The 72,089-nt window shown below is 34.4% G+C and overlaps 2 protein-coding genes and 1 pseudogene across 2 annotated transcripts; 2 read left to right on the forward strand and 1 right to left on the reverse strand.

Moving 5' to 3' along the window:
• The first annotated feature begins 8,025 nt into the window (after positions 1–8,025).
• LOC111392940 lies at positions 8,026–11,170 on the forward strand. The gene is made up of 4 exons (XM_023018352.1): positions 8,026–8,293; positions 8,917–9,447; positions 9,777–10,121; positions 10,610–11,170. The coding sequence occupies exons 1-4, from the start codon at positions 8,135–8,137 to the stop codon at positions 10,883–10,885; spliced, it is 1,311 nt and encodes a 436-aa protein (XP_022874120.1). The 5' UTR covers positions 8,026–8,134; the 3' UTR covers positions 10,886–11,170.
• A 19,180-nt stretch (positions 11,171–30,350) lies between these two features.
• Positions 30,351–32,476, forward strand: LOC111392950 (annotated as a pseudogene).
• A 22,833-nt stretch (positions 32,477–55,309) lies between these two features.
• LOC111392951 (zinc finger BED domain-containing protein DAYSLEEPER-like) lies at positions 55,310–56,177 on the reverse strand. The gene is made up of 3 exons (XM_023018362.1): positions 55,664–56,177; positions 55,429–55,496; positions 55,310–55,342 (listed from the first exon to the last, which is right to left on the reverse strand). Exons 1-3 carry the CDS (start codon positions 56,175–56,177, stop codon positions 55,310–55,312), a joined length of 615 nt encoding a protein of 204 aa, XP_022874130.1.
• Positions 56,178–72,089: the final 15,912 nt, after the last annotated feature.

Genomic DNA, 72,089 nt, shown 5'->3' on the forward strand with positions numbered 1-72,089 from the left:
AATACTAGCGCTCTCCCCGAGGATAAAGGGAAAGAAAAGAAGGTAATAGGAACCCTTTCACAGAGAATACTCAAACCTATTACTGGTAATAAAGATATTCAAGATATCAAAAGAGAAGGTAGCTCTTCACAGAGCCAAACTCAATCTAAACTTTCTATTGAAAGGATAGATCCAAAAGATATTGTCAAGATATGCCATGAAGCAAAAATTCCTAGAAAAAATAATCATGAAGAAATAACACTCTTTATTGTTATTTTCAATATTCTATCAGATTGGTATTTGGAGATTGGAAAGTGGATGAAGACTCTCCACTATTCAAAATACAACAAGATAAATTTTTATCCAGGAGCACCAGCCAACTGGGTTTGAAATTGCTTTGAGATAGGAAATATACTCTGTATATATCCTAGCAAAGATCTCAAAGAGATAGCTCAGCTTCCAGCCAACATCAGGAAAGCTGTTAAAAGATATACTGAAGTTGTTAAAACAACATATATTTATATCAGATTCCATTCAGCAACCATGGAGTGGGATCCTCTTCTTGAATATATGCATCCATCTTTCCATGTGATCAAAATGGGAATCACAAATCAACATTTTTTACCAACCAATCAAAAGGTTGTTAAAAATGGATATCAAGATATTCTAAATATGATGCCCTACAGGCGAGCAAAAGGGTATAAAGAGATATTTGAATATGTAACTCAGATAATTACTGAGAAAGAAAAAATATGGGTTTATCCATCTGAAGATCATATTATTTATTCCAATGCAAGAATGGATACCAAAGAAGAAGATATTTGTTATCTCGATCATTTATTATCTGCAATTATATCCAACCAAGTGCACGGATCAGAAGACATGGCTAAAGAATTATGCAAATTACTTTGGAATTACAGTGATCACCATTGTGAATACTGTGTAGTTGAAGATATGAGTCAAGCATCCCTTAATGATGAAGAATTCCCTGCAGAATTCTTTGATTCAAAAATGGAGAAGTGATGGTGACTAAAGTAGCCCTTTATCACTACTTTAATAAAGAAATTTATTAAAGAAAAACTGTGACTACTAGAAGACAGAAGATAATACAAGAAAAGTCTCTATAATTGTAACTACTCCTCACCAATAGTTACAAGTGGCAGACAAACTTAAAAGATAGGCATCTAATTTCAAAAGAAGAGGTCCACACAACAAGAAGACAATGAAGAATTCGGTGGAGATAAGATGGCCTAACTACCCAACAAAGAAAGATGGAAAACATCTGTCCAAGATAAGATTCCAAAATCTCCTATAAAAAGGGGCATGAAGGAAGAAGGAAAACATCTCGAAATAGCTAATCTCTTAAACACATCTGAGAGAAATCTTTTGTAATCTGTATACACCACTTGTATTCAGAAAAATATTAGATAGCTTGAAGATAGGAAAGTGTGTAATAAGGTAATCACTTATGGAGTTCTAAACTTCATAAGGTGAGTACCAAAGGTATGTAAATATAGTTTGTAAGCATGTACAATTTCAATTTATGAATATCAAAGTAAAGTTTGTTATGTTCAACAAAGCTTACATAAAAGGATTTCGTTAAATTTCTCATGATTCCTCGGCAGTACAGATAGAGATTTTAAAAGATTTTCAAAACTTTGATTTTGAATGGATGTTAGCCATGCCAAAGTACCCGTATTTAAAGAATGGTTTAGGGGAAAAAAGGCAGTTTTCTAACAAAAAATTGTAGCATCTTGTGTGTGAGTTATCTTTTAAAATTTCGTTCCAAGTAAGAATTTTATTTTGAAAAGAGTTTGGATAGAGGTGAAAACAGAGACTCTGGATACTGTGAGATAGCGTCTGTGGAAACAGGGCTAGTTTTCTAGAGTGAGAAATGCAACCTTAATTGAAAAGCCTTTTGCGGAAGCAGTTGTGGACCCAAATGGTTTCAAAAACATTCTAAAACTTTATTTGATTCAGAAGATTGATTAAGTACATGCAAAGCATCTATAAGAGTCTACTGGAGGGAAAGCCTGTTTATTTCTACTTGATTACTGTAAGTTATTTATTTACTTTTACATGTTTATGCTTTAATTATTTTCATGAACAATTCACAAGCATCCACTTTCACTACTAATGATGATAATAATCTTATTTTATTTTTAGATGAAAAAGATGTTTCGTTCTTACTTAAATTAGATAAAAAATCTGATAATATATTTCCTATTGGTAAAGAAAAAATCGAAGAAATATATAAAGATATAGATTATAATTGTAGAAATAATATAGAATTTGATTCTGTAGGAACTAGTAGAGAAATAAGAAAAGTAGAAGATATCATAACTAAACATATAAATATACAAGAAGAAATCTCAGAATGATTATTTAAAGGATACATAACCAAGAAAGGTCAACCAATAATCTTTAAAGAACTATTAACATATAGAGAATATTTATAGGTGTTTAAAAGATTGAAAAATATAGATATAGGACCTGATTAATAGATCCTTAAAGATATAAGATAGATCTTGCAAATAATTTCATTAAGGGTAAAATAGTATTTTTAATAGGAAGGGCTATTGTGGAAAAAAGGAAGAATTCTCCAGCCATTCTCAAAGTTATCCCAGGTAAAGGTGTGAGCTGCTTTATGGGACTTGGAGATATTTACTGATGAACAGTATGAAACCGGTTCATGAACAGTACTATCCAGTTCAAGTGTGAAACCGAGTGCACAAGAATGAACAGTGAATTGCTATCCTTTCTTTTAATGGAGGAGGGATGTACTCTTTAACATAATATAATAATAAAATTTTAAAATTAGTAAAATATTTTAAATATATAATTCTATATGTATATACACCTATAACAAAAAAAATTTTGTTTGTCCCCTTTAATGTTGAGGTCTTGTGCAGCTGTTCAACTCATGTACCTCAAGGTCACCACCAGGTAATGACTAGTAGGGAGCATTTCTATGTTGAAATCACCACCCAACTAAGACTAGAATTAGATCCACTCCATTTCAATTATAAATGTAGAGTTTTGGGTCTTAAAAAAATCGAGAAGTATGATCCAATTATCGATTCCAGGAGTATAATTTTTAGAGGATATTATATAAAAGCAGGTATTTAAAATTTCTAATTCAAAATTCAAATGGGAAGTTTATTTAAGCAAAAATCAAGTATCAATTCAATTTACCCACCCACCCACTACAAAACCTAATCTCTCTACACCACCGACCCCTAAGTCGGCGCTACCATCATCCTCTCTACTATACCGGTGCCGCCATCGTTCACAAATGCAAAGAAGCACACCATGTAGCCGCTTCTTCTATTCTCTTTGCAGATGCTCTAATAGACAGGCTTTGCTATAGAGCATCAAGTTTGCTATGAAGATTGGATGGTTTGCACTTCAATCTCTCTCTCCATCACACTAGAAGCCACCATTGATCTCTTGTCTTACTCTTTGCTGTGATTGTTGCGCTCGATTGTGAATCACCGCTTGTCGTTATAGATCAGGGGCCATTGCAGATCAAAGTCACAAAAGAGAAGGGGTGGTTGTGATTTGAGATTGTTGTGGCGATCCATTTAAGAAGAGAATGTATAGTTGTGGTTGTTACGGACCAAAGTTGGAGAAGAAAAGGGATGTTTATGGTTGTGGGGACTAGTTTGTTGGTTTTAGTCAGTCGAATTTTGTTGGGTTTGGGGGTTTTTTTTTATTGGCGTTGGCATGATGGATCTGGCCACATTGGTAGTGAATTTTGACCATGGAGATGTGGTGTGGTGGTGGATTTAGTGCTATTGGTGGTGACAATTGCAAATAGTTGCAGTGTTGGTGGCGTTGGTGAGTGGTGGTGATGACGGTTGAGTGGGACGAATAGTGTTTGTGGGTGGTGGGGTTTGTGACCATTTGGTTGGTGGTGGAGATTGAATATGGTTGTGACCAATTATTTGGGTACGATAGTGTTAGATAGGTGGTGGATCTAGTGATGGGGTGGCTTTTGTTGGTGGAGGTGGTGGTGGTGAATTTGACATGGATGTGTTGATAGGTGGTTGTTTTGTAGTTGAAAATCGTAGTTTGTTGGTGGTTGTGATAGTGGATCTGGTGTGACAATTTGGTGGTTTTTTTCGTAATGTGTTAGATTTGTTGTAGGTGATGGTGGTTTTGGCAGTAACGGTGACGGTGATGTTGTTGGGAGCTTGTGAGTGGTGGTCATAAGCTTTGATGGTGGTTACAAATTATTCAGTTGACTGTGACCATTAAATTGGGTATTGTGTGTCTGTTTGGTGATGACGGTCATGGTGGTTTCTAGTGGCGATGATTTTGTTGGTGATGAAGTGGTGGTGGTGATGTTGTGGTTGTGGTGGTGGTGACGGGTGATGGTTGTTGCAAGTGGCCGTGGTGGCAGTGGAGTTGGTGATATGTGACGATTATTTGACCTGTGACCAATTGTTGGTGGTGGTGGATGTGGTGGTCGTGTCGGGATCAAATGTTGGATGTCTGTGACCAATTATTTGGTCCCGTCTGTGACTACGATCGTAAACTGTGTCATTAAAATATGGTCATTTGTTATTAAAAAGTAATCCGTGAATATCAAATTTAAAAATGTGTGACCTATAACCTATAGTTTTTGAATTTGTGACTGATGATTTAACCCTTACCCACAAATTTTTTGATCTGTGACCAATTAAATAATTTGTAACATGTAAATTTTTTATCTGTAATCTCGAAATAATTTGTGACCTGCAAAATTTTTTATTTGTGAACTCGAAATAATTCGTAATCAATTAGTTCGATGATAGGTGACAAATAAGTAAATCTATGACCAATAATTATGAATATGTGATTATTAATCGTGTAACTGTGACTTTATTATATTTAATTAATAAATATTTTCAATTAATTATACAGAAACTTGAATTTTGGATTTTTAAACTTTGTACATGTTTTATGAATTGATGTAAACAATACACATGACATATGAATTTTCCCTAATTTTTATATTATATAAAACAAATTATTCTATTTTACAATTCCCAAATGACAATTGGTATTTTAGCCAAGTAGATTAGCTCGCCAAAAGTTTGGATTGGATTTGGGCCGTCCTAAGAATTTTAGGATCTATTTTTACTTGGGCATATCCTATTGGGAAAAATTCATATGTGAGATATATTGTTTACATCAATTCACAAATGAGGTACAAAGTTTAAAAATTCAAAATTCAGGGTTTTATATAATTAATTGAAAATATTTATTAATTAAATATAGTAAAGTCACAGTTGCACGATCGATGGTCACAAATTCATAATTATTGGTCACAGATCATCGAATTAAGTGGTTACAGATTATTTCGAGTCACAAATCAAAAAATTTCGAGGTCACAGATCATTCAAAGTACAAGTCACAATTTATATATAGGTCACATATTTTTAAATTTATTAGTCACGGATTATATTTTTAGTCACAAATTATTGAATTTTAAGGTCACAGTCACAGATTAAAAATTAGTCCAAGTAGTTGGTCGCAAGCACCAAACACCTCCACGACCGATCCTGATCCAGCACTAATCTTGGTTGCAAACACCACCACACAACAGTCGCTTGCACCACAATACCGCAACCTCACCACCATCGCTGCAGCCCGAAATTGGCACCACATTCACCATCGCAACCTTATTGCCTAAGCCAGCACCACTACAACTACCCAAAACTACTCCACAAATACATAACAAAATCATAGTTACTGTTGAAAACCGCCACCGCTACCCAAACCAACATTTTTGCAACACCACCGTCACCACATAGCAACAGCAACACTACCACACACACACACCACGAACAAATCACACCAACCTGTTAAACCCAACACTACCGCCTGTAACCTACCTAGATTGACTGCATCACCATCATCGATCACCACCACCACCATTAAAACCACCACCACTACAATCACATCTTGACATCACCACTGTCGAAAGCCACATCAGCCCCAAACCATCACTGAAAATCACCACAAGCAACAGCCACCACCACGCCCCGATGCCACCACTATAGAAAATCACACCAGAGAAAGCAGCGACCAAGGTTTTGACACCACGACGCTCACATTTGCGGCAACCAACCTCCACCACACCATCACGTCGTCGCTGCTGAAAACCACTATAGCCCCAAACCACCACTACTACCACCTATCCTGACGCTACCACCATTGAATACCACAGCAGCTTCAATCCACTACACCACCACCACACCCCGATGTTGCCACACTCACTGCTGTGGCAACGCCTCTGGAGAGACAAGGAATTGTTACCAAAGAGGGAAGTAGGCGAAGTTAGAGAGAGGCGAGAAAAGTGAGAGAAAGAAGATGATGAAATTGATTAGGGTTTGAGTGTTAAATTTGGATATTTAATTATTATATCAGTACCTGATTTTTGCATAATGAAACTTAGTCCCTGGTTTTTGAACTGTGATTTTTAAATCCCTGCTATTATGTAATTTCCACTATCCTATTTACCTCTGTTTGATAGTCATTATTTTCAAGAAAAAAATATAATAATAATAATAAATTGAATAGTAATTTTTGTGTGAATGTGTGATTAAAAAATAGTAAAAAAATTTAATTAAGTATAAAATATTTTATTTTGAAAATGTGTTGTCAAAAATAAGTATGAGAATTAAAATATTTTTGTTTTAAAGAGAGGCAAACGGGGTTTTCCTCCTAACTATGAAAGCAGCTTTTTTTCAACTCCTATTTCAATTAGGGTGCATTTGATTGTCAATATTTTTCATTCAAATTCTTACTTTTATACTTTTGATTGACATTTTTACCCATGGAAAATATTTTTCTACTTTTGGTTATGTGACTATATTTTCCTCAAAATCAAGAAAAATATTTTCTTTAGAGATTATGATTTTATTTTCCAGAAAATCCAGTGTCCCTTTCTCTCTCTTATCTATCCCTTTTTTCTCATCAACATATCAATAAAAAAAGATAAATATAATATTTTCTAGGATGATAACTAAATCAATCAAATACATTTAATTAATAATTTTCATACAAATAAGTTTTAGGCAATTGAGTTGCATAGAATTTATTTTATTTTTATGAAAATTCCATGCTCACAATCAAATACATTCTTACAATGCATTTGATCGATTTTATTTTTATTTAAATGTCATTTTCACCTAAATTCTTACTTTTACAATGTTTAATTGATCATTTTTTTCCATAAAAAATATTCTTCAACTTTTGATTTATATTTTCCTCAAAAAAAAGAAAATATTTTCTTTTAGGGAGGGGTGATTTTTATTTTCCAAGTAATTCACTCTCTCTCTCTCTCTCTTATGTATCTCTTTTCTTTCATCTACCCATTACTAGAAAATAGACAATTATAATATTTTTTAGGTTGAAGATAAAAATAACAAGATACAATTAATTAATAATTTTTATGCAAATAAACTCTAAGCAATTGAATTGCATAAAATTTATTCTATTTTCATGTAAATTTTATTCTCCCAATCAAACTCACCTTCAAGGTGATTTGACTATGAGTATAAAATTTGCATGGAAAAATGTCATTTTTACCTAAATCGACACTTTTAGAGTGTTTGATTGACAACTTTTTATAAAAAATATTTTTGACTTTTGGTTATGTAACCATATTTTTCTAAAAGATAAGGAAAATATTTTCTTTGAGAAGTGGTGATTTTTATTTTTCAGATAATTTTCTCTCTTTCTTTCTCTCATATATCCACTATATCATATACCTACCAAATAAAAATAAAAATGTATAATATTTTCTAGGTCAAAAATTAAATCAATCAAACACATAATTTATAATTTAAGTACAGACAAGTTGTAGGCAAACTTATTTTCATTCTACGTAAATTTCATGTTTGCAATTAAATACACCTTAAGTTCTAGACAATTCAATTGACTAAAATTTATTTGCATAAAAATTATTGATCAAATGTGTTTAATCGATTTAATTTTTAGACTAAAATATTGGTTTAATTAAATCTTTTTATTAATTGATAGATAGGAAAGAAAGAGAGTGAACTGAGAATAAAGCCGTCTTTATCTTTCCTCTCGCCTGATGCAAAACACTCTCTAGAGTCTCTCCTATCTTGTGTTCGTGTTCGAGCAACTATTCAAATTCATGATACTCAAAATTTTCCTTACAGCCCTCACTCCGTCAAGATTTACGTCAACAATCAACAAAGTCTCCAGCAATATTTTCTTCCTTGGAAGGACAGTAAAGAGAGCCAGAACTATGGGATCAAGCCCTGATGCCAATTGTACAATTTCCCCAGAGAAAGTGAGCTTTTCTTTTTAATTTTTAATTTTTATTTACTCTTAATGCCAGTTTTCACGGGTAATCATATGCGAAAAATACAATTGAATAAATATATAAGACGAATTAAAAGTTTGGAGATTGGTATGTTCAGGAATGAGCAGTTATTTGTGATACTCTTTTAAAATTTAGTTAAATTTATTACACATCGTCGAACCGGATCTGAGTACATACTATGTTTTACAGAGGGTTTAAACAAATTCTGGGTATGGTTTTAATATGGTATCGTATTAAGAATTACTGTTAAAATATTCCCGATTTTGTCTCCACCTTTCTCCTCGAATTGAATGTCTGTCCATAATCGTCAATAGATTGAAAAGGTAAGGGTGAATTTTTCTAACTTACTGGGCAATTCTTGCTGAAATGAGTATTTTGTAGTTCTGGGCTGTTATTGCGGTTCTCGTCGCATATATTCTGCCTTTTATGAATGAGTTATTTCTTTATTTTGATTATTTTGAAACTGGAGGATTGACATATTCTGAGTTTGGTTTCACCATGATCTCCGGTTCCTAGTTTTAAGGTATGGAAATTACTGATACAGAACGGCGTTAACATGCTTTGTTTCATAATGATTGATTTTGCTGCAGTTAAGAATGGACAATACAAGAAATCAATCGGAGTCATGTGATTCATCAGTTGATCTCCATGGGAAGGAGGTTCCTTCACCTTCGGTTAGCATTAATTCCATTTATAAAAGTAAGAGAAGAACTAAAATAGATTTGTCTACTGAGCACGAGCCAAGATCAGATGAGGTTGGTTCTTTCCAATCTGAAGTACTGGCCAGTTTACATTCAGGTGACAATGAGAACATCTCGTATTTGCCTACTTGTTTTGGGAAGAAACGTGGACCTTCTACTTCTAGAAGTTCAAAATTTCACCAGGCTAACCCCAAGTATGGAAATGGTAAGAAAAGTTCAAGTTCCACCAAGGGTGTGAACATAGACGAACCATTTGATATATGCCTCTCTGAGCCCTTGGAACAAGATTTTCTTGAGCCTTCTATGTATGAAAGGAATCGGGAAAAACAGATTGAAGCTGAATGCTTGCTTGAAGAGAATGGTCAACTGTTGAGACCTGGAATGGTTTTACTGAAAAACTACATATCCCTTGATGTGCAGGTAATGGTCATCTACTCTCTCGTCCATTTGAAATAGTTGCTCAAATTGTTCTCTTTCCTCACAAATAAGAAGATTTGAAGTTCAGATCTAGCCAAATGCTATATTATTTGATGACCAGGGAAAACTATAATGTCATTCATGTTATTGAACTTTGATGATGTTTGGCCCTGTCCTTTAAAGAAGAAAAGATCCATCTATTTTGCAAATGTTGTAGGACCTTTTGGTACCACTTTGTTCTGCCATATCTTTTTAGGAGTATGCAGTTGCTTTAAGACCAGTAATTTTTTCTTTCAGCTTCCTAATATCTAGCCCTTTATGCTTACTTGCAGGTGGATATTGTAGAGAGATGTCGAAATTTAGGTCTTGGCCCCGGAGGGTTTTACAGACCTGGTTACAAAGATGGAGCAAAATTGCGTCTTTACATGATGTGTCTTGGTCTCGACTGGAATCCTCAAACAAAAGTGTATCAAGAAAGGCGACAGCATGATGGTGCTGAGCCCCCTAGAATTCCTAGTGAATTCACTTCATTAGTACGAAGAGCAATTGATGATTCCCATACTCTGATTGAAAGACACTCAACAACAAAGAATGTCGAGGACATACTCCCTCGAATGTCTCCAGATGTGTGCATAGTTAACTTTTATACCAGTAGTGGGCGACTTGGCCTCCATCAGGTTGGTATTAAATTCTTTTTTGATTTTCGTTAACTTCAGGATCTATACTTTTCCTTAATAGATATTGGTAATACCTAGATCTTTTAGTTAATAATTTCATATACATTTTCTCCTCCATGAATTGACGAAGCAAACGTTCTTTTCATCAACAAAAAGAAGAGTATTTTCATCTTGCACTGGAATTTGGATGCATGTATCATACAAACGAGACAGATTCATCTAGTTTTCTTCCACCCGAATCTCTCTAAGATATGAATGTGGGGAAGCCAACTTGATACAGAACTAGACATGATATTTGGTGAAACCTATTGCATATGTTTAAAGTAAGAAGAAAAAATAACTTTTCATCCTTGGCACAAAATTTCTTTTATTAGCTTATCTTTAGGTAACCGTGTGCGTGTGTTAAATATATATATGTAGCTTGATTTTTCTCTCATCAATTCAAATTTCAATCTCTCTAAAAATTGTCGCATCTTCTGTAAATACAGGATCGTGATGAAAGCAGGACGAGTCTACTCAGTGGATTGCCTGTCATCTCCTTATCAGTGGGCGACTCAGCTGAGTTCTTATTTGGCGATCAGAGAGATGTTAACAAGGCTGAGAAAGTTTTACTAGAATCAGGTGATGTGCTGATATTTGGTGGTGAATCTAGACATATTTTTCATGGAGTGATGTCCATTGTCCCAAATACAGCTCCACTGGCCTTATTGGAACGTACAAAACTTCAGCCGGGCCGTCTCAACCTTACTTTCAGAAAATATTGATATCCCACCAGAATTTCTAATGGAATATGCGCTATGATGTTATCTGTTGAAGATGGTCATTGTCGATTCTTGCAATTCTGGTTCTAATCCAAGTTTGGAGAGGGTATCTTGTACGGGGAATTGGGATCCTAAAATGCGACACGTCTTCGGATTTATATACTGGAATGTAACGTAATATCAATCTATTTTACAGTTTTCCTGATATTTTTGAATAAATATTATCAGAATTATTATCATAAAACTCTTTTTGTATTTTCACTTCCAATTTATATTTCTGATTTGGCATTGTTTGCATTAGTCGGACAAATACATTGAAAGCAATTATAATGTATTTGGCTCTTTAAGGTCAGCGGAGTTTTTTTTTTATAAGTAATCAGATAATTTTATTATTTAAAAGAGAATACATAGGGGGTGTACAATCACTTTAAACAACTAAGGAACAACATGAAATTAGGCAACCCATCTATAGGATCTTCAGCCACAACATTAAATCAACAATACAAAGTAAAGTAAAATGTTTCTCTTGTTTTTGTTTGGTTTTCGAAGCAGCGGTTGTTCCTTTCTCTTCACACGCACCATACAGTGCAACTTGGGATAAGGTGTCATGCTAGTTTGCTATTCTTATCATGAAATTTTCCCCTTCATGCCCGTAGCACATTCTCTATACGACAAGGTATCACCCAATTCATAGATTGAGAACCAATAATACTGTTCCAAATCCAACTAACACCATCACAATGAATGAACAAATGATCGATCGTCTCCCCATCCTTCTTGCACATATAATACCACTCGATTACATAAAATATGTCGAAGATTATCCACCGTTGAGACCTGTCCCCTCATAACTGTTCACAATAAGAATGTCACCCGAGGAGGCAATTTACATTGCCATACCAACTTCCAGGGGAATAAACTATCCATGCATCTTAGGAGGGAACTAAAGAAAGAGTGAACTGAGAAAATGCCATCTCGTGCTACTTCCACCTGATACAATCACCCTCTTCTACCCGAATTTGTGCCTCATGTAGAAAGGTCATAAACAACGAATAATCATCAAATTCCCAATCCTGTAGACCCCTCCCAAAAGTAATATTCCAGCTATAGCTTCCATTATGAATGACTCAAAGATCACTCACCATAGCAGAGAGCACTAAAGCAATGTGTTGCAAGGAAGGAAATCCCTCCTTCAGCAATTGATTTCCACACCAACAATTATCCCAAAATCTAATCTCATTACCATTTTCGACCAGAGACTTCAGTTTGTCCAGAAAATCACTCCATCCCTGTCGGATATACCTCCACATACTCACCCCATAAGAACCACGATCCTCAACCGTACACCATCCCCCCTCCATCACACCATACTTCGCCCTAATGATTTCTCTCCAGAAGTTCTCCCTCTCCACTCCAAATCGCCTCAGCCACTTGCCTAATAAAGCCCTATTGAACAACATGAGGCTCGTCACTCCAAAGCCCCCATCCTTACTGACAAACAGACAATACCCCAATTGACCAAATGGAGTCTCCTAACCTTCCCCAACCCTACCCACAGAAATTCTCTTTGAAGTCTCTCTAATCTCTTTGCCACTGCAACCAGAATGGGGAACAATGACAAAAAGTAAGTAGGGAGATTGGAGAGAGTGGATTTAATGAGAGTAAGCTTGCCTCCTTCTACCCTGCTAACCTCCTCTCCATCCTTTCCACAATACCATTCTAGATATGAGTACTTTTAAATCGTGCTCCTAACGGGAGCCCTAGATATGACATCGGTAGCTGCACAACTTTACAACCTAACATATCAGCTAGCTCTTCCACGTTATCGACCTCCCCTACTGGAATAGCCTCAGACTTCCCCAAATTGATCTTCAAACCAGACACCGCTTCAAAGAATAGGAGCAGACGGTGCAAATTCTTGATTGTTCAACATTTGCATCGCATAAGATCAGCGTGTTATCTGCAAATAACAAATGGGACACATGCAATTGATCAACCATAAAACCCCTTTTCAAACCCGCTTCCACAGCTCTTTCAATCATTCTACTGAAAGCTTCCATCACAATGACAAATAACAATGGAGACAATGGATCCCCTTGTCTCAAGCCTCTACTACTCTAGAAATAACACTTAGGTGTTCCGTTAACCAAAACTGAGAATGAAACAATAGAAATATAGAATTGAATCCATTTACACCACTTATCTCCAAAGCCACAACGCCTAAGCATATACAACAGGAATCCCCAATTTACATGATCATAAGCCTTCTGAATATCTAGCTTACATAACATCCTTGGGATCCTTAGACACATTCTTGAATCTATGCATTCATTCGCTATAAGCATAAAGTCCAAAATCTGACGCCCTCTTACAAATGCATTCTGAAACTTGGACACTACTTTCCCCAGCACCTCAAATCTCTTTGCCAAGACTTTCGCTATAATCTTATACACCCCACCGACAAAGCTTATAGGGCGAAAGTCCTTAATATCAGTTACTCCCAATTTCTTAGGGATGAGCACAACAAATGTAGCGTTAGAACTTCTATGGAACTTGCCACGTTCAAAAAATTAAGATAGAGTATTCACAATATCTAGTCGTACAACATCCCAACACGCCTTATAAAATGAGAACGAGAAACCATCCGGTCCCAGAGCCTTATCATCGTTCATGCTGAACACCACCTCCTTAATTTCATCCTCCCCAAATGGTCTCTCCATCCAACTAGCATCATCCTCCGTGATAGTAGAAAAGTGCAATCCCTCCAATTCTGGTCTCCATTCAAATTGCTCTCGATAGAGGTTCTGATAGAAATTCACCAGTTGGCTTCCAATTTATTGTGGCTCCTCATAAGTAACCCTGTCCACCTCCAAAACTGTGATGGAATTGTTCCGCCTATTAGAATTGGCGACCCTGTGAAAAAACTTAGTGCATTTATCCCCCTCTTTCAACCAAGTAACCCTAGATTTCTGTCGCCAAGCAATTTCCCCCATCTCTACCAACCTCTCTATCTTTTCCTTTAATACTCTATGCCTCTCTTTCTCCTCTCTAGCCAACCCTTGACTCTCCTCCCGCCTATCCAATTCCTCTATCTCTGACAGACGCTGATTTTTACTACAATTAACATTGCCCACAACTTCCTCGTTCCATTTCTTTAAGCCCCCTTTCAAAGCCTTAAGCTTCTGGTCCAATACAAAACTGGGAGACCTTGTGACTTTATAGGAATCCCACCAAGTCTGTATACGCTCCCTAAAACCTTATACTTTCAACCACATTTTCTCAAACCTAAAAGGCCTTCTTCCACCACCCCTCTTATTCCCAGATAATATAATAGGGAAATGATCTGAGTATACCCTCCCCAATCTTCTCTGAGTGACATCTGAGTATTTGGACTCACACTCTCCACAAATCAAAAACCTATCTATACGAGACAAGAGGGGTCGGTCTCGATTAGATGACCAGGTAAAATCTTCCCCAATCATAGGTAAATCCACCAACAAATTCTCCCTAATAAAATCTGAGAACTCCTCCATTGCCCTAGTTAGTCTCCCACCACTCGACCTCTCAGAAGGAAATCGAATCACATTGAAATCATCCCTAATACATGTTGGGAGATTCCACCAAACCATTATTCTAGTCAGTTCATCCCACAAGCCCACTCTACTGTCATCAGAATTAGGCCCATAAACTCCTATGAACATCCATCGAAATCCATCCTCACAATTTTTAAAAGAAATCGATATAGAGAACACTCCAATACTCACCTCCTCCATCTCAAGCATTCTAGTGTCCCACATCACCAACACGCCTCCTGATACCCCTGATGACCCCAAAAACTGATACCCTACATGTTTCTCCCCCCCATAAGCTACTAATCACCACCCTCGAGATAAACTCTATCTTAGTTTCTTGTAAGCATACAATATTTGCCCCCATTTCCTTAGCAAATGTCGAACACCAAGCCTTTTTCCAACCTCATTGAGCCCCCGTACATTCCAGCTAATGAGTTTTGGCATCATTTTAACACTCTGTCACCTCTCCCCATTATTTCTTTCTTAGACTCGCCACCCTTACCAGCATAATTTACTAACCATTCGAGTCTCTTAAGTTCGTGATCACCCATTTTTTCTTAATTTACCTCCATGTGTACTGATCCTTTGTCCCCTATTAGCCTCGAGTTCCTCGAATAATTGTAACAATCTACTTTCATATCCATTACAGGATACGCTGATAAATGTATTTTTACACACTTATTTAGGTCACAAACATGATTTAAATACGAGCAAAATAATTGAATTGTGACTTAATCTTGTACAATTGTGAATTGTAGGAAATAACGATGAACAGGGTGAAATTCAGGAGAAAAGACGCTAAAAAGGACTAAAGTGATGCAAAGTGAAAGTTCAGGGACCAAAAGTGCAAATATCCAGAAGTTGATCCGATGAACAAATTGAGAAATCAATTAGGCCGATTGCCAAATTGAGGATTCCATGGGGTGATGAAATGAAAAGAATGAAGAGAAGATGCTAAGAAGTGAAGGATGCAAATTGGAGGACCAAAATGCAATTTCTCCATAGTAGATAGTACTATGCGACCGCATAGTATTATCTTCTATGCGGTCGCATAGTACCATACCGAAAGAAAAAAGGGGGTGAAAAATTCCTTCTATGCGACCGCATAGAATTACTCTATGCGTTCGCATAGAACAAAAAGTTGAAGAAAATTTTGGTTTCCTTTTTCTTCCGAAACTCTTATGGAAACAAAATGTTAGGGTCCTATAAGTACAAAAACTCGATCAGAATGAAGGGGACACCGTTTTTACATTTTTTGGGAGATTTTAAAGAAGAAAGAAGGGAGAAAACAAGAGATAAACACCGCGCTAATTGAAGATCGGAGTGAATATTGATTCGGATAATGTCGTTTCTTCAAATACTTTTAAGTTTCGTTCTTTTTAACATGTTAGGTTAAATTTATTACTACTAGGAGATCGATGAACTTTGTAATACCACGTTTAATTATTGTTTTGGATTTTTGACGTATGTAAACACCAATTCCAGAATTGATTGATTTATTTCGTTTTTATTTTCATATAATTATTGTGCACGTGATTATATGAATGTGGTGACCTGTTTTATGCATTCGAAAGAAGGAAAATAGGTTCGACATAGTATAAATCGTCATAAGGTCCGATAGAGGATAGAAATATACCTCTATGCCTTGTGTGAATCAATTGATATTCGTGAATTATAATGCATGTCGGTATATTAGTATTCGTCATAGAAATATAGTCGAATCATATATTAGGATAGGTTTGGCATTGCTCGAAAGAGATTGCTAAATTAAAATAGGAATATCGATTCATCTTTCGTGGACTTGTGTGTCAAATTTACATAAATAACTATTGAACGGGTATTGTTTGGGGATTCGTGATCCTAGTGAGTTAGAACATTCATTAATTCTATAAAATTTTAGTTAAATTGCATCCAAATTACTTTGAACTTAGTATAATCCTTAATCAATAATTGCATCAATGATTACATTTTGTTAGTTAAATTACAAGAACGCAATTTGCTTGTCGTGTTTCGGTTAAGGTCATATTAGATTAATTTGAACTAACTCAATTCTCGTGGGATCGATACTTGGGCTTATAGTCCATTTTACTACTTGTTAACGAACCATACACTTGTGGTGGGTTTTGATTTGAAACAAATAATTTCGCGAACAAGTTTTTGACGCCGTTGCCGGGGATTGAAATTTAGTTCTAATTTTATCTTTTGTGACACTAATTCGAACTTATCTAGATTAGTAGTAGTTCGTTTACTAGGTTTAGTTTATTAATACTTCAAATTAATTCTGTATTGATTTTGAAATCACAGGGCTTGTATGCAAGGAACACCTGATCAAGATTTGGTTTCCATAGATCTAGAGATCGAACGTACATTCCGTCATAGGCAAAGAGAAGCAAGAGCTGCACAACAAATGGCTGACGAGCAAAATTGACCGGCAATTCCACTTAACGAAGGCATGGCAGTTGAAGATGATGGGAATACAGTACTTGGGGACTTCATGGCTCCGTTGGTGGTCCAAAGTCAATCTAGCATTGTGTATCCTCCATTTGGGCAACCGAACTTCCAGCTGAAAACAAATGTGGTTCAACTGTTTCAGAATGGGCATCAATACCACGGGATGGCTAGCGAAAACCCACATACACACATATCTCGATTTCTGGATATGTGCCAACATTTCAGGTATCATGGTATCTTGGACGATGCTATAAGACTACGGTTGTTTCCACACACCTTGCGGGATAAGGCACTTGAATGGCTGGATTCGCTCCCCGTTGCAAGCATCACTACTTGGAACGAGCTAGCCCACAAATTCTGCACCAAGTTCTTCTCGCCAGCAAAGGTAGCAAAAATGCGGCATGATATCTCTATTTTCAACCAAGGTGAGTCCGAATCATTTGAAGAGGCATGGAATCGTTTCAAGAATATGTTAAGGAAGTGCCCGCAACATGGTTTTGACAAGAAGACACAAATTCGATTTTTCTACACTGGACTACTTCCATCCTTCAAGAGCATGGTTGATTCCTCATCTGACGTGTCTATCTCCACGAGAACAATTGATGGAGCATGGGAGCTATTTGAGAGAATTGCAACAACTTCAGCCATGTGGTGTACAGATCGAGTGGTTCAGAAGAGATCGTTAGGGATTTATGAAGTAGATACTTATTCTGCACTATCTGCAAAGATAGACTCTTTGTTCCATAAGGTTGAGAGCATTTCACAGACCGCCACTTCTAAACAAGTCAAGAAGCCGAGTTGTGAAGAATGTGGAGCAGACCACAATACAGTTAATTGTCTAATTCTCGCACAAGGGGTCGAACATGTAGATTTTGTGCAATGGGGTCAATGCCAACAAAACAACCCACATTCGGAAACCTTCAATCAGGGCTGGAGAAAACATCCAAACTTCTCGTGGAGCAATCAGAATCAAAACAGACCATAAGGTCAATATCAGCAGCAGGATAAAAAGCCACCATTGGAAGAGATGTTTGAAAAGTTCATGGTAACAACCAACCAGTACATGGAAGCCAACAATTAGTTTATGCGAAAGACAGATGCAACTCTTCAAGATCAGAGTGCAGCAATCAAAAATTTAGAGACACAAATGGGATAGGTGGCAATCTCCATTACGGGTAGAACACCAGGAAATTTGCCCAGCAACACTGAAATCAACCCTAAGGAGCACGCAAAGGCTATAACAACTAGAAGTGGAGTACAACTACCGGAGATATATGTCAAAAGATTGGTAGCTAGCAAGGAATCAACACCAACCTCGGATGATGAAATTCTGGAACAAACTGGACAAACAACAGGGAATGTGGGCAAGGAAAATTCCAATACACCACGGGATGCCATTCCTATCAACCCTCATGAGCCTCCTATTCCGTTTTCGCAGAGATTGAAAAAGCACAAATTGGATCAGCAATACAGTAAATTTCTTGAAGTCTTCAAGAAACTACATATCAACATTCCATTTGCCGAAGCACTTGTTCAGATGCCAAGTTATGCAAAATTCTTGAAGGATATCCTCTCCAACAAGCGAAAGATAGAAGAACACGAAACAGTGATGCTAACTGAGGAGTGCAGTGCCAGAATCCAGAGAAAGTTGCCTCCAAAACTAAAGGATCCAGGGAGTTTTACTGTACCTTGCACTTTTGAAAATTGTCATTTTGATAAAGCATTGTGTGATTTAGGTGCAAGTATTAATTTAATGCCTCTATCTGTTTTCAGGAAACTCGGCTTGGGAGAAACTAAGGCCACAACGGTTACATTACAGTTAGCAGATAGATCCCTTACACATCCAAGAGGGATGATTGAAGACGTATTGGTCAAAGTGGAGAAGTTCATATTTTCAGCTGATTTCCTTATCTTGGATATAGAGGAAGATAAGGATGTTCCACTTATATTGGGGCGACCTTTCCTAGCTACTAGAAGAGTAATTGTTGATGTTCAAAAAGGGCAGCTTATATTGAGGCTTGACGAAGAGCAAATCTCGTTCAACGTGTTCAAGGCAATGAAATTCCCGACTGAGTCGGACAGCTGTTTCCAGATTGATGTAATTGACAGAATAATTCAAGATACATTTCAGCTACATCATCCTTCCGATGCTTACGAGGCGTGCATTGCACATTCTCAATCCACTCACACTGATTCGAGTGAGATTGAAATATGTGCACGATTTTTGGAAACTAATCCGCCATGCATGCGCAGACGCTACTTTGAAGAACTGGAACCAGGACTACACAGTCAGTGCCATCTATTCAGCAACCTCTCAAATTGGAACTCAAGCAACTGCCACCACACCTGAGATATGCTTATCTGGGGGAATCTTCTACACTTTCGATTATTATATCAAGTACTGTCAGTGAGGTGGAGGAAGAGAAACTACTTCGGGTGCTAAGGGAAAACAAAACAGCCATTGGATAGTCGATTGCAGATATAAAGGGGATCAGTCCGTTGCTATGCATGCACAAAATATTCATGGAGGAAAAATTCAAGCCAAGAATTGATGGTCAGCGGAGGTTGAATCCACATATGAAGGAAGTGGTTAGGGCTGAGGTATTGAAGTTGCTCGACGCAGGCATCATATATCCAATATTTGATAGTGCTTGGATCAGTATAGTACAAGTTGTTCCCAAGAAAGGGGGTATCACAGTGATAGAAAATGAAAAAAATGAGTTGATTCCTACACGAACTGTGACTGGATAGAGAGTTTGCATTAATTACGGCAAACTAAACGCCGCTACTTGAAAGGATCACTTCCCAGTACTGTTCATTGGTCAGATGCCGGAAATACTAGCCGGGCATTCACATTATTGTTTTCTGGATGGATATTTCGGGTATAATCAGATTTCAGTAGCACCTAACGATCAGGAGAAGACAACTTTCACTTGCCCATACGGTACCTTTGCATACCGTAGGATGCCGTTTGGTTTATGTAATGCTCTTGCAACTTTTCAGCGCTGCATGATGGCTATCTTCTCAGATATGATTGAGAAATTCATCGAGGTCTTCATGGACGATTTCTCAGTGTTCGGGTCTTCATTTGATGAGTGCTTGGAGCATTTGAGTCTTGTGCTACAGAGGTGTACGGAGACTAACTTCGTATTGAATTGGGAGAAATGCCACTTTATGGTACAGGAAGGCATCGTGCTAGGACACAGAATCTCAGCAAAGGGTATTGAAGTGGACAAAGCAAAGATTCAGGTAATCGAGGAATTACTGCCGCCTACATCCATGAAAGGGGTTCGTAGTTTCCTCGAGCATGTTGGTTTCTACAGAAGATTCATCAAGGATTTCTCAAAGATTACTAAACCGTTGTGCTGTCTGTTGATGAAAGAGTCCACTTTTGAGTTCATAGATGAATGTCTGCTTACTTTTAACACTTTGAAGGAGAAACTGATCTCTGCACCCGTGATCATTACGCCAGATTGGAATCTACCATTTGAATTAATGTGCGACGCCAGTGATTATGCTGTTGGGGCTGTCTTAGGACAACGAAGAAATAAGATATTTCACGTGATTTACTATGCAAGTAGACCTTGAACGAAGCTCAACTCAATTATGCCACTACAGAAAAAGAGCTCCTTGCCGTAGTCTACGCCTTTGACAAATTTCGGTCATATCTTGTGCGATCAAAGGTCATCGTTTACATAGATCACGCTGCTATTAAGTACTTGATGGAAAAGAAGGATGCAAAGCCCCGTCTCATTCGTTGGATACTGTTGCTTCAAGAGTTTGACTTGAAAATCAGGGATAAGAAAGGCAGTGAAAATGTAGTGGCAGACCACTTATCTCGACTCAAGGCCACAGAACAGACAGAAACTGTGGAAATCAATGAAGTCTTCCCAGATGAACATATTTTTGGTTTGGGAGAGGCACCCTGGTATGCAGACATCGTTAACTACTTAGCCAGATCTATCATGCCGCCTGATTACTCCAATCACTAGAAGAAGAATTTTTTCTCTAAATTGAAATATTATTTCTGGGAAGATCCCATCCTATACAGGCGGGGTACAGATCAAATTGTTTGTCGCTGCGTACCTGAGGAAGAAGTGCCTTTGATAGTAGAACATTGTCATTCATCTACATATGCAGGGCATTTTGGTGCTTCAAAAACAGCAGCGAAGATCCTTCAATCCGATTTTTATTGGCCTACACTATTTAAAGATGCTTTTGAATTCGTGAAAAGGTGTGACCGATGTCAACGTACCGGAAATATATCTAGGAGAAATGAAATGCCTTTGAATAGTATCCTAGATGTGGAATTTTTCGACGTTTGGGGGATCGACTTCATGGGGCCATTTCCCCCATCCTTCTCTAATCAATACATATTAGTGGCTGTGGACTACGTATCAAAGTGGGTAGAGGCCGTTGCATTGCCTACCAATGATGGGAAGGTGGTAATTGAGTTTCTAAAGAAACATATTTTTACCCACTTTGGAATACTGAGGGCTATAATCAGTGACGGGGGCAAACACTTCTGCAATCGTCAATTCGAAAATTGTTGGCTAAATATGGCATTAAACATCGTATAGCCACTGCATATCATCCCCAAACCAGTGGACAGATCGAAGTGTCCAATAGACAATTAAAGCGAATACTTGAAGTCACAGTAAGTTCATCATGAAAGGATTGGTCTAAGAAATTGGACGACGCCTTGTGGACCTATAGAACTGCATTCAAGACCCCTATAGGAATGTCACCATATCGACTGATTTTCGAGAAACCATACCACTTACCTCTTGAGATAGAACATCACGCTTACTGGGCAATGAAAAAATTGAATCTGGATTTGAAGGTTGCGGGTGAAAAACGTCTCCTACAACTTAATGAGTTGGATGAGCTCAGAATGGAAGCTTACGAGAATTCAAGAATCTACAAAGAGCGCACCAAGAAATGGCATGACATGTACATTCAGAGGCGTGAATTTATGGTGGGACAGAAAGTGCTATTCTACAACTCTAGGCTTAAACTGTTTCCAGGAAAACTGTGATCGAGGTGGTCTGGTCTGTATACTATTACACAAGTTTTTCTACACGGGGCAGTTGAGATCACTCACGATAGCAATGGGACATTCAAGGTCAATGGACAGCGTCTGAAACACCATTGGGGCGGCGATTTTTCAAAGGAAAAGTCTACCGTTCATCTTCGCCCATCAGAATGAAGCAACACGGTATAGTCGAGCTATCGACTATAAACTAGCGCTGAGTGGGAGGCAACCCACTATATCCTTTTATTAGCTTATTTTCCACGTTATTTTTAAAATTATTTTATTTCTGCATTTGCATTTTTTTTAGGGTCATCGGTTGTTCATGCATGCTACTTGGATCGAACTATCATCCCCATAATTTTCTAGGCATTACACACATGGTAGTTGAGTTTGAAACGATGTTGGGTGTTTGGGTGCACGGTTCACGCTTTTTAAAAAAAACAATAATATAAATTTTATGAGGGAAATATTTTTCTTTGCATTTCTGTGTTAAAAATAAAAATAAAAATTTGTCTATGCGATCGCATAGACATAATGTCTATACGACCGCATAGATAGTTACCCAGAATAAAAGGGGGAATATTTTTACTACTATGCGACCGCATAGATTAGTACTATGCGACCGCATAGTAGATCTCGGTCATGGTTTTAAACCACGACCGAGACATTTTCCCCATTCCCCCTTAATTTCCTCCCACACCATTCTCACCACTCTCCAACACACATCAACATGCCGAGCTTCACTCAACTCTTCACCCCATTTACTCCATCAATCAACATTCCACGTATCCAGTGCGAAGTCTATGTACGTTCCTCTTTTCTCCTTCTATGCATATGTCTTCTCTAATTTGTTTCGCCATGAGAATATGCTATTTAAACCTGATTGTGGGGGATGGGCAATGTTTTTCGTTGGTTTGGTGTATGTTACATTTGGTTTGTGTGGGGATTGGTGGAACATTGTCACTTTGGTATTGTGTAGGTTCTTTTTCAATCTTCCATGCTACGTGTTCGATGAATTGCCTACGTGACAATTGAAGTACATTTTGCGCAATTTCGCACTGGGCATTTTGAGTACTTGCATCCCCATATATGTGAAGCCCAATTGCCATCAAAATTGAGCTCGACACACTCACGCACCAACCACTCACACATTAAGGCACACGTGTTAGGTTCACGTCACCTCATCGCACCCACTTCGTCCCTTGCGTTAGGTACCCGTACGACGTCCAATGAGCTTGAAATTTGAATATGTGTCACTCGACACTACATACTTTCATATGCTCGGAGGTTGCTCGAGAAAATTTCAAGTTTTCTCGATGATGTCCGGGGGCCAACATGCACACTTACTCATCGGATTACTTGATTCATTTTGGTTATTTGGACCTATGTTTGTGTGTAACTTGTTCTTTTACCTTCGTTGGACGTTCTTGAGCATGTTTTCTTGGCATTTGCATACTACCACATTCACAACCACTTGAACGACCGTGTATCACATCCCTTCTACCTTGCAACGCATAAGCACATGGCATGTCACGGCACCCTACGTCCCACACTTTCCACTATTAATTAACATATCGAACGAAGTCCATTTGCATTGAAATTTGAATATGTGGAAGATCTCACTGAATGCTCTCATATGCCGGACCCTGCTCGGGGGAATATCGATATTTCTCGACGATGTCTGGGGCCGAACATGCACACTCGGTCATGGATATGATTTTTTTACATGTGTTTGTTGTGGCCTATCTTTCCAATTTTTCACCTCAGCATTCTCTTTACACATGCCTCTTTGTCATATTTTGATACGAACACACCATGGTACTCTATATGCTTGTTGAAGCAAGTTTGGGGGGTTTGTAAACTGTTTGTCTCGCTTACCTCATTCCCTCTATCGTTTTCATTCCTGCAGTTTACTGACTACTGTATCTTTAACTTTGTAGGAAGCCCCCAAAGCGTACATCAAAGGGAAAGGAGAAAGTTGGTTCCACATCTGGCACAGCCCGGACTAGGAATCCCGAAGGGGGAGTCAGGCGTTTTCTTTCTTCCGACCAAGCAGCCCGCTATGCCAATGTTATCTGGGAATGAGCGCTTATCCCCGAAAGACCAGGTAAATTGGATGATTTCCCAGGTTTTGAACTGGTTTATCTCATCCACAACTGCGGGTGGGAGAAGGTGATTGAAAGATCACACCCCGTCTATGAAAACTTGGTACGGGAATTCTATGCAAATTTCAATGCTGAAATAGACACACCGGGATCTGACCATTTGCATCATATTTGGGTTCGGGGCAAATGGATCATGTTTTCACCTGAGGTAATACATGACTACTATCATCTCACCTGGGCAAATGTAGTCCCGATCCCGCATGATTTCAACTGGGTTGAAGTAGCTGAAGTTTTATTGGGACGGGAAAATGCTTGGCCGCTCTCTACTGCTGATTGGTATCATATTGACCTCCCTCACTCCATCTATCGCCATCCTTTGGTTATTCATCTGCCACAACATTGAGCCGATCTCCCATCGGACGACATTCACCGATCAGAAGGCAGGCTTTATTTACCACTTAGTTCGGGAGAACAAAATTGACTTGGTCACCTATATTTATAATTAGATACACGTTATAGGTGCATGGGGTGACAGGCACACATCACTGATATTCCTGAGCCTGATAAGTAGAATTTGTAGAGCGGCTAGCATACAAGTTCAGCCAGGGGAGGCATCGGAGAAATCAAGTCCTTTTATCAAACGCCTCACACTCGAGGCCCAGGATCGCGCCAGGATTAAACATCAGTAGAAATTGGAAAATGAGCACCGGCGATAGCAACAGGGTGTAGAGGGACAATTAGCTGCGGACTTTGAAATGCCACAGGCTCCACCACCACCAGTTGACTTAGACACCCAATTATTGCGGCAGATGTTTGCTACTATGACTGGACACGGCCGAGACATGCAGCAGCTTCAGCAATCCTTTGGGGCACTGACTACCACAATTCAGCAGGTGCAGACAGATATGACATCTGCACGAAACTTCGCATCCACTGCCAGCAGTGAATCCATCGTAGCATGCCGACAGATGAGTACCTTTGATGGGCGTCTGGACATGTACGTTAGCCGGATAGACGGTATACAGTGGCGGGTGACCGAATCTTGGGACGGTCTAGGGACTTTGGAGACGAGGGTTTAGGCCATGCAGATGGAGCAGACCCAGCAGTCTACCATGTTGAGGGAGATCTTATCTCGCCTTTCCTCTCCTTCTAGCGATAATGATACCGGGCCCAGCTTTCCTTCCCAACCACCATTTTGATCAGGGAAGTATTGTTTATCCCATTTTGATTCTTCATCTTCATTTTCTCTTTAAAACTTCTGTCATTAATCTTTTGTTTATCTTACATTGAGGACAATGTATTAACTAAGTTTAGAGAGGGTGACATAATTTATTTCACATCTTTATCTGTGTTCATCATTACCTTTTTTTTTATTATTATTGCATGCATGATGAGTGAAAAAATAATATATATATATATATATATGCATGCTTGTGTGAGCTTAATAACCTCGTTCGCTATGATGTCATTATTGGACTAGTTTAAACTGCAAAATTTTGGATTTGGTGATAATTAGACTAACTGATACTTGTTGATGCAATACTTGACATTATCTATACACGCTATTCATGCTTGACATGTTGGGTGAATGAATGGATTTTGAGCATAAACCAGGAAAAGAATGATAACCCTCTATTGAGTTAACCCATAAACTACCTAAAGACAGTTTGGTAATAGTTGAGCTATTATAAGAAAGCATTGAGACGAGTGGAGGCTCCGTGCATGAAATTTACTGTGTGGATTGCCTAGACCAGTGGGGTGAAGATTAGGTAAAAATCTTAAATTAGGGGGTGGTTTTGGAAACTAAGTGTCTAGAACAACAAGGGCATAAGATAAATTTGAGCGAATAAGACACTTCTTTTCATGTCTTTATGACTTGAGCAAGTAAGCCTGTAAAGATATTTCAAAATCTGGTGCCCTAAGGTCAGTTGGCTTGGGAGTCCCGGCCTAAAGTTCGCTAAAAGGGTCATATAGAAAGCAAGAAAGAAAGAGGTTAATAAAAAGTTATCTGATCGAGCCTTTATAACTCGAGTGAATAAACCTGCAAGGGTTTAAAACCTTGTGCCCTAAAGCCAACTGGTTTGAGAGTCATCGGTCTAAAGCTCGCTAACGGGGTTATAAAGAAAGCAAATGAGAAGATGATATATATAAAAAAAAAAATGAAAAGTGAGAAAAACAAAAAAAAGAGACAATAACATGAAAAAAAGCCCTTAGACATTTGGTTGAGGAAACTATACCTTTGAGGCAAGGCAAGTAACCTATTTTAATCTTGAGTGTCGAAGTAATCAAACTTGGGAGAGCCTTCACTTGTTGAAATGTAAACTTGTGATAGTAACATTAATCTAAACTACGAGAGGGAGAGGACTATAGCTATGTAAACTCCTAATTTTAAAACATAACCCCGAGATAATTTAGTGAAAATAATAAGTTTGGGGGGTTTTGCATCTCTCGAGCGAGCAAGGACACATTTGACCACTTAGGGTCGGGACTCAAACTCATCATGAACCCAATACGTTAGCATGAATTCACACACACACGTCAAGTATGCATTTGACAGGTAGAGGTTGATGTCATGTTTGCACAGATAAATTTTTAAATACTCAGTCCAATCCTGAGCCACAACAGGGTATTAAGCCATGTTTGTTCATAATTAAGTCACTATCTTGTTTGAGAACAAACAATAATTCAATTTTGGGGAGTTTGATAAGTGTGTTTTTACACATTTATTTAGGTCACAAACATGACTTAAATATGAGCAAAATGATTGAATTGTGACTTAATCTTGTACAGTTGTGAATTGTAGGAAACAACGATGAACAGGGTGAAATTCAGGAGAAAAGATGCGAAAAACGACTAAAGTGACGCAAAGTGAAAGTTTAGGGACCAAAAGTGCAAATATCCAGAAGTTGATCTGATGAACAAATCGAGAAATCTATTGGGCCAATTACCAAATTGAAGATTTTGTGGGGTGATGAAATGAAAAGAATGAAGAGAAGATGCTAAGAAGTGAAGGATGCAAGTTGGAGGACCAAAACGCAATTTCTCCATAGTAGATAGTATTATGCGACCGCATAGTATTATCTTCTATGCGGTCGCATAGCACCATACCGAAAGAAAAAAGGGGTGAAAAATTCCTTCTATGCGACCACATAGAATTACTCTATGTGGTCGCATAGAACAAAAAGTTGAAGAAAATTTTGGTTTCCTTTTTCTTCCGAAACTCTTATGGAAACAAAATTTTAGGGTCCTATAAATACAAAAACTCGACCAGAACGAAGGGGACGCCATTTTTACATGTTTTTGGGAGAATTTGAAGAAAAAAGAAGGGAGAAAACAAGAGATAAACACCGCGCCAATTGAAGATAGGAGTGAATATTGATTCGAGTGATGTCGTTTCTTCAAATACTTTTAAATTTCGTTCTTTTTAACATGTTAGGCTAAATTTATTACTACTAGAAAATCGATGAACCTTGTAATACCACATTTAATTATTGTTTTGGATTTTTGACGTATGTAAACACCAATTCCGGAATTGATTGATTTATTTCGTCTTTATTTTCATATAATTATTGTGCACGTGATTATATGAATGTGGTGACCTGTTTTATGCATTCGAAAGAAGGAAAATAGGTTCGACATAGTATAAATCGTCATAGGGTCCGATAGAGGATAGAAATATACCTCTATGCCTTGTGTGAATCAATTGATATTCGTGAATTATAATGCATGTCGGTATATTAGTATTCATCATAGAAATATAGTCGAATCATATATTGGGATAGGTTTGACATTGCTCGAGAGAGATAGCTAAATTAAAATAGGAATATCGATTCATCTTTTGTGGACTTGTGTGTCAAATTTGCATAAATAACTATTGACGGGTATTGCTTGGGGATTCGTGATCCTAGTGAGTTAGAACATTCAATAATTCTATAAAGTTTTAGTTAAATTGCATCCAAGTTACTTTGAACTTTGTATAATCCTTAGTCAATAATTGCATCAATGATTACATTTTGTTAGTTAAATTACAAGAACGCAATTTGCTTATCGTGTTTCGGTTAAGATCATATTAGATTAATTTGAACTAACTCAATCCTCATGGGATCGATACTTGGACTTATAGTCCATTTTACTACTTGTTAACGAATCGTACACTTGCGGTAGGTTTTGATTCGAAACAAATAATTTCGTGAACACACGCCAACCAACTTACTGAACTCCTAAATTTTTTGTAGAACCCATTTCGAAGGTGGATGTCCAACTTCAAACACACGAGCTTCTGAATTTTCCTCTCTTTGATAGCCCTCCAGATGATCAAATGACCGTTCTTTCTCTTCCACCACTTGTATAATGTCACTGTCGTTGTCTTCCTTCTTAGCACCATCTACCCACAACGTCAAAGCTTTTTCTGTCCCCATGTCGTTTTCTTTTGTTTTCCTATTATAAGTGTTTGTGATCCTTGATGTCAAATATGTCGCGTCGTTTTCTTTCACAATGCCCATTGTCATCGTCTCCAAGTTCTCCATACTCGACCCCCCTTCCTTAGACAGCAATTCCACCTCTCGTTCTACTGCAATCCCTGTGTCTACTTCATTCCGATTCAACCCCACAAGTCAACCTCGTTGTCATTTTTGTAGTACCCCGCTTCCATCCTCTCCCGAGACTCACAAGGTTCAACTCTTCACTGCTTTTCATGTACTGTAATTGATGATATCTACTTATGAGTCTATCCCGGTATGTATATTTCACCGATTGGATCCTCATCCATCCTAACCCCACACTTGTGACAGCGTACCAATTTCAAGGGGCCCGTTTCAGGCCCACTTCCAACTAGCCTAAGTAATTCTTCCAATGCTACTTTCAACTCCTGGACACAGGCCATTATTTCAGCCTTGTTCAAACAAATGTCGTGACCTTCACTAACACTGACTTTAACTGTCCTTTCCTTTTGCTGTAGCATCCGTTGGTTGGCATGCTTTGAGCTCCGTGGATTTGCTGTAATTTCAGCATAAGTCATCCTTTGTATGTTTCATTCATTCGCTGTTCGACGTTTGGCCTTATCCCTAGCAACAAATGAATCAACAACTGCTTGAAACACCTATGAGACCAATGCCCATCCCTCTCTATTTGCACCTTCCGGCACCATGACAACTCCTTTCCGACACCTCTCCCATATTGTGCTATCATCAAATACCTACCTCAGCGGTTCACACACCCTTGTGCCAAGAAAGCTCTTGAAGACTCATTGAATTTAAAGACACAATCCTCCAGTTCACTTGTCATCCTCAATCTATCCACCATATTCACCATCCAAAGTGCGCCATACCTCCCCATATAAAATGAATATGATAACTTTGAACCCCATTCTGTCATCTTAACAGTACTGGAATCATTAATAGATACTGCGAAGTCCTTCACCTCCACTCTGAAACGATGATTGAAAGCCATACTACGCATTTTCGCCAACTTTTTTCCCCGATTGTGTACAAGCTGTTCATCAGACAGAAGAACGGACAAGCCAAATGATCTCGGAGTAGCGGGATGCGTCTAGATCATCTTCGACGGTAGCGCATGGCCCACACGAGTCGGTAGACGCGCGATGGGAGCGGCGCATGTGGGAGACAATGCGTCGGCAGGGGTCGTCGGTCTCTGCTGAGGCCTCCGATGTGGCGCGTTTCCCTGAAAAATGGTCGGATCTAGCAGGATCTGCCGTGCACTCCCCAGATCTCTCCCTTCTCTGTTGAGTTCTGCCTTCTTTCCACTTGGACTGCCTCCAGTTGCATCGCCCCCAAACGCGTCGAGGATAGCTGAGGAGAACTGGGTAGCGGTTGGGGAGGCCGATTTGTGGTGTGAGGCCGTTTTTGTGGTGTCTACCAGGCAAATGGTCATCGTCGACGCCGGTAGGTAAGGGTGGTGGGTGGGTTAATTTGGATTGTGGGGGGAGCTCCATCCGATTCTAGCAGACACAATAAAGACTCCTTAGGTCAGCATAGTTATATTCCATAACCCATTAGTGACACCACTTACACTAAAGCGTAGCGATAATAAGTGTAATTAAATTTAATTATGGCTTACTATAAATAATGTGGGAATAAGAAACGTTATTATGCTCAGCAGTAGAAGTGGCATTATGAATTGATAGAGTGCCGTTTAAAAGACAAAATTTAAATAAATAAATCTATCCCTTCTATAACAACTTAAAATGAGGTGCGTCGATATGGTATCATAGCAAAGATCTCAATTCAAGAGTCTTGTCGCCACCCGTTTATGACAATTGATATTTGTCAACATGCTAGGCCTTGACGATGAACGAACCTGTCCACAGCAAGATTCTGTTTGTGTTTGATGATAATGGCAGTAGAAATCTCGATGCTTTTGGCGGGATAGCAAATGTGAGGTGTGGGCATTGGCACCTTGATCTAATGTGGTTAAGGCTATTATAAACCAAACCAAAATCTTACAACATTCCACCATTTTATACCTCAATCATGCAGTTGCTGATTTTGCTGAGGCAGTGGCCTCAAAGTTGCCTGTTGATACTTTGCCATTTTCTGATAGCCCAATTATGAAAGTGTAATGGCTAAGTTTGTGAGGGCTTATTGATAATGAAATTCAAATCAATATGTAGGTTGTATTCTTCATAAATTCTGGAACAGAAGCAAATGAATTATCTATTACTTTGGCGCGTTTATACACAGGTTGTCATGATATTTTATCGCTGAGGAATGTGTATAACGGAAATGCAGCAGGGACCATGGCTGTCAATGAACTATGTAACTGGAAATTCAATTTTGCACAGGTACAAATGCAATTCCTAATTATCTTGTTGTGGCAAGTGGACTTGTCTCTCACGTTAAGGATGAACTGCTGTAAATCTGGGTGAATTAGTTTAATTCCGTGTGTTCCTGATTTGGTTTCTCTAGTGTATCACTAATCTACTTGTTTCACTGCAAGTAAAAGTTTTGGACAAAAAGTAGACAAATGATGTGGTAACTATTTGAATGATTTTCCCTAGATCCTTTATCGTGTACTTGGTAGGTTGGAATAAATACTACTAGATCACCATGAAGAAAGACACTAAAATTTTGTTCATTACAGTGTCTTAGATTACTAATGAAGAGGAGATTCGCATGACTTTTTCACAAATTGTTTCTTTACAAGGCAGGGAGTTGCCTGGATTATTTAGCTCCTAGTACATCAGAAATGTATGACGCCTTTGTATGCTGACAAGGTTCAGGTTGTATTTGCTCGCTTTGGTAGCCATTTTGGGGGATTTGGGGTCCGTGGTGTTGTGCCTGAAATAGTTATAATTACTTAAGGTCTATTATCTATAGATGAAGAGAAAACGCCCTAATTCTTCCCCAAGATGTGCATCACTTGAGCTTTGTTTCTTATTCTCCTTTTGAGTGCGTGGTATTGGAAACAGAATTCCTCTTGGTGATGTAGTAACTACTCCTGAGATTGCTGAGGTCTTGACTCATTGAACTTACTTTAACACTTCTGGAGGTAATTCTGTACGTAGTGCAGTGGGACTTGCTGTTCTCAGGGTGATCGAAAGAGAAACTTCAGGAGAGTTCTCATGTTGTTGGATCCTACCTCAATGCCCTCAAAGCCAAGAGTGAAAGTAAAGTTTCCGTTCAAGTGTCTCATTTAAAAGCTTAAACTGTTAGACATAAATAAACATTTATTTTAGATTAATCTTCAACATGCTCCCTCATGTTAAGGCCAAATCTAAAGGCCTGATATGTACATAACTTTCAAATGGGTGTCCTGGAATCCTTTTCCCCGTAGTAGATGTCACTACCATTATATGGTGAATCTCATCTGCAAAGGCATAATTTGTTAACTATCCATTTTCTTTGGCTGATATCTTTGTATGCAGTTATAGCTGGCGTGAAGGGAAGAGGCTGAGGCTCGAGTTTGAGCTAGTCACAAACTGTCAACTGAAAAATCCTGCTAAGGTTGAAAAACTGCATTTGATGGAGCAAAAAAGGTATCAGTTTGTCTTGGTGTTAAGATTATTTCTGTATCATTCTTATGAAACAATTAACTTCTATTCGACATGAAGATGTGGGATTACTGATTGGAAAGCGAGGTTACTATGGAAATGTTTTCAGAATTACACCTCCATTTTGTTTCTCTAAGGCGGATTCTGGTAGGTTTTTACTGCATATTTTCCACACAGCTTACGTGCTATTTTGTTTGACCTGAAAAATAACACATTCTATTCTCTATGTAAACCGTTTCTTTCAATGCAAGACTTTCTTGTGGATGTGAGGGACAGTGCAACGATGAAGTTATGATGGCCCTACTCTGGACGAGTCATCCGGCAGAAAAGACAGATCTTTCTCGCAGGACAACTAGAAGTAGAAGCCTGCTAGGGAAATTTAATGCAAGGAGTCTACAAATTGATTTCCTTCTTGAATCATAGTAACGAAAACTTTTACTTCATCAGAATGAATTGTGTAATGAGCCCGCTCTCGAGAGAAGTGAAAAATGTCTCCTACATCCACCGGGAAACGCCCCCTGGAGGCTATTATTCACGATCAAGTCAGGAAACGAAAATTTACGGTACTCAACACGACACTGTTTTTGCTCTAACAATATACTCACATGCAGGCTGATACATTCAAGAAAATAATAAGCATTCAGTTTAAACGACTGCATAACAACCTAGGTCGATCATCAGTAACCGACCTGTAACCCGATAAAATCTCATAAACAGCTGACCAGTACTCTGTCAACCATTGGCATGGGGACATTTGCCCTTTGGGTAGAGTCATTTGCTTGATTAGCTGTTGATTAATGAACTAATGCAATAAAACTTGTGTCTATCTATGCACTGATATTTCTTCTTTATAAAGCAAAAATGTAATTGTAAAAGTTCCTTATGTTATAGCCCTAGAACCAAATGAAACTAAGCCCCATCAATTTATTTTTTCCTAACCACACTTCCAATAAAAGAATTTTGCATGTGGACCCATAATTTTTCCCTATTTTTTAATCACATATTCTCTAAAAATATTAGTTTCCACAAAATCTATCCTACATATATATAAAAGAGCGAAAGTTTTCCAAGGACACGTGTTGCAATTTCCCTTCGTCTTCCTTTTTTTTTCTCCCTTTCATTCGTTACTTCATGCAACCATCGCTCAAATATCTCCTCATCCCACTCTACAATCCCATACCTCCAACATCTGATCAAATCGTGACCCAAAAGTTCATTTGCAAGCACGGCTCTACCTCTATCCAATTCCGTCCAAAATTCCAATACACATGACCAAACTCCATCACAAACTGTTTATACAATCGAAAACGAGCAATTCCATGGTCACATATCATTAGGAAACATTCTATGCAAGTATATGTTTATTGTACTCTCATGTAAGCATTTGCTTTCTATTTCTATGAATTCTGCTTTTCAATTTTTTGTTCTCTCGAATTAATTATTATTTTTCCTAAATTTTTAATTGATTATTGTGTTTCATTTTCATTACAGCCAAGCCATGGTATTAATTTTGTTCAAGTATAGCTTTGACATCATGGTGAATTCTAACTTCTGAGATAATTTTGTAAGAACTATACTATTGGAATTTATTTCAGAAATTATTCGGTTCTTAAATTTGTTGTAAAATCTTAAGTTAGAGGTGTACGAGGAAAAGCGAGAAATGCTTGTAAATTTGATACTTGCACTTTCATCTATTCTCTTTAGTGTAAAATTAAAGGGATGCAAAAGGGCAGAACTTGGGAATAGTAATTATTAGACAAGATCAGAAGAAAGGGGTAGACTCTAGAGTTTCTGCTGGTTTTGGATGGACTCAGAGATGGAGATTAGTTTAGGGATGACATTGTGGAGATAAAATTCGTCTCTGGAGTAAGCTGGTAAGCCGGAGTTGGGAGTGGGCTTTGTCTGAGTAGAGTTACTCATCGGAAAAGGCGGAGCGCACTGCGCTACGCAGAGACATGGTCTTCACACAGCTCGGACACATCACAGCTCCATGCTGCACGGAGATGTACAGAGACATGGTAGCTCCATGCAGTGTGGAGACATATGGTCTTCTTTCTGCTCCAATTTTTCCCTCCGTTCTTCAAGCTAAGAACACCCTACTAAAACTTCATCTATACCTTAATCCTAAAACTTGTAGCTCTCATTTCTTCTTCTCCATGCATTTTTTCTCAACTTCCCGATTTTTGGAGAAATTTTAGGACTATTAGTTTTTGATGAAATTATAATCAAATTTGATTGAAAATGTGTCAATGAACAAAACCCAGCAGCAAAGTTGCTAATGTGGGGGCCAATTTTGGACAAATTCCTTCATTTAAGTCTTTGTTTATGCATTGTTTCATTTTTTAGTAAGTTTTGTTTTGGTTATATCTTGATTAATTTAAATCGAATTTGAATTCGATTTGTTAGAGAATAACCCTTAAGATTATGACTCTTAATTTTAGTCATTATCTTGATTTTATCCATTTTTGGGAAAAAATATTTTTTTATTATTTTTTAATTTTTCATATTTTTCTAGAGTTTTCGCTATAAAGCATTGTAATTGATTGACTGAAATTTTTTGGGAGTTTTTTTTTATTATTATTATTATTATTTTTTATTTTTTATTTTATTTTATTTTATTTTTTTTTTTTACACTAAGGTGACTTGGGTCATATGATTTTTTACTTGTGATTACAATGGCAATGAGAGAACAGGAACCACTGGCTCTAAAATTCCTCTCTTTAGTGATAGTCAAGAGGTAGATTGAGGCTTGGCTGTTGTTTTTTATCTTGTTTTGAACACATTATTGTCATTTTATGAGTTGAAAATTTTGATGGAGGACTCACCAATTAACAAAAATCCCAGCTCAATTTTACTCTTTAAAGAAGGTTTTAATACAGGTAAGACAAACTAGAGCCCGATAGGACTAATTATTTGTTGCCTAAATATTTATTTTTCGATTTCCTCTTGGAATGGAGTTTTGTTTTCATTACCTCCTCTCTTTGGAAAAATCTACATTTTTTATTTGTAATTTTAGTGAAAGCTACATTAGTGCCTATACACACACACACGTATATATACAGATACATACATATATACATATACATATATATGTATATATGTATGTATCTGTATATATACATATGTACACACACACACACACACACACACACACACTCATATATTAAATGTATAGGTTCTTACATTAGAAATTTTTATTTCTTAAAATTTTAGAAACTGAATTTTCCATTGTCTGAATCAACTAGATTTCAAGCAAGTCACCTAGGTCAAGACAAAGATTGTTGGCTTGGATTGCTTCATGTTTTTAGTTTTACCATTTTCTTTTGGTAAAATTTGAGATTTTAATTGATGGGAGGAAGGTGTGCTTTCAAATACAACTCACTCAATTTCTTTGCAGCTTTCAGTAGATTCTCATCTCCAATCTGAGCCTACATTATTGTGTATCTAATGAAAAGAATGAAATGGTTATACATTTTTCTTCGTCCTTTCTATAACATGGAAGTCATATTCTTGTGTGAAAATAATCGTTCTGATCATATTGTAGATATTAGTGTTTCAATTTCTGCTATATAGCAAGTTATTCAAGAATCTGAGTACCATGCTTGGAATTCAATGCAATATTTCGTGTCTGCTGTCATTTTTAATGAGAGGATGATATTTCCAGTACCTAGAAATCGACAGAGGAGTCTAATCTCTTCTATTTTTAATTTTTTGATGTTTTTGTATCTTGTGATTAACTAAGTTCCCTAAATTTTCATCTTTACTTCATTGCCTGTTTGCATTTTTCATATGACAGTGTATGTGAGGATTTTAATTGACGGCAATCTAGATACAGATTCATGTATATTTGTATTACAAATTTATTTGTTTAGCCTTGAATATATCATTTGATCTTCACTTTCAAGTTCCATATATTCTTCAATTTCTGCAGTTGAAAGAAAGGACTTGCTCATCGAGGGAGGCCTTTTCTTTGTTTGTTGGTGTAAATAGAATGGTGCTCAATGTATATCTGTTGATTTTGGTTATTATTTAGTAAATCTTTACTTTTTAACAAGACTAGTTTAATGCCCGTGCAATGCACCGGCTGTGGTATTTTTGAGGTAATGTTAGCATCGAATATTAATGGGAAGTTAAATTATTCTAAAAGTTTATTAAATTTTCACATAAATCTTATAGAAGTTGGCATAATGATTAGTGAAATTGTATAAGGATAATATTCAATTAAGATTAACATGAAAGAAAACATGTGATTTTGTTCAAACATAGTGAACATGCTACAATGAAATGCCAAGCAGATAGTTTCAGGTGCACCTGAAGACTAACCTTAATATGTACTTTGCATTGAAATGGTTGTAGCTGCCTCAACATAGGTATTATATTTCTCAAAATTAAATCTCTCATGAAGGTGAATCCGAACCTCCTCAATTGCCCCAATTCTGGGGAAATTTTGAAGAGAAGAAGGAGAGAGATTTTGTCTCGTAGTTAAAGAGAAATTGCGGTTTGTGGAAACATTTCACCTTATTGATCTATTTATTGTTCAAGGCACAAATTCGATATTAATAAGGACGAGAAAATGATTAAATAATAGAGCACTTGGAAGTATCAAACCCAAATTATTTACAGTACCAATACTGTGAAAGGCTTTAATAAACAAATTAAGAAAAAATTAATTTACCGCCCATCTTGTAGTACATGGCTCAATACATAGTTTGTATCCACAAGTCTGCTACAAGGATTGCCAACATTAAATACATGCAAAAAAATGTTTAAATAATATCGATGATCATTTCGAAGAATTTTAATCAAAACAGCATCGCTATTTCAATAAAAATAAACCACAATGCATCCCAAAAAATTCATATAAACGCGTCTGCAGGGATAGTTGTGTATCATCAGACCTGATATTAAATGGGGGCATTGAGTGCCAAACAAATACTTCAGCACGACAATTCATTAAATAGCATTTATTATTTTTCAGAAATGACATGGAAAGTTCGTTATGTACAATTTAGACTTTGCCATCACTAATGCTGATAAAAATGAAGGACACTCACTAAGATTAGTCACTAAGATGTGTGTGAATTGAGAACATAATTTAAAAATAAGAAAAGACATGTAAAATGCACGCCAGTCAAACTATTGGCTAAAAAGCAAACAACTTCAAGTCTCTTATTTTAATGTACTTTTGCGAATTCTATATAACCGAATGGCGTGTGATTGAAAAATTCATTTTCACTAAAAATGATTATTCCAATATTATTTAGTAGGCCTGATCGATAGGGCAAAGTAAACAAAGCAGAACAACTTCATCATGACGATTCAATTTAGTAAACCATTAGTGATTAGCATAAATTTGGTAACATTTGCAATATGAACAACAACCCTATCGTAAAAGAAAACAATAAAATTAAACAAAGAAGAATAATTACCAATAAAATTTTGTTGGAGTGTTTCCAGGAATAATATCATCTTTTGTAACAATTTTTTTGCCAACTGAAGCAAACACTTCAAATAAGACCCAGAGTTCACCAGAATCGACTCAGCTTGTAATTTTCCATCATCTAAAGTGGGGAACAATATTTATAAATATTAAAATAAATATAGAAGTAGCATCTATAAAAAGACACCTGCATAAAAAAAACAGAATTACAGCCATAGCAACTAAAAGAGTTCTTACTTACAATTGCAACATCACACGTCCCTTCATGATATTTTTCTTACAAAAATTGAATTACTTCTAATGCGTTGGCCCTTTCATGAATATTGGAGCTTGCACCGTTGAACCGATATATCTTGTTTTTAGTGTCCAGAATAAAAAATCATCATGTCCAGAACAAAATATGACTGCGATACTTTGAAATCTCTCGTGTTAAGTAGTGTCTCATATTTGCCACCGAAGAACCTACATTTATTCCAATGTATAGAAATATTTAAAATAAATAATTTTGAAGCTATGAATAGAAGATTATAGATTGAATTTTGATAAACGACTCTTACTGTATTTTAATAATTTTACTGAATTTTCATAATTTGTTATGATTAGGACAAACATGGATGTAAAAAAATATTCATTATAACAGATATCCGTGACAATCTTTCATCTGTATAAACGTAATTTCTTTGGCGAAACTGCTTCTAATGGATATCCGAAAACGAAGCATTCAATGTATTTGAGAAGGAAAACTCCAAAATTTAGCCTATAGAAAAAATAATTTAAAGTTAGTTTATGTTAATGTTGTAAATATAAAATAAAATTAAATAGAAAATTAAATATTACAGTAAATTGTTGAGATACTTACCCATTATTTTGACAAGGTAGATGTGGTATGATTTTCAATTTCATATGCTTATTTCTATGTTTTCTTAAAGTTGGTTTGCCAAAGAAAATGTCCGTAGATACCAATAATGATTGTACTACAGTCAAAACTGGTTCTACACGCAATTTAATTGTGTCCGGTGTATGAATGTTGTGGCTGCAATCATATACATGAAATTTTCACTTTTGAAAGTCGACAAGAAAAAGAAATCAAGTGTTGCCTGAATATGCGAATGGAATCAATAAATAGTTGTATGTTATCCACGGACGAGCAGATACAGGTAATTCTTCTTTTATGTACTGTTGTAATGCATTGAAATTACTTGTACACTAGGCAGCTCCTCCTTTTATAATTGTATACCATTGAACACATTCATTCTCGAATCTAAGGTCCATGATTGCATATTTTTTAGAAAACATGGGAGATCCGTCGTGAATAAGCCTTCTCAACAGCTTTAATTCTATATCAATATGCTAGTAAAAAAATGTAAATTAGATATATTAATAATTGAGTAAAATTAATTATGATTACTAAAGTTGACTTACCACAATATTTATATCTTTCGTTTGATTTATCATATTTATCAGTGACAGTCTTCCGTATAGATTGCCGATTTCATCTTTCTAGTATACGCTGTAGAAGAAAAAATTAAATTGTCATCAAATAAGTAAAATGCAGATTATAATATTTAAGTTAACAAGGTTAAATTTGATATCTTACTCTGATGGATTTTGTGATATCCATTCTCTAATGTTTTTATATCTGTCGATGTTATAGTCTTCTAAAGTATTAGTTGACATTGTCGATGGAGATTGTGTTTGTTTTTGCTTACCTTTTTTTTTTCTTTCGTCGATCTTTCAACGTTTTCTGTATGTTCAGATGTTGAAGGGATTTCGAATTCAACTGAACTTGTATGAGGAGGCACGTCTCGTTGTACAGAGGCTACAATTGTTTTCATGTGTATTTCCAGTCAGATAACTGATTCTGCATATTTTGATTTTGTTCATAAATGTGAGACTTCGTTAAACCGAAACTGGTATCCACATAAGATTGCATGTTAGATTGTATGCCCTAGAAGTAGTCTTGTTGGTCTTTTTGCTGATGTTCAAAAATTGTTTCTGATTGTCAAGAATTGTCTGGCAGAGAGCTTCTTGCTTTTCAAAAATTATATGATACTGAGTTTCTTGCTTTGTTGATTCTTGAATCATCTGTGTTTTTAAGCTATCGTAGAAACCAAAGACATATTGTCTGTGTATATTGAACATCTGTTCCATATCTTGTTTAGTTACATAGTTTGAGCTGCCAGAAGAAGTAGATTCAATTCCATCTAAAGTGTGGATAGTTCTTTCTTGTGTATGTATGTTATCTGCTAGAATATGTTGTGTTACATTGTCGAATTCACCATTGACAATGTTGTCTAGTGTATGATGTTGGTTGTCAATTGGTAGCGAAAGATTTGTATACCAGAATATTTCCAATTCTGTTTCAATAGGATTTAGCGTTGCAATTACTGTAATCTATAATTGTAATAAAATATCAGATGTATTTTATTTATAAAGAATTAAACATATATTCAATTGTGTATTGAAATAAACACACTTCTTGAGCAGCCAAAAATTGTCTAATAACATGTTCTGTTAATATTATTTGAGGCTGCCATTTATGCATTTGTGGACATTTTAAGCTTGTACGAATACGATGACCGAATTGTCGTCTAATTTGAGAAAACGCTTCATATATTCAATACTGAAATATAAGTAAAAAGAAATATTAAAGTTTTTATATGATTAAATTATATGTAATGGGGAAAACAATGAAAGAAAAATATCTAGAATGCGAGCGGATAACCATGCAACGAATATTTACAATCTGTTTGGACATTTTGTTGTATTCTTCGTATTCTTTCGAGCTGTGATTCTTGTAATGAATTAATAAAACAAAATATGCCTTACGTCCCCATGGATACATAAGGAACTCATCAAGTTGTTCAACCATTCCAAGAGTTCTGAAATCAATGTATCTTCTAGTTGGTTTTAAAACGCATTCGACGAAGATAACTAATCTCAACTTAAATTTGTCTTCTCGATTTTAACACATATGAAACACTTCAGAAAGTCTTATCATAGTAATTCTCTTTGAAACATTAAAGTATTTATCCCTAAGTCGAGTATTACTAAAATTGAGATCAACAGTATCTTCATGGCATGGTAATCCAGTGATTAGACAAAATTCTTGCAGGCCAAAATGAGCTACATGGTCGTGTAATTGTACCCAAACTTCGTTATTTTTACCGCAGTTTATAAGTCTCATTATGAACTCATGTATTAATTTGCTGCTAAATTTTTCATTTTGCTTTTTATACATACTTTTGCAAATGAATCCATGGAATGGACTGCACAATAAAGAAGTTTGATCGTCTGCATCTATAAGTTTTACAAAATCTTTAAGATATTGATGATTTGCAAATTAAGTAATCGTAACAGAGAACCATTGATTTGGAGATAATGTGTATTCTAACGACATCTGTAAAAATTATTAAAAAAACTATTCATTAGTCAACATATTTATTCATATACTAATCTAACATAATTTTTTAGAAGCTGGCAATTTTTTTTTTTTATTATGACAAATGATATTTTACGTACTACAACTTTATTAAAAATAAATTTAAGATTATATCTATACTACTTGAAGCATTGTTTTTTGTTGTTGATCTGAAACTGTACATGTATTGTGACGGAAAGGATAGCTACTCACATTTTTATATTTGAAACTTAATAGTACAATATATAGATGAAAACAATATAATTTGCAGTATAAATATACAGTTTAAATAAATAAAATTTGTGAACTTTAATAATTACGCAATATATTTGAAAAAATGTTATACAAGAATTTATGAAATTGGAATAAGTCAATAATGAGCGGAGAAAAATAATTGTAAAAGATAATATTAAAAAAAAATATAACTATAAAAATAAGTAAAGTCAATTACAGAAATGAATAAAAAAAAATTTCTGTGTCGACATACAAGAACAAAATTATATAATAATCATTTCAATACTTTCGAACAAAATAAATAAATTTATATAATTAAAATTCAAACAATATATAATGAATTTGCTGCAATTCATTAATTTTTACATTTATTTTCCTCTCTATTCCTACACTGTAAGAATGAATATGTTATTACTATTCATTTGTAAAGTATTTTCATTTTTCCATTTTATCCTTCAATCCTATTTAAATTTTTTAACTTAATTAATATATCACTACTACTACAAAATTAATTTTGTAAATAATCTTATAATTTTTTTTACGTGATTTAGAAAATTTTCTGATAAACTTTTAAATTATTTTTAGTGTAAAAGGAGACATCATTTAAAAAATTTAAAATTTCAATAACAAGCTAACTTTAAAAATTCATCAAAAATTGTTCAGTAGTCGAAACCATAAATGTTGTATATTCGCTCAAAGCTCATTTCGAAAATTATATCATAGACACATCGAATGATTTAAATGAATATCCAAAATAGTTAAACGTATATCAAACGTGTGTTAAAAAATGAGTATAACTCCTTTTTTTTTAAAAAAAATCAATTATTTTCTTAACGTTTATTATTTCCGCGAGATAATTTTCTTAATACAGTTTACATAATTTTTTTATAAAAAGTGTATGAAGTCAATTTTTTTTATGTAAGATAAATATTTAGAACGATAGAAAGTAAGAGAATAACTATAATTGGCCAGGACGTGCGCGTCAAAAAGAGTTTTTCGAATTGAGGTCATGGGCGCGATTCTGATGACCGTAGCAAAAGTTATCGCCTAATTACCAAAAATACGTATAAAAAAAACTTTGAGCACTCCGAGCTGCGTGGAGTTGAACCACTCTACGCAGCGTGGAAGCAACTGATTCCACGTTGCACGGACTGTTTTTGACAAAATATCACATTAATAATCCATCTATTATTCTGTACGCAAGGATAAATTATTCAGAATAATGTTAGCCTAAAAAACATTTTGAAAATAAAAAAAATGAACAAGTCAACATGGCTATCTTAGAATTAACATACTGTAAAACTTGTTACTTGAACACTGCAAGATTGAGTTTGAACTGGCAAAAACTTTAATAGTGATCTATAAAAACCTTTTTGCATTTTGCATGATTTTCCTAATGTAATAGTATTGGTAAACTACTTATTCTCTATACGATAAATATATTCGAAATCTATTTTTATTGGAAAGAAGATTACCTTTTCTGGTGGTTCAACTTTGTTCGCTTTTGAAAACTTTGAAAGTTGAACAAAAATGTGTTTCTGTATGAAATGTGTGAAATGTGTCGTGAAAGGATGGTTAAATGGTTGAATGTGGGTGGTTAAATAGTTGAATGTGGGTAGGTAGGTTTTGGATAGTATTTTGAATGTTGGTAGATAGATGTTGGTTAGTAAATGTTGGTAGTTGAAATGTATAAATGTAAATTGTTTCATTTATTATTTATTTATTTTCTAATTTTTAATTTTAATTAGGGAGAATTTTTTTTTTGGTTTTTTTTTTTTGGTGTTTTTTACTTATGAATTATTTTCTTTTTGTTCTAGATTTTGTTAAATCGTTTTTGTTTTTTTCTTTATCTATATATGTAGAAGAGAGAGTCTGCATGAAAAGTAAAATTATACGTAGTTGTTGATGTAAGTTTATGGGAATATTTACTGAACGAAATAATTGACTGTATAAATTAAACAATTTGTTTAGAAGTTTATTTAAAAGCTAGGTAAGTAGACTTTGTTGAAAAATTAAAAAATGAAAAATGTGAGTATATTGAACTTGTGTTTTGAGATACGTAGAATTGAAGAGGAAACTATGTTTAAGTAATAGATAAACCGAAATATGTATTTAAGACGACTATTTTTTATTGATAGTAAAACGATACGATATAAGTGGTTAAACGGTTGAATGTAGTATGTATCCTGTTGTGAATTATCATAATACATAATTCTTTCTATGTAAAATCATTTAGATAAATGAAATTGGTTCTTCCTTTCATCATGTCTTATAATTATTAAGTTTATGAAAAAATGAAAATACTTTATTCTAACATTGTCTTTTCTTGATGAATTAGATATCCATATTTGAAAATAAACCATAAGTCAATTTCGTTTTTTACAAGCATGCAGTTAAAAGGAAATGAAAAAACAATCAAGAGGAAAAATTATAACAAATTAAGCTTTTTGTATTTGACTTACCAATGCAGTTACATAATTTATTTACTCATAAAGAACTTAGCTGTGTGGATTTCAAAACATTTGCAAGAAAATATAGTCATTCTTATGCTTTCATGTCTGGATTTCATATAGAAAAAAATGAAATAAATATTCAAAATGCAAATTGTTTTGATTTGTTTATTTTGGTAGATAGACGTTGGTAGATATATTGGTAAGTAATATTGATAGTTGGTAAGTAATTATTAGTAGTTGGAGTGTGTAAATTCAAATTGTTTGATTTATTATTTTTTTTTTGATTTTTAATTCTAATTAACTCAATTAATAAAAAAAATTAGGAGAACCCTTTTTTTTTTTTTGCATTTCTTACTTACAATTATTTTCTTTTTGTTCTTGATTTCGTTAAATTATTTAGTTTTTTTTTTAAATAAAAGAGAGAGTTTGCATAAAGAGCACAGTTATATGTAATCGTCGATGTAAGCTTATGGAAATATTTACTGAACGAGATAATTAACTATATAGATGAAACAGTTTGTTTAAAAGCTTATTTGAAAGCTAGGTAAACTCTATTGGAAGTAAAATAAATTAATAAATAAATAAATAAATAAATAAATAAATATATATATATATATATATATATGTATGTATGTATGTATGTATGTATGTATGTATGTATGTATGTATGTATAATTAATTTGAAAAATTACAAAATGGAATATGCAAGTATATTGAACTTGTGTTTTGAGATACGTATTTGATTAAGCAGAATTGAGGAGGAGATAATGTGTAACTAATAGATAAAGTAAAATATGTATTTTAGATGACTATTCTTTATTGATAGCAAAAGAAGTTTTATATATTAGTATCAGCCACGGTACGAGTACAATTCTGGGATTTCAGAGTGAGTATTTACATTTCTAACGACAAAAAGATACCAAAATATTTAAAGCAACCTGTTCTGTTTGGAAACCCAAAATCATATAATTGAATCTTAACCGAAGACTCATTAGTCTACTGGAGATTTATAGATTAGGTTGCTTGTAGAATCACAGAAGTGGCCACTATTAGATTGTCTACTGTCTCAAAACAGAACGAGCGTGAATCTTTTGAGTTGATGTTTTATCCAGAGCTAAGACATCAGTATCTTCAACGTGTTCATCAGTCTTCATTTTCTTCTTGGAATGAATTTCGATTTTTTGGTCTCGAGTTTGAAAGAGAGCCCTCATTGCATTTGGTGTAGGTACTTCGTCGGTATTTGTAGAATCTTGATTGTCTGTCATGTACATCTTCACTTTTCTTTTCGTAGACATTTTGTTCGAACTATCGTCAGTCGTTGCAGGAGAAGGATCCAATTCCATGATTATATTTGAAGAATCAACGTCAGTCGTTGTTGAAGAGTTGAATATGAAGATAATTTCATATCGGTATTCGGGTGGGTTTTGGCTTTTTGGTGTTACTTTTAGGTAAAAAAGTTGTTCTTATTCGTTCTCAGTTCTTATGAGATATTTTAGTTGTGTATCCACATCTTGGAATACTCAAATTGTACTCAAGGATAATGTGTTGAAGTATATGGAAATAATTATTAAAAATTTAGTAGTATTTGGAGTTAACCTTTTCAAAATGGTTCATAATTTCAAAGACAGTTGCTTTCAGTAAAGTGTCTGTCGTTTCTCCTATCATGGTTGCATCCAAGCCACCAGATTTGTCTTCAATATGTATAAAAGCAGTTACCATATATAGAGAAGTTAATTAAATTACATACTAAGTTTTGTTGAATGAAGTATTGTTTTCAATAAATAGTTAAATAGAGGCTTAGAGGTACATGTTACCTTGTTATTGCTTTTACATGTTCAAATTTGCAGAAACGACACTTATGAATTTGTCCAAAGTCTGCACTTGACGTTTTCTTACAATTGCTACATGCCATATACCAAAACCTTTCGTTCATTGAAGTAAATTTCCATTGCGCTTTAACCCAATAGAATTTTTTCTGCATAAGAAACGTTTCTACATATATATATATATATATAATTAATTAATTAAACATTTTCAAAATTACTCCCAAATGGACTCCTTGTAAGTCAGCAATTGGTGTGAATTTATTTTCGCCTGGAGGTGAAATTTTGGGTGGCGTCACTGCAATAGATGGCTTATCTTCGATTAGTTTGTCAAGCTTTTCTTTGTTCGTTTCAATCCTACATAAATAAAGCAAACAATTAAGTGTGAGATTTACTACTGTAAATGATATTTATGAAATTAGGAAAATTGGAGAAATTTCTTAGTTCTGTTCGATAACCATTCTTTGTAGTCTATGACAGCTACAATTCCAGGATTAATGAAAAAAGTGCTATTGACTTTTGTAGAAAGTGTAACTCCTAAAAAAAATTCAATCATAAAGTTAGTGTTTATTTTACTTAAATTATAAATGTAAAGGAAATATATATTTTTATTTTGTTTACCGTTGTATGAAGAAACCTTTAAATTAGTCGCCCATATGATTGGTTTGCTTCTGATGTTATCAATTATTGTAACGCAATCATTTTCAACAAAAGTGTCCCACAGCATTAATATGATCGTCTCGAAAGATTTATCTATCAGCACAAGATCTTGAAGACATGCTTGTGTGCCAAACTGGGTTTGGATAATTCTTTTTTGATGAACTTCTATAACGATGCCTATAACACCTGTAACAAGGAATTTGTGTTGATATATTATTTTGTATATGATAAAATGAATATAAATAGAACGATTATAAAATGTTAACTAAATTTATATTGGCTATAAGTTAGTGTGTTTGTAATCATACTTATCTCTGCATTACTATCCATGTATCGTTCCAGTTTGTTGAATGCGGTGAGTTCATATCTCGAGAAGAGAAAGTTTAAATTATCCTCCCTAAGTTCTTCTATCTTTGTCTTTGCTGTTTTGGTCCAAATTTTGTCTTGAAGTGAGCCTCTGAACTCATTTCTGTTGTCTTTCACAGTTGCATTTGATAACATGTATGTTTTCCCTAGTGTTAGCTCATTTGCAAGGGCTGTAATATTTGCATCATAGATAATGGAAGTAACTTTGTTACATTGTTCAAACGTGGGAACGAGTTCAATATAAATATGTTAGCAAAACAAATATTTAGAGCAGAAATAAGAAGATTTTTATAGTTATGAATATACATTTACCTCTAAATCCATTAAGAGAAGATTTTGGTAGCGGTTAATGGTATTTTGAGCAATTTTAGGTGCTTGTTTTCCTGCAACTATGATTTTTATGGTCCAATTCTTCTCAAAAGTGGAAATCTGTGGGATAAGTTTATAAAATGCGGTCATTCTTGATATCCTATGATTATGTGAAGAAGAAGGTATAACACAGATAGCTACGGTGGTCAATGTTACGTTAAATTTGTTGTAAAAATTCTATTAATATTTCGAATTCTAAAAAAAAATTATCGAATAATCTAACGTTCTTCTTTTCGATTAAAAGATAATTATAGTAAAACGGTAGTAACGTGTAAAACTCACCAATAATAAAACGAAAACGGAGTTTTTAAACTTTGGCAATTGCAGTTGAAGAGTGTGATGTTTATGATACTGTTGTAGAATTTTGATGTTGAAGGAGAAAGTGAAGGTACTATAAAATAGTTAGTCGAAAGTAGATATTAATAGAACATGCGGTAGAAAAATCGTTATTTTAATCTGCAACCATACACTTGGTGCTGTAAAATATCTTTTTGTGTGGATGAGAATTAAGTTAAAAGAAAAATTTGATGATGGTTTATGTTTAAAAGTTTTTCGTGAAAAGTTGGTACTATTTTTTATCATTTGTAAAATGTCTATTTCACGTAGATATATATGTAATTGATGATGGTTTATGTTTAAAAGTTTTGCGTGGAAAGTTGGTACTATTTTTTCATTTGTAAAATATCTATTTCACGTAGGTATATATGTAGAGTTGAAAAGTATTTTATGGGAAGTTAGTATTTGTCTGTGTTAGTTTTTTACTGGTGGACGTGTTCATTTTGAAAAATATCACTTTACAATTTGCTAAAATTTAATAAATGATGTTACATTTACAAATTGAAAGAAGGATTGTTAATCCATATGTTTCAAATACGAGTGTTTTATGCACAAGAAATTTATTAAGGAACTTTATTAAGGAACCTGTGGGGATATTCTAGTCAAGCATCTTAACTTATATTATCATAGGTCTTATCAGGTTAATTATTACTATCGTTGTTGTTTGTCCTTTTCCCTTTATTTTCTCTTGGATTGATGTATTTTGAAGAACTATCGTGCTCATTTATTACATTACTAAAAAGAAAATTCAATTTATGGTCGAAAAATGTATGAATTGTATGAGAAGCATTAGTTTTTAATTAAGTGAAAGACTAAATAAAAAACTCCGGAAGCCAGAAAGCTGGAAAATATTACAAAGCATACTATGATTAGATTCTTATTTTACAACTTTAGTTCTTGTATTAAAAAAAAGCCTAACTTAGGAAGAAAAATAAATTGTATATCATAATACCAAAACTTGTAAAAGAACAAAATGATACTTATCGAGTATTTAACACTACTCTTTAATAGAAAGATAATCTTTTATGTTACAGCTAAAGAAAAGCTTGTATATACTTAAAAAGTATAAAAAGAAATTTTATAAAATTAAAAATATTTCTTTAAGGCATCTAGACTTTTCACTATTGTGTTTGTCCCCTTTCATGTTGAAAAGTTTTGCTGTACTTATCCTGTAATAAAAAAAAAGAATATTTAAATATACTTGAGCATAAGACGAGTAAAACATGAGTTTAGAATTTACTGCCTAACCTTGTCTTCAAATACATAATTAGAGCTCCTTATCACTTCGAAAACAAAAGCAAAAGGCTTTCTAGGTAGACCTAATATACTTTTTAAAAGAACAAAAATATATTTAAATCTTCAACAATTCATATCTTCTAAATATTAACTGTAGTAGCTAGGCTATAGCATGAAATATTAAACACTTGAGTAGGGTTTATATTGTGTTTTAGGCCAATACACAAGTTTTAATGTTCAACAAAAATAGTAGTAGAAAGATAATAGAAATTTGTATACTTTCCTTAATTATTACCTCTTTAGTTTCACATAAGCTTTTAATCTTCAAACACAAAATAATAAATATCTTCAATATGTAATACATATTTTAATTGATAATATGATAAAGCAGATTAATGTGACCTAATGCATACATGTGCTCATGCACCAAATAAAGGACAAGTACAAGTAAACCACGATAGAATATGACAAAATGCTGAAGACTAACATCAGAAATAACAACATTCATGCTAATTCTAACGCTTGCATTATTAATTGAGAACACCAAATCAGTATTACCCGATCTACCAGTGCATTTTCCACTTAGCAACAGGAGCCACATGAATTCAACAAATGGTTAACACCAAGCTTTAGATAGAAATACCAATAAATTATCGTTTTTATCACCATGCCCAATAATATTCTTTATCAGCATCTCCCTTGCAGTTGAATCACCACACTGTAGACATTTTTCAACAACATTTGAAGTAAATTTATGCTGGCTTAGTTGTACTATAGATCCAATTATTGTACTAATAATTTGGTTTCTTTCATGAGGTTTTCCCCTCTCTAGTACATGCTGTCATTAGTTAAAACCAATATAAGTAGAATGCATGAATAAAAAACTGGAAGTTTGAATTGAAACTTTACAGTGTGAAAACAATTTCATCATTTCACTAATAAATTTTCATTTCAGTCATCAAGGAAAAAATTCTAATTTATAGAACCAACCTTAAACACAAAATGGAGGAAATAACAAAAGAAACTTATCTAAAAGCTTAATGATGGAGACGTGTAATGATTTAATCTTGACGATTTATCAAGTTTAGAAACTTATTTTTAGAAAAGCAATTAGGGTTTAGTTGTTTGCTATTGTTCTTAGAGAATTTAAATGTAGACAAATATCAAATAAATCACAAATGAATACAAAAGAAGAATGAAATTAGTGTGAAGTGTATATTATTTGAAGTCGTCATATTTTAATTATTATTATTTCACAAAAATAGTTAATGAAAGTGAGATGGTCTTTGAATTTAATAAAATTAAGATACGCTACAAGATATGTGAAACTATTAACACATATATCTAAAGATTTAAACAACTCACTAAATATTCCTGAACATCCGAGCTCAGGGACATCTGTGTTGATAATGTCTGCTAAAGAAGAAACAAAAAAAAATTTAGTGGAGTAAATGAAAACATTATTTTTAACCAACGCTTTAAGCTGAAATAATTCAACTAACTTAAAAAGCTAATTGTACATGTAGAAAAAATAAAATGTAATAGATTAAAACTATATAACATGTCAAAGAAAAATGCTACACACACACACACACACACTATATATATATATATATATATATATATAAGTTAAGCATAAATTAAAAACATATAAAATTGTCATACCTCATAGTATTTAAAATACGTTTTCTTATCAAGAATCCCTTTTATACCTCTAAAAAGTGATCAAATTTCAATTCCATTGGAAAGAACTCAATTCCCTATTAAACCATGATTTACAACTTCACATTAGCTTGATAAAATCCTTAAAAAAATTTGTCATAGCCCTCAGTCACCTAAATGCAAACATAAATAACTAATTAGCAAGTGAGTTTTATTAGAGTCGTCATGATTGAATTATATTAATTTAGATTATAATTCAGTTGGTGATTCAAAATATAAAAAACTTGAATTGTTGCAGATTTTTTTAGACTTTTATATAAAGTTTAGTTTTAATAGTAAGTACAACAACAATAAGGCTTTGTACAAGAGCATTGATGCTTAAATTACCTATTTGAAAGAATGAAAAAGTAGTTGATTTAGCAATTCATATTTGTGTTGTGTACCCAAATATACATATGTACTCATTAAACAATGAAGCAAGTTTATTGGAAAATAAAAAGTAATATATTATCTAATAAATCAAAATGCCAAGAAAATGCAATACAATAATTGAATATCACTTTAAAGATTCTTATCAATTTCATCATTTCACTAATAAATTTTCATTTTAGTCATCATGGAAAAAATTCTAAATTGTAGAACCAACCTTAAACACAAAATGGAGGAAATAGCAAAAGAAACTTATCTAAAAGCTCAATGATGGAGACGTGTAATGATTTAATCTTGATGATTTATCAAGTTTAGAAACTTATTTTTACAAAAGGAATTGGGGTTTAGTTGTTTGCTATTGTTCTTAGAGCATTTAAATGTAGACGAATATCAAGTAAAACACAAATGAATACAAAAGAAGAATGAAATTAGTGTGAAGTGTATATTGTTTGAAGTTGTCACATTTTAATTATGATTATTTCACAAAAATAGTTAATAAAAGTGAAATGGTCTTTGAATATAATAAAATTAAGATACACTATAAGATATGTGAAACTATTAACACATATATCTAAAGATTTCAACAACTCATTAAATGTTCCTAAACATCAGAGCTCAACGACATCTGTGTTGATAATGTCTGCTAAAGAAGAAACAAAAATTTTTTTAGCGGAATAAATGTAAATATTATTTTTAACCAAAGCTTTAAGCTGAAATAATTCAACTAACTTAAAAAGCTAATTGTACACGTAGAAAAAATAAAAAATAATAGATTAAAACTATATAACATCTCAAAGAAAAATGCTATACAAATCAATATGAATATATATATTTTATAATATGATAAGCATAAATTAAAAACATATAAAATTGTCATACCTCATAGTATTTAAAATACGTTTTCTTATCAAGAATCCCTTTTATACCTCTAAAAAGTGATCAAATTTCAATTCCATTGGAAAGAACTCAATTCCCTATTAAACCATGCTTTACAACTTCACATTAGCTTGATCAAATCCTTAAAAAAATTTGTCATAGCCCTCAGTCACCTAAATGCAAACATAAATTACTAATTAGCAAGTGAGTTTTATTAGAGTCGTCATGATTGAAGTATATTAATTTAGATTATAATTTAATTGGTGATTCAAAATATAAAAAACTTGAATTGTTGCAAAAATTTTTTAGACTTTTATATAAAGTTTAGTTTTAATAGTAAGTACAACAGTAATAAGGCTTTGTACAAGAGCATTGATGCTTATTTGTCATAGCCCTCAGTCACCTAAATGCAAACATAAATTACTAATTAGCAAGTGAGTTTTATTAGAGTCGTCATGATTGAAGTATATTAATTTAGATTATAATTTAATTGGTGATTCAAAATATAAAAAACTTGAATTGTTGCAAAAATTTTTTAGACTTTTATATAAAGTTTAGTTTTAATAGTAAGTACAACAGTAATAAGGCTTTGTACAAGAGCATTGATGCTTAAATTAACTATTTGAAAGAATGAAAAAGTAGTTGATTTAACAATTCATATTTGTGTTGTGTACCCAAATATACATATGTACTCATTAAACAAGGAATCAAGTTTATTGGAAAATAAAAAGTAATATCTTATATAATAAATCAAAATGCTAAGAAAATGCAATATAATAATTGAATATCACTTTAAAGATTCTTATGAAAATGAGAAAAGTATGATCATCACGTTTAAAGCCAGATATGCAGAATTTTCCAAAGACAAATTAAAAAATAAAATATATGTAATTTTTAGTTTAACCAGTATCCGTGTAAAGGTATTATGTAATGAGAGATTGCACACACACTAACAAAGTTTTCAACCTTTCCAATCAGCTCATCAATGGGCAATATAGCAATTGAGTTGTCTTTGTTATTTCTTAATAAAGAAGATGAAGGATACATTTTGTTGGTACCCATTCCCAAACCGTGCCATGTTTCCTTTGCTATTGCTAGCTGATCACCTAGCAGAGTTTATTAAATAAGGAATCAAGCACCAAAAGTAGTGGAAATGATCAAATAAAATGTATAGTGCTAATAAAGCTAACATTTATTCATATGGTCCTCGAAATAATTCATGTTATGCACTCAAGTGACAGTTGACAATATTAGTCAGCATCATTGTATCGATTAGAATGCCGATATAGAGATTTATCTCAATTTTAAATAGTAACATTGCTTTCTCTAAGGATAGTACCTCAACCTAATAAAAGACTAAAAGTTGCTTGCTCAACCAATAAACTCAGTTGTTCAATTCTAAATGTAATTATCAACAACAAAGTTCATACATAAACTGAGTTCAACATGGTTGGCTATATAAAAGGTGTATTTTTGAGTAAACAAGTAGTTCTTTAATTGATCAAAATTAGAATTAACTTTCCTATTTTGCTAGTAAAGTGAGTTATTTTCACAAAAAGTAACTTTTACTTAAGATTAAATGGGAGTAACTTATCCAAATATGTTTGAAAATACTTTTTCACGTATTTTTAAGCAAGGCTAAGGATGCTCTTAATCTCCTTTAATTGTTACTTGGAAGTCGAAAGATGTAAGAATTTTTCGATAAATGTATGATATCATAATATGCTAAGAATAAATTTTCTACATAATAATCATCTGCAATTAAAAAATCCATAAAATAGAAGACAAGTCTATGCTTGCTTCTAAATCAAACAATAAGTAAATTGATCGAGTGTTTAGTGAGCTGAATTTTCAATTAAGCTGGATTCTCGAATTCCTTTTGGTTGTTTCAATGTTTGTTTTCAGTGCCTTTGTTTGCATTAGTCAAGATAATTAGTTTTCAGTAACTGAGGAAGAATATTTATGTGACAATTCATATTCATTAAAGTGTGAAACTTTTGAAGGTAAATCTATTCTGAAAATAGAGAAATGACATTCTATTTCCACATTCCACTGACATAAATTGGTTACCAAACTAGCAAAGTATTATAACACTAACAAATCAAAATCATACTTTCTGCAAACTTGAGTTTTATTTGAAGCTGTCGTTAAGGATTCCATTGTATACATGTAGCAAGGAATTGAAAAGAACTTTTGAATCCCACTTATAGAACTTGTAAATTTTTTTTTATAGCAAATGTAAAGAATGAAAAAATTGGTAACGTCATATTTTTGCATGCAATTAAAATTTTAAGGAAATCGTTATACGATAGCATATTATAAAAATTTCTGAACGAAAAAAAAATATACATTTTAAAACATTTTAGGTATATGAATGTATAAAAGAAAGAACTTCTTGTTACACAACATTTTTAGTACATGTGTTATGAAAATTGTCTATGCTTGATGGTTTCAATAGAACTTTTAGAGATGTGCTCGTTTTTGCTCTTGATAATGCTACATATAGCTGACCATGGCAGAAAACCGGTTCTGGAAGATATAGACCGACAAAATCAAGTGTTTGACCTTGTGCTTTATTTATAGTCATCGCAAAATATGGTCTAATTGGAAAATTGAGTTCTCTTAAATTGAATTGAGTTTCTATCACTTCGAAGAGGTATAAAAGGGATCCTTGGTAAGAAAACATATTTTCACAATATTCACTAGTTGTAATTTCAGCTAAAATAACGTTTTTTCTCAAATTTTCGACAAGTAAGGCGTGTTCCATTGCATAATCCTTCAGAAGGATTGATATTCTGCAGTAACATTACAGGACAATTTATCTTAAGTTTCAATTCATGCGGTGGAATACCATTTGGTGTTAAAGTATTCAAGAAATCTTCTTACAAGATTTGTTCTGATTTATCAATTGTTTCATCAAAACTGTAGTATGTAAAAATTTCACCGGGATTTTGTTCAAGTAAAATCCTGTTAATATAATCAACAATTTGTAGGCGTTAGAATAACTCTATTTACCATATCATGTAGATTGTCAGCATATGTTTATATATTTGGAAAAACATGATGTATCAAAATTTTTAAAGATGTGATTTCATCTTCAAATGGTAGAATTATACTATTCAGAAGCATAACGTACTTACAAGTATTTTCTTCTGTTCCATCTCCAATTCTAAGTAAATAAGTACAGAACATAGGATCTAACTTTGCTCTCATATTCTCAACCAATGGTAAATGTAAATAGGAAGGCCATAGGTCTGAAAAAACCAAGCTAGCTTTCATTACTTCTTCTTTTTTCCCTTTCGGTACCACTGGTAGAACTTGTCGAAAATCCCCTCCAAAAACTATCACTTTCCCACCGAAAGCCAAGTTACAATCAGTAATATCTTTAAGCATTCTGTCTACAGCTTCAATAACACAACGATTTACCATAGGTGTTTCATCTGAAATTATTAATCTAGACAATTTCAACAACATTCCTAAGCTGATTGCTTGCTAACAGAGCAGTTCACTTCTCCAAATGTTTCCAAAGGAATTTTAAATCTTGAATGAGCTGTGTGAACTCCAAGTAGGGATGGCAAAGGTTCGGTTCGGGGTCGGTTCGTCCAAAACCATCACCGAACCATCAATTTTTTGGTCATACCATAACCGCACCATAACCACGAAAGTCGGTTCGGTTCGGTTTCGGTTCGTATCTCGGTTCGGCTCGGTTCGGGTCGTTAATAACCACGAAAATAAATTATTTTTAATTGGTCCATCCGCCGAATTAAAATGAAAACAAAAACATGATACTAAGTTAATGTAGCGAACAACAATACATCCCAAATGAAAATGCAAAAAAATCCCAATTCTCAAACACAGTTACACAAAATCCAAATTTAACAAACAATATTCAATAACTCAAAAAAGCTTCAACTTCAATTCATATTCAATCTTCATTCTTCTCTACAACTCTTACTGGCATCCGTCAAAACTCAAAGTCGATTCCTATATAGTATATAAGAAATGTAAGTAGAGTAATAAATCAATAATCCATAATGTTTTTAATTAAATATTTAAACAAAAAAATGTACCTCTTCGTCAACATCCTCGTCATCAAACTTTGCACAAGCTCCGGAATATGATGAAGGACCAAAATTTTCTACACACAAAAGAGGAAAAAATTAGCAATAAAAGAAAGTGCATAAATAACAAACATAAAACAATACATCCTACCATGAATATCAGATCAAAGCTAATCTCGAGCACACATTAAAGCTTCTAAAGTTTTCGGGTGAAGCCTATTTCTATGTGGGCTCACAAATCTACCACTTGTACTAAATGCTGACTCGGATGCAACAGTAGATACTGGAATGACTAATAAATCTCTTGCAACCTTCTGTAAAGTCGGATATTTTATTGAATTTGCTTTCCACCATGTCAATAGATCAAAACCGTCCACCCTAGGCAATACTGGCTCATCTAGAAAAACATCGAATTCTGTTTTTACATGATCAGCAGTAACAGAAAGGCTAACAAATGTATCAAAACCAGCCATGCGAGAATATTTTCCACTAGTAGTAGACGACTCTGATTGTGAAGATGACGGAAACAAAGATGTATTTTCTGTCGAACGATGTGGTCTCTTGTACTCTTTGAGCAACTTATGACCAAATGCTCTAACCTTTTCAACCTCTTCCTGTGCTTCATCTCCAAAGATCAAAGGGAAATAGTATTCAACTAGTTTCATCTTGTATCTAGGATCCAATATAGTTGCAACAGCTAGAATTTCATGCAAGCCACTCCAATATTTATCAAACTTTTCCTTCATACTTGACGCCATCCATTTGACTTCATCGCAAGATGATGTGCTCCAATCACGGATTGCCAACTTTATGTCACAAATATTGGGAAAGTACAAATTATATGGCCATTCAAACCAATTAAAGAAGCAACTAATGGACTTGGTTCCATAAAGAAAGTCTTAACCATATTGCATCATTTCAATTGAGGTTTTCAATCTAAAACAATTTAGAAGAGAATGAAAGGCGTGAAGTGATGGGAATTAGTTGGAGGCACTCAATTTTTAAGGAAAGGAACTGCATAATAGAAGAAGTTAAAGAAACAAAGGAAGGTCATATCTATATCTAATCAGAAACTACAGATTGAACCTGTGGAGATGTGATGCCAATATAGTGGTTTAGAAAAATTACAAGCACATGGATGTCATTTAAAATTGTGGTAAAAACAAATATAAGCACCCAATGTAGCAAATAAAGATTTATTTTCCATATCATAACATCTCCTAGAGGAGCAAAGAATTAAACCTGTGAAATCAATTCAGTGTCAAAAGGCACAAAATTGTCCAGTCCCATCTTACTCTATAGGTAGCTCGTGTGTGTGTCTGTGCGTGTGTGTTTATATCCGATATTATTAAGAATTCAATTGCATTACAAGGCAAAAATACATGCAGAATTAGGGGAATAAGGATTGAATTCGTGACATATCAATTAAATCTTGAATGTCAGGAACATATAGTTGCCTTATTGCTTTAATCAGTCCAAAGTTGCAATGCCTTTGTCTACATTAACAAAAGCATTTCTGACTTTTCAACCAAAATGATATAATGGCTAAAATTACATAGATAAAATGCAACAGAAACTAGTTAACCACTTATGAACACTCATTACAAGCCTTGAGACATCGTGGATAGACGATTATGTGGATAGATGCTACGAACAATTGAAGAATGCCCCTAAAAAGGTTCAGTATTCAGACGAATTCTTTCATGTCCTCAATTTATATTAACTACTTAGAAAACAAAGCCTAACTTCTTTCAATCATTTCATCAAACACTTTCTTTGCAAAACCCATTTTCCCTAATGTCCCATAATACTAATGCAGTGAATTAAATCCATACTTCAACATGGGCGTGCACTTCAGTTCCTTCAAATATAGAAAAACTCAAATACAACGAAAGCAGAAGAAGATGATTCGGTATTTCATTTACCTCAAATAGTGGTAGGACTGTTGGAGGCAGGAACAGTGGCTGTGTGCGTTTTTGTTGTAGGGTGAACCGGTGATGTCGTGAAGTTAACTGTCTGGACTCTGGAGCCGATGAGGCGTCAGGCGTGGAGCTGTGGTTGCCGACTGCGTGAGTGTGGCCTGTGTTTGTCTGTTTGATTTCACTGATTTGTGAAGTAAGGGTAAGAAGTAGGGTTTACACAATTACACTCTCATAAGTCATATACCCGAAGGTCCCGAACCCGATTCTATAATTTCTTATGGGTTATGGTAACTGGGCTGTGGGGAGTTGGGCTGGACGACTGGTATAGTGAATGTATTGGGCTGGGCAGAATTTTATTTGGGGCTGGATAAAAATAGTGGAAAGTCCAATAATTATTATTATCATTTTTTTTATTTTTTTTACGGGTAATCGGTTCGGTTTCGGGGCAAGGGTGTAAATACCATACCCGCCCCATAGCGGTTCAGCAATATCAAATACCATACCCGCCCCATTGCACCATCGGTTCGATTTTTTTCGCCCCATTCGGTTCGGTTAACCACGGTTTTCGATTTTGACAGTTCGAATTGCCATCCCTAACTCCAAGCAACAAAGATGCAGCAACTCCAAAGGATGTTGTTGCCAAAGCAACGAAATTTTGACTTCTTACACTAATTAGAAGAGCTTTGTATAAAAAAAGTCTTCCCTGTTCCCCCTGGACCATCAATAAAGAAAGTACCACTTGATTCATTTTTTATTTTTTCCATAACTATATCATATGCAAATCGTTGTTCTTTATTTAATTGCTCTACATAATTGAAGCCTCGTTCAATATTGAAATTGATTGTTTCCTTTGCAGCCATTCTTGTCAATCTTTGAGTCTCATCTATATTTACGAAGAATGAAACTATTCCGTAATCATTTACTTTTTTACCTAATGATTCTAATATAGAATTGATGTCTTCCAAAGCTTGTACTTCAACATCTTCAACAGATATGTTTCGATGTACATAATCATCAAGCATATAGGCTTTATATTTATCCCACACTAGCTTGGGATGATTAGGGCTGCAAAGTCTAAGAAGTGTTGCAAAAAGGCGTCTTAAAGAATTAGGCATTTTGTAAATAATAATTTCGGATAGACATTCTTCACAATGATTATTCCCTTTTAACAAACCATGTAAAAGTGCTACTTCTCAATATGTATTAACAGTTACTCCATTTAAAGTTTTAAAATTGTCAAATGATGTTGGACCTCTAATATGATTCAGAAGAACAAGAAGGAAATATCGTTCTCCTTCAGATGGATTGACTGTCACAATTCGTCCTATAACAATATGTTGTTTTCTAGGAGTCCAAACTTTTCGATTTGCATTCTACATAAAATGTGTTGGGAAATCTCGATAAGACAATCTTCAAGCAAATTCATTTGCTTTATTCATCCAAAAAAATTATCTTAAGATTGTTCTTCTCGTTTATTCATTCCCAATAATAATATATGAATTATCTTTATTATTGTAAGTTACGCGCTGATGATCTTTAATATGAAGTTGTAAAGTATAAACAGTAGGGTAAATTTTTGAAAATTGAAAGAAAAAATTCTTCACATAGTTTCAGGTGGAGATATCCATCTAACTAATTGATAACCAGAAATTTCATCGATTTCCTTATCCATTTCATTTCTACCTATGAAACAATTAATATGATCATGTCCTTTATACACATATTTGTGCAAACACTTTACTGCTTTAATAGAAGAACATACTTCAACGTTAATATGGCAGTCAAATTTTACACTTAAATAAGGATTATATGGTACAACCCATTGATTATCTAACATTTAACATCTCACTTTAATAGAAATACCATTATTACGACGTCTATACAATGGACATGAGTTATCACCAAATATAGTACTGTTACAATAATCTTTATGATATTTATTTTTACAACCACTGCCTTGGCAACATACACACATTTTTTGGATTAAAATTTTCCACAAGGACCGTGCATATTGTGTTTTGCAATTACATAATGAAGATGCAAGTATTTATTCTTATCGAGAATTTTACATGACACTATCATATCAACTTGTCCGGCGCAAAAAATTTTATGGGCAGAATTGAAAATCAACAATAAATGTGCATGAGGAGCCCTCTTTTTTAAAATTCAATCATGTATATATGATCAATAACTGGGCCAAAAATATTTTCTTTATACATATCCTTTTTTAATTTTTCTAATTTTGCTCTAAATATACGTGCAATTAAATCTAGTCAATTTTGAACTTCGTCATTGTATTTCAGTTCTTCCGTAATTTCAGGCCAATTTGGATTACAAGTTATAGTTAGAAATATATCTGGTTTTCCATAGCGTTGAACGATAGCTATTGAATCTAAATATCTTTTGAGCATATCTCTAGGCCCACATGGGAAAGTCTGTGGTAGAACAATCTTCTTACCAATTTTTAACCCTCTTGTTTCCCCATTTTAAATACTATCTACAATACCTTGATAAAGTTTAGCACGAATTTACTTTTGGTTGCTACAAAAATAGTCTAATCTGGTAGTTTCAATCTTAACGTGGATATCTACAACACATTGTTGAAAAAATCTACCAGTATGAAGTAACACAGACTTACCAGAATGTCTAATTTGTAACTTGTAGGAATAGTACTCCCGACAAGAAACCTAAGATCATGTCTTCATTCCATTGAGCATTGCATGAGGATTAAAAAAAGTGCATCTTACATCCATTTAGAACACTTACTTTATATAAGTTAGAAAACATACAAAAAAAAGTGTATTAGCAAACCTTCGGCCTCTTTTTCAATGATTTTGGTTGCAAAATTTACTACGCTAGGAAAAGCTACGTAGTCAGCCAAATTTTAAGTTTCAAAACATGTCTTTTGATATCTTTGAATACCTTCATGCCAACCAGATTCTCCAAATGGGAAAAGTAAAGGGTATTGTAAATGATCATAACAACCATAATAATAATGAACCCTATGTGAATCACCAGAATGACCATATATAGTAATATCACGAGAACGAATATTTGCATTGTCATCATCCTCAACCCATACAGCAGCTACTTGAGACGCCGAAGGAGTATTTAAGACTCTTTGATCAAGTCTAGGATCGCATCTTATTTGTATTCGATGGTCATGCAAATTAGTCATATTACTTAAAGACCTAAAGAATCTACTATATGTATTTACTTTCAAGATTTCAATCAAAATGATCAAAGTAGATTCAACAAAATTTTTTGAAATTTTCATACGATTTTCAATTTCATTATCTGTATCATAAAAATATATCTGCATATAAGAAGGCTGTTATTTTTTGGCATAAGTTGATTCACATAATGATATACTTGTCCTTGAACTCTGAAAGTGTAAATACCTTTATATGTTCTAAAAAGTTCTTTATCAAATTTTACACCAAACGAAGTGAAAGCAAAATGGTTATTATATCTACGTGCAATTTTCTTAAATTTTATGCATTCAGGTTCTTTAGAAGTAAATAAATCATACAATTCAGTCGGTGAATCAGGCATATAAAACCCTTCAGTTTCTCTATAAAATTTTCGTGCACCACAATATTCACAATAGTTCCATGTCGGTAATACATATGCATTAGTTGGTATGTTCAATAGGTTAGAAAATCCTCGTACTTTAGAATGAACAATATTAGTCGATTCTTGATTTGAAATGGAAGCCTGGAAAATAGGAGGAACTGTAAACTTCTGAGCATGGGAAGCATCTAAACTATTTTTTCCAGATAATGTAGAATCATTTATCTTTTTACGACGATCAATGCGTGGAGTTTGAATTCGATTCGTCATATCCGCCTGTCTTTGATTTTGTTGTTGGCGAATAAAGGCAGTATATGATTTACTTGTATTTTATGAAGTACCATCAATGTTACAAAATCTAGATTCTTGATCAGTAGATGTTTTTGAAGAATTCATGGAGAACAAAACTTCACCTCTAATTTAATGAAAAAAAATCATTTTAGTAAATGAAATAACAAAAAAATTTATTAATACTACTCAATTTCGACAATAGGAAAAAAATTTGACAAACATAAGTTAATCAGACTTTCACAACATTAAAAACATGCATAAAGCTAAAGTTTAATCACAAAAATTGTTTACTTGAATGCAATAGTAACATTGCTGCCTCAAATATTGATTAAATAAAATTTTAATAAGACTTGTAGGATTTAAATGCAAGAGAAAAAAAACATTACTATTTTCATATGATTTTTGTAAAATGAAGAGTTTTTTTTAAACATAAATACTATTATTATTTTGTAAATGTTTTTGCTATACTATTATTGAAGATGAAGAAGAGAAAGACTTCCAAAAAGGAACGAGGTTTTCATCTATAATTTTAGTGATTTTGCTCCCACCCAATCAACCTACACATCCAATATTTTTCTAAATCTATAATGTATGTAATTCATCAAAAATCATGAACTTAATAAATTCATAAGTTGACAACTGGAAGTGCACAAAAGAATCAGGATAGCAATTGAAAGTAATGAAGCAAAAATATACAAGTTGAAAATTGGAAATACACAAAATAGTCAAGAAAAAATTGAAAGTTGTATATAAAAAATATTCAAAGATATTTCACATATCACTAAGAAAAATTGAAAAAATTAGTGTAAAATGGATAGTGTTTAAAGAAACTATACCTGAATTATGTAGAAATTGCCGTTACCAAAAGATTACACAGTTGTCCTACATCATCGGAACGTAGAAAATAGTGTCAAGCACATCAGAAATATTATCTTGTTTATCTTATGTTTTTATTGAAAGATAAATGCTAGTTAAGATCCACAAAGGATACAAAAAATAGACCACCTAGTGTCCTCTAACACTTCATACAAAAGAATATTAACAAAAAGAAAATGTCAATACCATGGCATGCTAACAAATATATCGTTCGCTTCTCTAAATCAAATAGTTGTTTTAGACATTAAAAGAGGACAACAAACATAACCACAAACTTGTTTGAACATAAAGTAAATTAACTAATGAAAAATAAAAACAAAAAATGATGGCACATAGTATTCCATATTATTAAGTTTGAAGATTTGATTGTATCAATTCAAGTTCTTCCTAAAATTCACCATTAGTATTTAGTATCCACCTTTCGATATTCTATTGAAGGTAATAAAAGATTTTCATCAATGAATTTACGCCTCAAAGAGCTCTAACCAAGTATCTTTTTTAATGAAAAAGAATATAACTAAAGTAATTCTTCAAATAAAGATTTCATGTCTCACCATATATTACAAAAACCAATTTCCCCCAGCTTTAGTTTCTTGTTGCCTTTTTCCACTTCTCCGTTTTTATGACTTTTACTGTTTGAAGTGGTATCCAAATATAAAGATGGTCAAATACTTCCTGTTTTCCTTTTTCTTTTGTTCTCGAATCTCGATGAATTCTTTCTTCTCCCTCTAGAATTAGTAAAGTAAAGATAAGGGAAGGCAAATGATTGAATTAGGTTTATAATGTTTGGGTAAAAATTTTAAAATCATCTCAACTTTAAAAGCACGAGGCTCAAATTTGATATCCTTGCATAGGAAGTTATGAAATCACATAGTACATACATATTCGAAAATTTTATACATAGAAGCACAAAACAACAATTGGACCAAAAAAAAAGATAATAATAAATAAATAAATTCAAAACCCTTATCTAACAAAGATCTCTCCACTACAGCCTTCGATTCCACGAGATAACTAATATAATCTAACCTATACACATAAACAGCAAAAAATTTTAGTTCAAATCTACAAAAAAATAAAAATAAAAAAATTGGAAGCTAAAATTGTCCATAATCTACAATACAAATAGAAAAGTTTCTTTATAAAAAAATATTAACGTACATGAAAGTAAACATGAAATATTACCGGTGTCTAATTTCTATACTATTTCAAAGGTATTTTCTCGTTTCACAGAGAAGTAGAGGTAAAGAATGAAGGTAAACAATTAAGAAGAAACACGGCAGACGAAAAAAATTTTCGTGAGAAATGATTTAGAAAAAACAGATTGGAATCAAAATTCACATTATACATTTTACAGACAATGACAGACTGCATTTGTTATATGAAAATTGAAAAGACCATGACACCCTAACTTTAATAATCATTTTGTCAAAAATACCCTTAACTTAATGCTTCACATTATTTTCAATCAATTTTGATATTGAGGATAGAGTGGGAATTCATAACATTTACCAGCACCATGCCATAAAAGTCAAATTTGTAACAAATAATTTTCCTACTCACTAACATTGAGAAATGAATGCTGGCCCACAACAATTGTACAAGGTCTGACGTGGAGACAATAGAAAAGCAGTAGAAGAAGTAGACTATGTGGTATAGAGAAGAAAGCGTGTCCCATTTTCTTACATGAATAAACTAATATAGCAAAATCGGATAAGTTGGATGTAGTGTGAAAAGCAATGTGACATAAATGGATAGTAATATTAAAGCCTCTCTTTTAAGAGGTAGTAGATAGTAGATATTGAATTGAATATTGGTGAGTTGATACTTATGTTCTTGTAATTTTTAACTTTTCTTATTCGCTCTTATGTGATTCTTAAAATGGTTAATCTTCGATTGTGAGATAAAGGCTAAAGCACACATTGTAGATGGGGTTGGGGTGTGAGAAGCATACTATTTTTTGAATACTTTTGATGGGTTTTTGGAAAAGAAATTGAAAAAGAATGAAATTCACTTAAAATGCCAAGTATAAAATGTTGAAGAGAGAAGCGCAAAAGAGGTCGGAACATTGAACTGTAGGTGCAATTTATCGTTATAACTATACTGAAGATATAGGGATTATCTGATTTTGTAAGTTAGGCAATATAGAGTTCATAATCTGGAGTCAAGATGGTATCCTTTGTCTTCTCCATTATCATAGTTTAATTGTTTTTTTTTTTTTTTTTATTGAAGCCTTTTTTATTCTGTATCGGGAACTGATAAATTATGTCCAGGCATAAGACCGTCGAATCTATGTGTAAACTAGCTATTTTGTACTGATCTTCCGTTACTTCCTTAATCACAGTAGGAAATTCTCATACATCGCAAAATTTCTTCAAAAGAAGTATGTGATTGATGTAGATTTCATGATGGTGGTGACTGTAGGGATAGTATATTGGAAAGAACAATGATGTCCCTGCTACAATTGAAGCCAACATTTTTATCATTTATGTTTATCATGATTAGTCTTGCTAATTTTTTTCACACACACTAATGTGAGCTTTCTATTTGTTTATCCTCGATATTTTCAACTTAATTGTGGGAGGTGGCTACTCTTAAGATGTTGGAATTCATAATGGAACTCAGAAAGGTACTCTATATTCTGTTTTTCTTTTTGTTGTCATACATGTTCTCGATGAAGAGTAATTTGGTGAGAATTACCAAAAAAAAAAAAAAAAAATTTGATTTAAGTTCTAAAACTTTTTCTTGATAGGTTACTACAATTGGTGTTGTTCGAAGTTTTGTCCTAGTTAAGATATTTGAGCAACTCGGAAAATAAGGTCAACTTCTACTTGATTTTGATTTCAAATGCTCGATTAATTTTTATTTACTGAATATAAATCTTGTAATGATGAGCTTTATGATACATATAACTTCTTTTCTTAATAATTCGACCTAACGTCAAGAAATGTCCCAAATGAACTTAATTGGACTCCTTCAAAATAGTGCAGTAATCTATATGAAAAGTTATATTAGGCTACAAGTTTTATTCACATTCAGTAATGTTTCTTAAGATCAGTTCGAGATGGAGAGAATATACACTCATTTTAAAATGATGGCGAAAAAAATTCCATTATGAAGTATGTGTTCATGCATCATCTTATTTTACATGGGACAATGTATGGATCTCTACCAAGCTATTTCTTTGGAAAGTTCCTACTTACAAATTAATGAAAAAGGATATTTATTTTGCACAAAGAATGTCTGGAAAAGGTGTTTATTTTTCTTCTCTGATTATGTCTATGGAACTACAATGAATTTTATCTGAGTAATAGAGATGATGATGGGGGTGGATTCGGTCTATAATGAATTTTTCCTACTGGGCAGCCGAATACATATCTGGAAGGACAAATGTTTAGTGTTTGTACCGTTGGTAGAAGATTCTTAATCCAGAAGTTGTGAAAAACCTTTGGACAAAGGAGGTTCTTTATTCTTTTTTTGTAGAATCTTTGGTCACTTAGAAATGATAGTAAAGATGCTTTCTATTAACTTCTTGTCTATTTATCATGTTTGTGGTCATTGGTATATAAACAAGATGTTAATCAACTAACGTGCAACACACGTTCACCACACTAGTTATCAAAAAATCTACATCAAATGGGCAATAGTAGAGGGACTTGATGACCGAGTTCATCTATTAGTTGATGTAACATATTGATAAGATTCCAAACACATCAGTTTATATTTTGCTGAATTCCTGAATGAAAATACAAGTTTGGCAGTTATTGAGAGACCTGATATCCCCACTTTTCTCTCCAAGCTTCTAAATATCCCAAGTGAAACTACATACCCTTCCCAATTTATAAATAGCATCTACTAGAAAAAGATTAATAGAAAGTTTTTAAGAATTTTTTAGGAGGAAAGTGGGGATCACGAAATTTGTGGATAATAATGAATTCTCTCTCCGTCCCATTTATATAGGCTGATTTTGTTTTTTACATTGATTAGGAAATCTTATTTAATGTTATTGATTGAAAAAAGAAATTTTTGTTAAAAACTTCCACAATATACCCTTATTTATATTTTTACAATTTCAAGATTCAATTGGAAAAATTGTTTACAACTAGGCAAATTAAATAAGGTATATGACAATTGAAGTAACTATTAATATAAGGTTCTATCACGTATCAATAATTGTTGATGATAAATTGAGGAAATGGCGATATATAAGGTTGAGACATGCTTTGCGTAGACGCAAAGAGATTCTTTTTCGTGCGATTTCAATAGAACATTTCAGAATATGAAGGGATAGGGCAAGAAAAGTGTGGCTTGTTGAGGTTGTGAGGCTTTTGGTTTAGTTTGTATATTCTTCCAGAAATCTAACATGAACACCAAACAAAGCGATGAAAAAAATTTATGTGGTCAATCCCAAATTTATTATGGTTTAATCGATTGTTGCATTTAATTTATATTATTGATGCAACTAAGATTGGTTTCTAAAAGTCTGCACTTATGTTTCCCTTCATTTTCCCATCCGTAGGAGTTATGCTAGCTCTGGTCTGTAGGATTATCATCTTTTACCCTAGATCGATTTATAATGTCTTCTTTTTTTATGTCTATCTTGCTAGAAATTAAATTCATACTTCTCTATTAAAAAAAAAATGGAAAAGGAAAAAAAAAAAAAAAAACTACTTGAACTATAACCCGAACCATAAAAGACTCCATTTTTATTCTAACCATGTTTAGCAACAACTTTTACCAGTCATGGCGAGCAAACATCGATGACATAGGCGAGTGACGACTTGGAACTGCGTTCGATCTCTGCAAAAACATGCCCGAAAATCGAAACATTGAATTCAGTACCGAAACCAAGTCCAACAGCACAAATGAAAATTCTTGATATATGCTGATGCTCTTCCTCAACATTACGTTCATCAATACAGACAATGCATCCTCAAATCTTGACATTTTATTGGATGTTTCTTCTTTTTTGCATCACAAGACTTTGGGATCATCAATTAGTTGACCATTATTATACTTGTAATATTTCGACACTTCCTATTTTACGACAGTAGATCTAGGGAATTTGATTAGATCTGCACTTACTGAAATACCCCTTTGCTTTCTTTGCAGTACACGCAACAACAATTGAGTACAACAATTGAGTTCCTTAAACCCTTAAGGCCGTTTTTCAATACTTCTGCTTTTTTTAGCACAGGGCCTTGTCATAAGAAAGCTCTTTTGTAAGAAACAAAAACAAAAGTAGAAATTATGAATACTGTAAAAAATTATCGAACAAACACAAAAGCAGCTTCTTTGTTTCATAAATAGCTTTTTGACTTTTCGAAAATTTTGCTAAATCGATCCTTAGTCAATAGTTTTATTTTATTTTAATCATCCCACACAACTAAAGAGTGTTTATTAACAAGGATATATATCAATAAAATATAATTCAAGATGGAAATACAAACTTACCATAAAAAGTATGTAAACTAAGCTAAAGGACAAGACTAAGATAACCCCATAAATATATATTTCGTGTGCCCGCTCATACTTCGCCGCCTCGAAGAGATTTAAGTGTTAAAGACTCCGATCCTTAGTCAATAGTTTTATTTTATTTTAATCATCCCACACAACTAAAGAGTGTTTATTAACAAGGATATATATCAATAAAATATAATTCAAGATGGAAATACAAACTTACCATAAAAAGTATGTAAACTAAGCTAAAGGACAAGACTAAGATAACCCCATAAATATATATTTCGTGTGCCCGCTCATACTTCGCCGCCTCGAAGAGATTTAAGTGTTAAAGACTGAATTACTCCAGGCTTCATCGCTAAAAACTTTCTTTATCTGAACTGTAATTCGACATTAGCAGTTGAATGAGATGCTGGGGCAATTTAGTCATTACAGAAAATTTGTCTTATGAGGACATTATGTAGTCATCCTTTGGTGGGGCATGCATTAGTAACCGTCCGTACTTCAATTTTGGTTGGTATGGCATGAAATATGTCGACATGAGCTTCTATTATACTTTATATTATCGGGAAAATTGCATAATTGGTCTCAAACTTATTTATGAGATTACAACTCATCCTTAACCCTTTTTAACACAATAACCCCAACCAACGTGTTTGGTAAAAATGATCTATAGTCGACTAATAAAGGATAAAATGATCTATAGTCGAGTGGATGGCCCGGTTCAATAAGTGGTAGGAGTAGGGCTAATTGATAAATGTTGTAAATAAAAATCAAATCACCAGTTTCTGAAAATAGGAGAGAGGTCTTAAAAATATAATTGATAATATGATATTTTAAGTACATATTTATATACAATTCTTTTAGGGAAAAAAATCAGATAAGTATACTGATGTCACCAAAAATCGTACCTGTTGATTTTTCGAGTTTAAGGACTTTGGATGAGCACGACTGTGGCCTTCCGATACCTAAAACACAAGCAACGAGGTATATTCTCGTCGCCCCTCCGATGCTTAAGTCAGAAAGGAATTACGTGTGTGAGGCTATAAACTGGAAATAATGAAAACGTACCTGAATAATGGTCCAAGGTTCTGTATTTATAGAGGTATATGGTGATTTCCTGGTAGGATATAACTAGTTAGATAGTCTTATTCGATAAGAGTCCTATAAGAAAGTAGTGTTAGAATTCCACTATGATTAGAAGACAAATTACTATCTCCAGGAGGCCTGTCTTGGGTTCAGGAGATGTGGGTTGAAGTGTATGTGTCATGTTAGGGCTCTTAGGAGGTAGGTCTTTTCATAGCTTGAACAGAAAAGTGGTCGAGATGTTCAAGGGGATATGCTTGAGGTATATTCCCGAGGATATCCATGTGTTTGGGGATTCTTAGTCACATAAATGTGATCGGGAATAGGGGGTCAATCCCGAGGATTCATTAGTATCCCAAGCATAAGTGAGGCACAAATTGTGAAATGGGTCTACCAAAAGGGCTCAGGGTATGTGGAAAATGTCTGTATCATTGGCCCTCGTGCACCTATGTTCGAAGCTTTCGCTCAAGGATAGGGTGTAGAGAAGCCCGAAGGCGAAGAGCTCGAGGGAGTTCTTGAAGAGAGGGGTTCTGTAGGGCTACGTGGTACTGAGGTATGCCCTAGATAAGAAAAGGCAGTAAAAAATGATATGGGCTGGATACAGGACACGTGGCCAAATCTAACGGTCAGGTTAGTGACTTTTGGACTCTCTTCTTTTGTTGCCTATAAATACCTTGTTCGATTTTCATTTTTTACTTTTCACTCCCAGTGAACTTCTCTTGCTGATCGTCGGGATTCGAACTTTTGTGGGTTTTTAGGCGTCGACTTTAAGGTAAGACCTCGAGATATTAAGTTATTCTTTAGACACTTTTTTACCTAGGTCAAGATGTCTAGTAGCAGTAGTGAGTCTTCGTCCTCTTCCTCGAGGAATTCTCCCGAGGATAGGGGGCGCTCGATCATACCCATGGTCGTGCCCATTAATGCCCAACCTCAGGCACAAGGTATCTCGACTCCTTTTAGATACCCCGACCTTCCTTGTAAATTTAAGGAGCATCTAGCGATATCGATGGCTAGGGAGCATGGGCTCATGCTGAAGTATGCTATTAGGACGCCAGGAGGTGAGGATAGGATGGCCACTGCTCGGGATGGGGAGATCGTAATTTTTAGAGATTCTCTAAAGGGTGGATTTAGATGGCCCCTGCACCCTTTCTTTGTGGCTTTACTAGTTGAGCACAACATGAGCCTTGGACAACTTGTGCCTAATAGATGCATGATGCTTACCTACTTTTTTATAGCTTGTAGATACCTAGGTATTACACTGTACATCGACCTTTGTAGAATGGTCTTCGATCTAAAACAGTCACCTCAATAAACATGTTTTGCCTATCTTTCATCTCGATGAGGTTTCAGGATACCAAGGATGCCAAGTTCATTAAAGGGGTGGAAAGAAAAGTGGTTTTATGTCATACCTCAGGATTCTGACCTTCTTTTTAGTCCTAGGTGGGTTTTGCCCGACATGGCTAGGTGTTGTGAAGGTCAGGCCTATTTTGAGTCTTTAGAAATGGATAAGGAAATGTTAGAAAACCTTGAGCCTCTTGTTTATGATATAGGTGACATCCTGGGGGATGATGTTCTCGATCTTGCAGATGTGAAAGGCGTTGAGGGTAGGGACCATACTTTTGCCTTTTTCCCTCATCGATCTGTCTTTAAATCTATAATTATGCTCAAGCTAATGACTTGTCTTTGCAGTGATGACTTTTGATCCTTCAGCTCTTCGACAGGCTGTGAATAAGAAGTCAAGGGCCCCTCAAGTCCGAGCCCCAGGTTAGAAAAGGAGAAAAAAGAAGTCTCGTGATTCAGGGTCTGGGACTGTCAGGAGTGGGCTTGGCGAGCCTTCTTCCAGAGGACAATCCCCGACCATTGGGGTAGTAGGTGATGAGCATGAAGCTTCGCTTACTACTCCTCGGTCAAATCCTCAGTCAAGGAGTACTCCCAAGGTTGTTGACCTGGAGGATAAGGCCCTTTTTGTGCCTTCTTTTCAGAATCGAGATCCTGATTGGTGTCCTCTGGTGTCGAGCATTGTGGACAAGTATCGAAAGGACCTCATCTTTGACGAGGGTATGAAAGCTCTTGAATCCCTTACGCTGAAGGTAAGCTCGTTCATTTTACTTGTGCAAGTTAAGGATTTCTATGGATCGATCATTAAGCTCGAATTTTATATGTTACAGACACTGAGTATCGCCCAAGGTCTTTCTCTGAAGGGGAAAGATAAGGCCCAAAAAACTCCTGAGCTCGAGGATTCTGCTCGGGCACGTGAGCAGAAAATAGTTGACATGGAGGCTGAGCGCTTTCTTCTTCAGAAGGAATGTGATGACACCAAAAAAGACCCTCAAAAGGCCCGGGAAGAGGCTGGGATGGCCAAGGATGAGGTCGAGGATTTAAAGCTTGAGATCAAGCATTTGAAGAGGGATTTTGAAGCTCGTCTGACCGAAGCTAGGGGCATTGCCATTGAGGACTTCAAAACCTCCGAGGAGTTCAATGGGCTGAAGGGGGAGTATACCATGTGCTCGTACTTAAAAGAGGCTCGGACATTTTTTGCCCTTGAAGCCTGATGCTAAGCCCGAGGATTTGAAGAACATCCCAGAGGTTGCTGAAGACCTCGAGCTTTCAGAGTCCGAGGAAGCCACTGACGAACAGGAGGTCAATATTGATGGCGAGGATGTGGGGGATGAGCAAGGAAGCCCGGCCTTGGGAGAAGGAGCCGAGGACTTACACTAGTTTCTGTTTTCTTTTTATTTTTGAATACTTTTGGCTCCTTCACTTGTACTGAATGATGATTTTTGCTTTAATTCAATGTATTCTTACCGAGCTTAACGTGTTCTCTTATTATGCTATTTCGATTTTGTTTTGCTCGAGCTTTAAGTTCGTTTGAGGACTGAACTAAATGGAGTGACAATCATATAAAGCAAGCTCGACCCCTAATCGAAAATATATAAAGGGTGAACTAGCTTGACCTCGAGAGTTAATCCATATGAAGTTTCAGACAAAGGTAATAGCTCGATCTTAGGGTCATTCCTTAATATGAAAAATTATCTTGAGGACTAAATTGTAAGAAATGACAATTGTAATCGACGTACCTCAATCATTATATTGGGGCTAACCTGACCTGGCAGACAAGTAACAAGCTCAATCTTAACCTTGGGTCCATATCCCGAAGATTTTGTTAAGCATAGATCGTACACTCAAAGTAATTAAGCTCGAGCATTACGTCACCTTTGATGATTGATCTTGTTCTCATGTTCCTGAGGTCTATGGAAGTCACGATCTATGAAATTGTGATTCTCGAGCTCATTCCCAAGCACATGTTGGGTCTTGTTAATGAGTTTTGTGCCCTACGTGCTCAAGATACCTTTAGTGCTCAGGTATTTTACATTGTTTGCCCTTTTGGGTATTTTATATGTGCTTGCTCGAGGCAAGGCTTTGAGTGTTTGCTCAGGGCAAGGCTTTGAGTGCTTGCTCGGG

This window comes from Olea europaea, unplaced genomic scaffold, assembly GCF_002742605.1.
Source record: "Olea europaea var. sylvestris unplaced genomic scaffold, O_europaea_v1 scaffold998, whole genome shotgun sequence".
NCBI lineage: Eukaryota > Viridiplantae > Streptophyta > Magnoliopsida > Lamiales > Oleaceae > Olea > Olea europaea.

What these genes read in the sequence shown, in the direction of transcription:
- LOC111392940 (XM_023018352.1), top strand. Translation starts at nt 8,135, where the DNA reads ATGATACTCAAAATTTTCCTTACAGCCCTCACTCCGTCAAGATTTACG. An exon ending in GTACAATTTCCCCAGAGAAA is followed by an intron (nt 8,294 to 8,916) that starts GTGAGCTTTTCT and finishes ATTTTGCTGCAG; the next exon opens with TTAAGAATGGACAATACAAG. An exon ending in ACATATCCCTTGATGTGCAG is followed by an intron (nt 9,448 to 9,776) that starts GTAATGGTCATC and finishes GCTTACTTGCAG; the next exon opens with GTGGATATTGTAGAGAGATG.
- LOC111392951 (XM_023018362.1), bottom strand. Translation starts at nt 56,177, where the DNA reads ATGGCGTCAAGTATGAAGGAAAAGTTTGATAAATATTGGAGTGGCTTG. An exon ending in GTCAGCATTTAGTACAAGTG is followed by an intron (nt 55,497 to 55,663) that starts GTAGATTTGTGA and finishes TTTTGTGTGTAG; the next exon opens with AAAATTTTGGTCCTTCATCA. An exon ending in ACGAGGATGTTGACGAAGAG is followed by an intron (nt 55,343 to 55,428) that starts GTACATTTTTTT and finishes TATACTATATAG; the next exon opens with GAATCGACTTTGAGTTTTGA.